Raw genomic sequence first — 72,089 nt, 5'->3', positions numbered from 1 at the left:
AGCACCAATGTAAACTACTTTAAAAAAAATCCTGAAAAAATCTAGAAAATTTAACATTGTATTTTCAAGCAGCAGCTGCACATTTTCATGAACATTTTCAAATTGTATTTTAAAGTAAATATTTACAATATAAAAAAGGATCATAAATTAACACATTGCAAACAGTGCTGACAATCCATGTAAATTCCACAAAGAAGAGAGGCAAAAATATGTAAAAATAGCCCTTACTGTGCGAGTAACAATAAAACTATGGTGAAAAATATGGCTTAATCAGCTTTCAATCGTAATGTGTAAATATTAAAACTATTCTGAAAATCTAAGTACATGATAAATCGGTGCTAGAGTACAGTTGCTGATAAATCAGTGCAAGAGGACAGTGGCTGAAAAATTGTTGCTCGAGGACAGTTAATAATACATCGATGCTAGAGGACAGTTGCTGATAAATCGGTGCTTGATGACAGTTGCAGTTAAATCAGTGCTTGAGGACAGTTGCTGATACATCGGTGCTCGAGGACAGTTGATGATACATTCTTGCTAGAGGACAGTTTCTGATAAATTGGTGCTCGAGGACAGTTGATGATACATCAGTGCTAGAGGACTGTTGACGATAAATCGGTGTTCAAGGACAGTTGATGATACATCGGTGCTAGAAGACTGTTGACGATAAATTGGTGCTCGAGGACAGTTGATGATACATCGGTGCTAGAGGACAGTTGCTGATACATCGGTGCTCGAGGACAGTTGATGATACATTATTGCTGATAAATTCGTGCTCGAGGACAGTTGATGATAAATCGGTACTCGAGGACAGTTGCAGTTAAATCAGTGCTTGAGGACAGTTGCTGATGCATCGGTGCTCGAGAACAGTTGATGATACATCTTTGCTAGAGAAACTTCGTGATAAATCAGTGCTTGAGGACAGTTATTTGTAGTTGTGGTCATGAAACTTCAAAAGAATACACCCATTCTTAAGTTGAAAATGGACAAATCTGATGAAAGTGAAAGCAGGAAAAGTCCATTTAAGAAATACAACACATCATAGGGTTAATAAGATATAAGTTGTAAGCAAAACCTCTATCAAGTTGCACCAAGGCAACCTTTCTTAAATGGTCCAACTAAAGCAAAAAATATCACAAAACAGACACAATAACTTCAACTACTCTTAACATCTTTTATTAGTAGTATATCTGTAAAAATATATAACTCTATCAAATAACTTGTATATATCTAACAGCACTCGTAATATGTACCATATTGGTATGTAGCATTTATGTCATATAAATGGGAAATAACATAATTATATAAACATACAAAACTTTGGCAATCAGCTATCACAGTAAATATTTCTAAGAAGTTTAAGGTAAAAGTTTAAGCACAACTTTGATAAATTAAAATTTGCATAAAATTACAGACAATTATACTTGAATGATACTATTCATCAGTGAAGATGAAATAAAATAACTTCATGTACAATGATACCGTGAAATTTCCAACAAAATATAAATACTATTTATCACATATCTGTTCCGATTTTGTGACTCCGTAAAAATGGTATTGGCACGACTGTGCATATATTTTGACAATACTTCATTTGCGTTTATACAAACATAGGTGTTTGTCAATGATTCATAGCTCTTCTTACAGTCCTTATTTTGGGTATGTGATAAAGAGAATATTACATTTGTGTAGGTTCATTTCTGAATTTATTGAACAGTTCAAGTATTAATGTAAGCAGAGGAAGTTTTATTAAACTACTACATATAAATTCAGTATTAGACCGACACTCAAGTATCCTCTTTATATTGAGTGGACGGAAACAGATAAACTGAGATCAATATTATTATGGTTTTCTTTATGTCAAAACATTCGAAACATAAAGACTTAATAATAACTGGAAGCTCGTTAATTCATGAAAGATCAATTAAATCACGTTATAATTGAACAAGAAATGTGTGTATAGGGTGTTAATACCCCGACATTACACTGTTTTGTCAGTCTACAGACGGTATTGTGACGGCAACATTATATTCACTACCCTTTTAGGGCATAAAACACCATGTGATTGATAAAACCACTCTGCTATGAAATTAATCACCTTGTCAGGGCATAAAATATATATAATTATGGCGTCCTTTTACATGAACTTGTGTTCAATTCACATGCTTGATAACTAACATGGTTTCACGTGAAAATTTAAGTTGTGAAAGTTTCAGTTGCCGTGACTATAAAATCACCATCTCTAAGTTATCATGCAGCATAACAATCAAAATTGATGTACAAAAACTTGGAACAATTTACATGTTTTCCCTGATTGTCATCATGTTGGCAGGTTTGATCCTGTAATAGTCTGGGTTGTCAAGGATACTAGAGGTTACACTTGGGGGTGTGGATGTATGATATTGACAAGAAAGTAATTGTTTTCTCTCCAGGTGTTAAAATGTGAATTTTCAATACAGTGCTAGAGTACAGTTTTACACTGTAACTGGAAATTACTTCTTCAAACTGCGGATCAAGGAATGATTTTATAATCATTTTGATCAAGACAAAAAAGCGAATCTCTGCAATATTCAGATTTAACAGTAAAAACATTTCGGCTTAGGGTGTTGATATTGTCTATTCAAATTGTTTATTTTCACTCTCTCTACAACAAAGCATCCATTTCTGCTACAACCATTGTCGAGCTTGTTGTAGCCATGTCACAGTGACCATGTGGCCCTTGTTCTACTCTTTCTGGTCCATGTAATTATAATTTGCCGAGATATCTACCAGATAAAATAAATTGTTTTAGCAATATTTTCCTGTTCTGTCTCTGAAGAAGTATTGATTAGATTCTCCATCAGCAGGGAGAGGAACATTCAATCTAAGCACTTGAAGTAAACAATATCCAGGAGATACAGAATAATCTTGAATCATCAAGTAATTCGGTACACCAGGTATCCATTCACACCAGTCTTGTATTACAGGAAGATCATTTAAACAATAAAGTTCATCTGTATCCCTATGGTAGTTGCACCACCTGATTGACTCTCAAATAGAATAATATAAATTTATTCGTTTTTCTTTATTGGTTATTCACAATTATGATAATCTCGAACTCACCGCAAGTGTAACTCGACAGAGACCTGACCGCTGGGTTTTTGTCAAAATTTCCCGACTAAACGGCAGCTTATTCGAAATGAATGAATATTTTTGTATTGTGCATAAAAATGATAAAATTATATTATTATTTGTAATAACTGTTAATCAAAACATCATATAAAATTATAACGAACTGTTTTTCCGATTTACCAAATTTTCTATCCAAAATGGAAGTACACATGTTTAAACGGATCCATTCGTATGGAGTATTTTATTGGTCGAGTGAAAACCTTAGACAACGACAATAGTCGGTACAAAAAATAAAGAGGAGAGCTGTCTGCAGAACCATTACTTGCATTACGATTGTGAATTTGACAAAATTCAATTATGAAGAAAGGGGATGCAATTTTCTCTTTTTCAGCTTGAGTTAAGCGTTATAATGCTAATAAACCTCGTCAAAATCCAAATAAGGGTAAGAATAAGGACAATATATTACAATCATTTTTTTTTCAGAAGAATCGAATCAGTGGAAAGTAAACATTTATTTCATTTTTTAGAATCTAGATCTAGTATATGAAAAATAAAGTTCTTGTTTGCAATTTGGCGTTTGAAGCACAATGGAAGGGAGTGAGTTAGCAAGTTGTATGGCATGTCTTTTTATATTTTACCTTGTTACTATAAATAAGTATATCATTTTTAAGGTTGTAATATTCATTCAACTTATATTCATTTCAAATTATGTATAATAGTTTTGACACTGTGAATCAGATCTTTGCAGTGAATTATTGTAAACGTCCCTAGTCACAAATCACATTCAACTTTTTCTTATTTGACCGTAAAAAAGAATATCAGTATTTACAAAATATATAACTACAGAAATTTGTTTCTTGTTATATATATTTAGTTGAGTGCAAATATTTATTGTCTACAACATTGACATAATACAGATTAAAATATTTTAAGGAAGCAAATTGATCGTGCGACACTACATTTTAGCTGTGAACACACTCATTACACTAAATATTTAAAGCTATTGTGTTTGTATAAAAGTCATACAGATCATTTTAAAGCATATTTTCCTTGATTGTATCTCACGTTAAGTTATGGTGAAACAAAAGAAAAATAACAAAGATTAAACTAAACTTGTTAAAAACGATTAAAACCTCTTTTTTTTCAAGAGAGATACCTGACATGTTTTTTTTTTATTAAACAAATAAAAATTTTATATATTTTAAAAAAGTGTACACGTTAGACTTCATGCTATTTTTTCTTTCTTTATATATGGGCTTTAAAGTTTTTTATAAATATTTATAAGGACATTTTAAATAAATTTGCTTTAAAAATCCCAAAAAATCCCTTGTAATACACATGCTATATTTGATATTAAGTCTCTGGCGAAAACCTTTCTGGCAAAAAACCCGGCGCTGAAAGTAGAAATAAAATATTACCTTTTGTTTATATGCTGCAAATTATAGAAAATGAGGTCTGTAGATTCCAACACCTTTCAAGGCAACAACATCTTTGATCAATTTCTCAATTGTGAAATGTTTATAAAAATTGTATAAAATTTTACTTCCTCTTCCTTTTTCAATTTAAAGAAGATAACTCTTTTTATGAATTTTATATATCTGACATTTGTTACCTCCCTTTCTTGTAGTTGATGAAGTTCTAAAAACAGAAACACTAAAACCTTGTCCAACTCATTAATATAGAGGACATTGAATCATTATGTCTTAAGATGAACGCTTTGGGAGCAATGGCCCCGTGTTGTTGCTTAATAAAAGTAACAGAAAAACCTTAAAAATATTTTATACTACTAAATTAAATGGTTGATAATCACCAAACTTGGATTGTAGCATTCTTAGTTAGTCTGTCATCAAATTTGTTCAAATTAATTTGATTGTTCCTTTTAAGGGCATATAGAGCAAAAAAATAGATAAAAATATTTTCTAACAGCTTCTGCTAGTTCTTAGATAATCTTTAATCAAATTTTCTCATATCAATTTGATTGGATCCTTTGAGGGGCCGCTAAAGTTAAAAAGAAAAACAACTTTAATTGTCTCCTTCTACTGAACTAATTGATGGATGCTCATGAAACTTTGTCTGTAGCACTTAGAGAGCCTCTGCGGTTCCTAATTTGCTCATTTTAGATTCATTGGTTCCTTTAAAGAGCCGCTATAGCTTAAAATAGAAAAACCTGAAAAACATTGTTTTGCACTGACTTAATTGATGAATTATTACCAAACATTGCCTGTATCATTCTTAGATAGTCTGTTATCAAATTTGTTCAAACTAATTTGATTGGTCCTTTTAAGGGCCTCAAGAGCAAGAAATAGAAAACAACTTTTAAGAGCTTCTGCCACAGAACTAATTGATGGATAATCACCAAACATTGTCTTTAGCATTCTAAGGTAGTCTTTGATCAAATGTGTTCATATGAATTTGATTTTCCCCTTTTAGGGGCCGCTAAAACCAAAACTATAAAAACCTTTTTACGCCTCCTTCTACATGAATAATTGATGGATGGCCACTAAACTTTGTCTGTAGCATTCTGAGGTAGTATTCTTTTCAACTTTGTTCTTATTTGTTTGATTGGCACCTTTGAGAGACCCCTTACGCTGAAATGCTTATGGCCATGACATTTCTTCAAATTAAAGTTTGATGATGAAAGGAAAACAAATCATGATGGGATGTCTTCCATACATGTGTAAAATGTATTTTTTTTAAAAAAAGATTCAATAGCTGGGAGAAAGTCTTAATGTCATTACCTGTTTGCTTTTCAGAGATCTTGAAGAAATGCACAATGGCAAAGCTCAATAGCATAGGATAAAATCTTTTTCTGGAACTATTAAATGTTCTCGAATGCAATGGTAAAAATAAATTCATCTTCTGTTTGTGCTCTAGAATTTTGACAGGCATTGCATCATTCTGTTAATCTTTCTGCAGGGTCATTTGTAGGTAATGTAAACAATTTTGTTTTAAAACTTTTTTTGGGCAGGTGAAATACTGTAATGAAAAATTTTTAAATATGTTTTTTTAGCAAATTTCCCGGGTCTAATTTTTTGTGACAGTATAAGGTGGGCCAACAAGGGGGGGGTAAAGGGACTGTTTTGAGGGAAATCCCCAAAGAAAACCAAAAGTAGATAAAAGGAAAAATGTAATTTCCCCAATTAAAATGGAAAAAAATTTTTAAAAATTTTCTAAAAAAAAATTTTCCTCCCATCGCGTAAAAAAAAATTTTTACTGGGGGGAAAAAGAAAAAGGGAAAGGGTCAAATTTTAAAAACCCAAATTTTAAATTAATATCTAACATTTTTAAATTTTTTTTTAAAGATTTTTATCAACGTAATTGACTAAAGACTTGAATGTATTTTGGGTCAGATTCTCCCAAAATTTAAATTTTAAAACCATTTGGGAAAAATTAATTTATATAAAGGGCTTTCCCTCTTGTTTTGCTTTGAATATTTGGCTGTCCATTGACAAATTTATGAACTTCGAAATGTATCAAATATTAAATTGAGCACTTTCAGGTTAGAGGATGTTGTGGTTCTTCTTTAATGATGAAAGCTGGGAGCCTGTGGTTATGCTTCTGTAAATCAAAGGTGTCAATAATTTATGACACTTACTATGTTAGGAGTACAATGAAACTTTTATGTTTTGATACAGAACAATGTATATGTAAATTTAATTCAGATATTTTGTGTACATGGGGGTATACCATGCCGGAATTAGACGGAGGATTTATAGATGCCATAAACAAAATGCCAAATCCATTGAAGAACCCTGAAGATAAATACTAGTCAGGTAAATATACAATAAATCAAAGCAATTTTAATGGGGACACTTACAATCAAACGATCAGTGTTGCTGACTTAAGAGCATATTAGATAAGATCTTGTCAGTGTGACAGTGACATTAAATTCCATAAAGCCACATCGCTAGCTTGTTCTACTCAAGTGGCCTGCTAACGCCTGATTTGATGCACGAGAAAGAAGGCGAACTTTTGGGTGTTTCTCTACCAGTTAGTTTTTTTAAAAAATTGTCACTTGTACCTTGAAATATTGGTGTGACCTCACACTCAATGAAATAAAGTTAAATGATTGGGAAATATAAAAGTGATTAAATAGTTGATTATTATGCATATATCACCAAAAATAGACTGATTTATGTTCAAAATTCTAAATTGCTGCATTTCATAAATTTTATGGTCTGGATGTATTAACTCCAAGAGGCAATTCAGGAACTAAAAGAAAACAAAGGCTTCATAGCAATTGCTTGACGAGGGACTGCCCATTTCGTCAGCTGTGACGCTTTGTTCGGTTCTAAGATAGAAATGGCCTGACACATGTTATTAGGGCTCATGAGGTGCAGGAAGCTGGCTTCCAGGTAAATCTCATATGTTGATTTTTATGTTTAAGAAATTTGTGAATACTTTAAATTCACTTGCATTTATCAAAACTAATTTTCTTTGTATTTGTTTATAACGCAGACATATTCTGATAAACTAAGCTCATACGAAATTGTGATGGCCTTTTCCATTAATCTAATGTCCTTCCACTTACAAACTGGGTGCTGGGTGTTAATTATTCTGTTTACCTTTCTTGCCTTTAGGACCTTATTAATACTGTGCAGAGCTGCAGAGTTTTTTTCTATAATAAAACAGTTATTTAATGGGTGTTTGTGGAACAGTAAACTGTTGCCCATCTGTATCAGGGACGACATTTGGGAACTGTTTGCCAGATTTGCTTATAACAAACATTATAGATCCCGGCCAATATGCAAACTGCTGAGTTGTCACACCTGGCTTTATCCTGTTGGCTGTTCAATATTTGATGTTTATTTTTGATATGGAATTCTCTCACAAATAAAATTAGACTGTTCCAATTCAAAGCAGGGTATTTCCATGGAGAAAATTTAGCAAAGTAAGGTAATCTTAAGTTTATTTTTCTAGAAGAGTAATGTAATCTTAAGTATATTTTCCTGGAATATTTGTTTTAATACTTTGACCAGGTAAGGTAATCTTAAGTTTATTGAACTAGAATATTAATGTTCTGATTTAATTTTTTGACCAGGTACAACAACAGGGCAAGTTACTGACAGTATTCTCCTCGTCACATTACTGTGGCGGTAGCAACGAGGCAGCATGTGTACTTGCCGATAACTACAAACTACGTATGATCAGAATAGATACGACCTGAACATGCCTCTAGTTTCCATGGTTACCAATATAATTATCATCTGGGAGGAGAAATCATGGCCAGCTGGGAGAAATTAACATTCAGCATCTAGTTTCATGTATTTTTAAACATTTACTTGATAAATGAACATAACATTTTATATTTGAAAAAAAAGTAAAGCGTTGGGTGTATGTTTTCTCAATGACATTTTAAGGATCATCTGTTACTGATTGAGTTTTCTTTTTGTTGTTTTTCTTTGCCAATTCATTTTGCCGTTTTTGTTAGTAAGTAAATTGTAGGTACATACAAGACAATTTATAAAAAAATATCTGAGTTTATAAAATTTGCATAATAACATTTGTTGAAATTAATATCTGATAAATGCGTGAGTACAAGCATTAAGCAGTTAATCTATATAAACATCTGTTAAATAATCTGTTAAAACATATTGTTAGAATTTTAAATTCTTTTCGTTAAGTTCTGAGTTATGTGAAGCATTATTACCCTGATTTAGAGATTTTTAGCACTAAATGTTAAAATATGATGACGCAGAGAGGGAAGAGAGTATTGAAATTCTGTAATATACAAAATAGTTTTGCTTTTCTGCAGGACATCAGCACTATAAAGTCCTGAAAGCTGGCATAACAGTGACTAAAAATTGTTAATAATCATGTTATTTATGTCTTTCAGTCAGTCCAGCTTAATAAATATGGTTTTCGTTATAGATATCTTACAAAAACACGTAACAAATATTTATGACAAAAATTTCAGTTTGATATTTTTGTAAAATGTTAAGAAATTGTGGATTCTGTTTGAAATTATTTTAGATTTTATTTTAGATGAATGCTTTTATGCTGTGACATATCAAGATGAATATTTCTAGCATGTCATTGTCATTAAAATTTGATGTATCAACATAAATTCATTCAGGGGGCTTTTGATAATATTTTGCCATACTTACTAGTTATATAACCACGCAAAATCATACCTTTAAACTGAGCAATTATCAACTAAAATGGTCAAAAATAAAAACTATGCTATCTAAACACATAGGTTTTAGGGCTCTCTTATGTTTTAAGCATTTGTACAATTATAGGACAATGAAGGGCGAAACCTTGTCAATGGTAATTATAATTTCTTATTTATCGGCCAGACATGCAGTAAAACAAGTTATTTTTGTTAAGATTTTTTATACTTGCAAAATCACATGGTACTTTTAGCACATATTTTTGTACTGCAGTTAGGTAAAAAGTAATAATATTCCTTTAATCATTGTTGCACTGTGAACTGCAATATTTCATGTTATTAATCATTGTTTTGTTTCATATTAAATGTTGTTACTTCATAAAAAGTTTATGTTTCATGTATTTCATTTAAAACCGATAGAATTTCTCACCTTAGTGCAGTAACGGGTTAATTCCCATTTAATTTTTCATTTGAGTTAACCTGTTATTGCATTAATGCAACAAGATAATGTGAGTTTTTAACCTTTTTATATGTTCCAATGTTTTGCTTCGAACTTGCAAGTTAAAAGTGATTCAGTATCATATATAGTCAGCATCAATCAGAACAACTTTTGACTTGGTTGTTATATCTACATTTTACAAGCTAAGTCAGTATTAATTTGGACACAATATACTTCTGAATGAAAGCTTCATCTTTTTCTGAAATCAAGTGGTGACCTGAAATATGATGGTGACCTTCAAATCATTATGACATTTAAAGAGTTTAAATATATATTTGCTGTCTGTCTGTGAATTATAACATTATTGTTTATATATTTTTTTCATTATCAGATTTAGAAAAGGGCATATCTGTTTAACAAACTCCTAATTCTTTTTATCATCATTATTATAAATATTTTTAACAGTTTACCGATAAATGTGGCTGCAATGTAAAAGTTTAAAAAGAAAAATGTAGTCGTCCATGTTTCTTTTTGTTGTATATAGCTTTAATGTTTATTAAGAAGAACGCTATCAAAGTTATTTCTACCTTTTGTGAATAAAATCAGTGTGAAAGTGAGAGATTTGTGTTTAAGCGCTTACTGCTGTATTTAGTATATAACAGTAATATTTTGATAAAAATATGACAACATTTGTAAGTTACTTCACTGTCAGTATTATTTTCTTATCTTTAATTAGAATGTTCAAATTTCATGCATGACTGCATGGTCTATATTTCATTCTTCAACGTCGTACATGTACCTCAATTAGCTTAATTAGCTTTCTAGATATAATCAGGTGAATGACATTTTATTTCATCATAGAATTTTTTTTCTGATTGTGTTTTTATTACATTTTAACTTCAGAGATTTGTTTATTTTGTTTTGTATATGAAATATAAATTACTATTTGAAAATACCACAAGTACATTCTCATGTTGGATATATAAACATTAGAAATGCTTGAAACATTTATAATTTTCACACTTTTAAACTTTTAGTATACAGTTATACACAGTGCTATAGGTGAGCTATAGTGATCACCTTGTGCCTTGTATCCAACGTTTTACTTTCAATATTCCCCATTCCTCATGGCTGATAATGATTAAACTATAGAGGGATGATGATCCCTGTAACAGTCAGCTGAACAAGATAGCCGGCAGAGCTAAAAATAAAAATAATAATAAAACATCTAACAAAATTTGGATTTGTAATATTTTCCAGACTGGACTTTAAAGACAGGTTCAGCTGTAGTTAAATAAAGTGTCATTTTTTGTTGCTTGTATTAATGTTAGACACAATTACCAGTTTGATTTTTAATACAGAAACCCATGATTTTCCCAGTCATTGTAGTTCATTGCAATATTTTTATTTGTACATATTTGTCCAACTTTGTTTTTAACACATAATATATTAAAAGATTTGCTGAATGGTAATATCATAGATTTATAGATTCTTATTATCAAAGACTTCATGCTGAAAACATTTACCTTCCATATAGTGTAAATACTTATTTCCCACTCGCTCTATACATATTTGTAAGCTGGAATGTTGTTAAGGGAATGTACATCCTTCATTATTGTTTCTTTTTATTTTTGTATTACGACGCACCCCACAATTTAGGTCATATGGCGCTGAACAAGAAACAGGAAAGATGATTTTCCTACTTTTACAAACTTAAAGCCATACCAGGGGTAAAAAATCATCTCTTCTAAGAAATGCGTAGACTCTAGTTATTCAAACCAATTTAGTGCTATTTTTCGATAAACGATGGCGGAAATTCTGATGCCTTAACTCTTCAAGGCAATCTCCAAGAACAAGGGAGCGTCTACTCATTCAGATTGTAAATCTCGAATTAACTTGATATTTTTAAGGATCTTTAGTAGAAAATAATGTTGAAATGCCCCATCATTAATTAGATATTTAGAACATGCTAATATTTGTCCTTGTCAGCATGTATGGTGTACCGCCTCCGTGGTCGAGGGGTTAGAGTCGATGAGTTCTAATCCAGTTACCTCTCTGGCGTGGGTTCGATCCCCGGGAAATGCTTTCGTAGTAAAGCACGGAGGAAGGTAGTCTAGTACTGGTGTAACTCTACAGGAACAATGGTTAGGAAACTTCCCGCCTATAAGACTGAAATACTGTTGGGAAAAGGCGTAAAATGAAACAAACAAACAAACAAACTGTCTGGTGAAATATTTGACATTTTTGTTCTATATAAGATACAGGATCTACAAATTTCTAGATACGAACTTTATTAAGACGTACTGATATGCATGTATGACATTAACCTTTATGTAAACTTAAAACTGCCGTAACAACAGATATTTCAAAATACATGAAATATAACTTTAAAGGCCCATTAAATATCAGTAATGAAACGCATTATCTTTTTATAATATATTCAAAAGATGCATTTACATTAAGAAAGTAGCATTGTATGTGAAATTATCTGAACTTTTAAGTACTAATAAAAAAGCAAAAATAATAAAAAAAATTCACAGACCTTTTTTTTGGGGGGGGGGGGGGGGGGCTAAATGGGCCTTTAACAATATGTCTTCTATGGATATATTCATTTGTATAAAGTGTGTTTTAAATGATACACTTTTTTTCTGGTTCGTCAAGGCAGCTTTTAAGGATGAACAAGTGAATTTTACAAACTGTTTTAGTTTTTTTATAAACACTTGTATATATAGGAATTGTAAATAATGTAGATAATTTTAGTTATTTTAGTTATTTTTCCCAATTTTTATTTTATTATTTGTATTTGGTGATGAGATGGATTACTATTTTAACCCGCCAAGTTCTAGTAACATGATATAAAATAGTGTGATAAGGAATTCTTGAAATATATAGCGTTCAGGATAGAATATACTGGTATTCAAATTACTAACCAATTCCTTACTCTACCTTATTTCCTTATTTTTATTGTTGGCGATTTTTCTTTGGGGGGGGGTGAAAGAGAGAACGTCCTGAATATTTGAGTCTCAAAATTAGCTAATTTTGGTAAAACATTTACTCATTAAATTAACAAATTTTGAAACCCCTGGTAACAATAATAAAGAATTCCTAATACAATGTACTAGCATGACTAGTATTTCATAAAGTTAACAATGTTATTATGAGTTTTTGTTTGCTTATTAGAGAAAATGAAAAAATATTTATCATAGAAAGCATCAATGTAAATCATAGCAAAATTGTTTCTGAAAACTCTAGAATTTTTTTTATATTATATTTAAAAGCAGCACGCCTCCAGATTCATGCAAATCTTCATGACAATGTTAATAAAGTAACGTAAAGTGAATAAGGATGTTAATTAACAAATAGCAAACGACGCTTTCAAAAAGATGTCAAAATATGCAAAAAAGCCTAAACTACGTTTGTAACACAATAAAAGATATGGTGATAAATACTACAAAAAATACATGTATGTCAGTGTGAATCATTTAAAGTTTACTTTATGAAAATCTAGAAAAATAATGTTTCAATCTAGAAAAATAATGTTTGCTACACAATCAAATTTACACACAATCGTCGTCACAATATGAATATATATTTATTAGAGAACGTGACATGAAAATATTATGATTTTTTTACTCAAAGATGAGCATAGTAAACAATAATGATGTTGCTTCGTGTGTTGAATTATACTTGTGTCATAAAACATGACGTTGTTAAGGTATCTTTGTGATTTGTAATATTTTATCATTTCTCTGTATGTAATTTAATGTTCTGTTTTATACAATGTTTTATGAGAGAAATATATCATGTATAATTTAGTTTTATTGTGATAAATTATTTCATTTATGCCAATTGGAAAATGATGAAGTGGAGGCAAAGAGATATTTTGTGAAAAAAAAGTGGATAGACCTCATTGAGGAGGAGTGCAGTGCACAAGAATGATAACTCTACCCTGCATAATTTTTGAGTTATTGCCCTTTGTTATTTTTCAAAATTGAATTTTGTCCAGAGCATAACTCCAAAAGCCTATGAGATATCAACATGAGACTTCATAGGTGCATATATCTCACTCAGGAGGTGTGCAGTACAAGAATGATAACTCTACCTTTCATAATTTTTTAGTTATTGCCCTTTATTATTTTTCATACTTAATTTTTCACCTGAGTGGAGCAAAACTCAAAAAGTTTGTTGGATAGATCTTATTGAGGAGGAATGTTGTGCGCAAGAATGATAACTCTTCCCTATACAATTTTTGAGTTATTGCCCTTTGTTCTTTTTCATGCTATTTTGTCCAGAGCTTATCTCAAAAAGTATTTGAGGTATCAACTTGAAACTTCATAGGTGGATGAATATCATCGAGGGAGAGTGCAGTGCAGAAGAACGATAACTCTACCCTGCATAACTGTTTAGTTATTGCCCTTTTTTATTTTTCAAAATTAATTTTTGTCCAGAGCATAACTCAAAAGACCTTTGAGATATCATTATGAAACTTCATAGGTGCATAGATCTCACTCAGAAGGTGTGCAGTGCACAAGAATGATAACTTTACCTTTTATATTTTTTGGGTTATTTCCCTTTGTTATTTTTCATACTTAATTTTCAATTCAATTTTTTTCTCAAAGAGTATTTGAGGTATCAACTTGAAACTTCATAGGTGGATAGATTTTACTAAGGAGGGATGCAGCACACAAGAATGATAACCTACCCTGCATTATTTTTCAGTTATTGCCCTTTGTTATTTTCAGCCATCAGTATTCACATAGGTTTCAAATCTGTAATCACTATAGCCATCAGTTTTCATAATTACCAAAAGACCTCTTAAAATGGAATTATTCTGCTCTACTACATAAACATTCTTCCAATGAGCAAACACATTCGGCGGGGATGGCCATGTTGACATGGCTCTTGTTAAATTTTCTAACCGGTCTAAAACCCGACCAACTCAATTTAAACCGATGAACGTGTGTCAATGGATGAACAGACAACAGCAGATAATACGATGAAAACAAAAACAGTAAAAATAAACAAATTTCTATTTACAAAAGAGATGAAAATATCTACAAATGGAAAAATGAAAATAAAGTGAATTAAATAGATTAAAGTAAGTCCTATACTTTAAGGAAAGTCCTACTCTTTAAAGTACGTCCTTATACTTTGCTCTTATAGTATACATGTAGTAACACGTTGAAGTGACACACTTATAAAAAGAAACCTATCTCAAATTCTGTATTAGTCTTGTAACCTCCATGCTGGGTTGGCCATTCTGACATCAGAATGAACCAAAAGTCACAAGAAGAATACGAAAAGAGGATGTTTGCACGGTACAGAATGAGCTATAAATCCTTAACTTTAGTTGCTCTGGGTAACGTCAAGAGCGTAGCTCCTACCTCCTTGGGTATACGAGTCGTTATACCGGGCATTAACTTCAGGTTATCAAATGTCCAATGTCCAAGCTGTCCTTGCCGTATCGTGTCGGGGTCGTACACTAGCATCGCTTGTTATCGTCATGTAGCCGTCCTTGCCTATCGTGTCGGGGTCGTACACTAGCATCGCTTGTTATCGTCATGTAGCTGTCCTTGCCTATCGTGTCGAGGTCGTACACTAGCATCGCTGGTTATCGTCATGTAGCTGTCCTTGCCTATCGTGTCGGGGTCGTACACTAGTATCGCTGGTTATCGTCATGTAGCTGTCCTTGACTATCGTGTCGAGAGGTCGTACACTAGCATCGCTGGTTATCGTCATGTAGCCGTCCTTGCCTATCATGTCGGGGTCGTACACTAGCATCGCTGTTATCGTCATGTAGCCGTCCTTGCCTATCATGTCGGGGTCGTACACTAGCATCGCTGGTTATCGTCATGTAGCTGTCCTTGCCTATCGTGTCGGGGTCGTACACTAGCATTCGCTGGTTATCGTCATGTAGCTGTCCTTGCCTATTGTGTCGAGGTCGTACACTAGCATCGCTGGTTATCGTCATGTAGCTGTCCTTGCCCTATCGTGTCGGGGTCGTACACTAGCATCGCTGGTTATGTCATGTAGCCGTCCTTGCCTATCATGTCGGGGTCGTACACTAGCATCGCTGGTTATTGTCATGTAGCTGTCCTTGCCTATTGTGTCGAGGTCGTACACTAGCATCGCTGGTTATCGTCATGTAGCTGTCCTTGCCTATCGTGTCGGGTCGTACACTAGCATCGCTGGTTATCGTCATGTAGCCGTCCTTGCCTATCATGTCGGGGTCGTACACTAGCATCGCTGGTTATCGTCATGTAGCTGTACTTGACTATCGTGTCGAGGTCGTACACTAGCATCGCTGGTTATCGTCATGTAGCTGTCTTTGCCTATCGTGTCGGGGTCGTACACTAGCATCGCTGGTTATCGTCATGTAGCCGTCCTTGCCTATCATGTCGGGGTCGTACACTAGTATCGCTGGTTATCGTCATGTAGCTGTCCTTGCCTATTGTGTCGAGGTCGTACACTAGTATCGCTGGTTATCGTCATGTAGCTGTCCTTGCCTATCGTATCGGGGTCGTACACTAGCATCGCTGGTAATCGTCATGTAGCCGTCCTTGCCTATCCTGTCGGGGTCGTACGCTAGCATCGCTGGTTATCGTCATGTAGCCGTTCTTGCCTATCGTGTCGGGGTCCTACACAACAGACTTCCAGCTGCCTTTATCATTTTACTTAGCCGTGACATCCATCCCGGGGTTGAGTGCTTCAAAGATTGGGCATCAAAACGCTTGCTCCTATAGGAAACGTTTTAAGTAGTAAAGATTAGGTGTCACGGTAGTCACTGCTTGTCATCGAATTTATCACTGTAATTAATTCTTACTAATACACATGTAATATAACAAGTTCTCAATGATATTGAAATGTATTAATGATATATGAAAGTTGTTTCATGAATGGCTTAATTTGATATAAATAATGACAAAATTAGAATTATAACAAATATTCTGCAGCTAGTACAATTTTACAATAAAATTTATAAATTAACACCGCATACATGAATATCAAGATGTATGACAGACAAAGACAATAACGACGTTTCATATTTTTAATGAGACACCGTATAGAACCATGACAATGTACAACAAGTGTATGCATATACAATTCAAAAGTATTGTCATGTAATAAAGACTTGATTCTTTTCCTTCAATTAATTTTTCAAAAAGCAAAGCAATTTACGGAAATCTGTAATGATGAGGATGGAATAATCTGCACTTCCGTAAATGCAAATACGAAAATTTAAAACCGCTGAAAATAAAATCGTATGGAAATACGGAAGCGAGAATATAAAACTGCAAAAAAATAGCCAAAATCAACTCAAAATTTATAATTAAAAATAACCCAACTGATACCAGTCTAGAAAATTTTTTAATTTATAAATTTTTGAAAAAAAATCTCTTTTTAGGTCTTTTGGGGATGGAATTTTTCCACATTTGTCATTTCCTATTTCATTAAAATAATTTTAAATTCTAAACCAAATTTTTGGATTTGAAAAAATTTTACAGTAATGCACTTAAAGTCCCCTCTAAAAAATAAAAAAATGTTGGGCAGTTGACGCATAAGTCTTTGGCGGATAAAAAATATAAATAAAAATACAATTAATAGAAAAAGAACTAAAATGGGACGTTAAAAAATATGTCCTGACACAGCTTATTATTTTATCACTTAAATAAATTCAGTATACAAAGACACTTATATCTATCTTAGTCTATGTACATGTATATTACAATGATATGTTCAACATCAATAATAAATTGCCATTCTTACATCCAGTTGTGTAATTCTACTATTTTCAGTTGCTTGCAAATATGTACACTTTCCATTTAGGGATGACTGAATTTATTAAATATTGAACTTATGTTTAACAACAAATATTTACACATATATTTTAATGTTTAGCAATACTGTTCCTTTACATTTATATGTCTCTCTTTTATCATAATTTATAATTTTGTTATTTCCATTTACAACTGACTGAATTTCATTAAATTATAAGTTTCTTTTTATCTTTATAATTATAAATGTTTTACATATATAGACGTATACAATGTAATGTTAAGCAGGACTGTTCCTTTACTTTTATATGTCACTCTTCTATCATAATTTATACTTGAGTTATTTCCGCCTTTCTGTTATACATTCTATGCCCTGAAATTTTCCAATACAGATAGAAGTGTGCAGATATGTATCTTTGCAGCATTGTTTCTCCTCCTTAGATTTAGAGACAACAAATAACACTGTAGAGCATCCCTTACTCTGCCTTCTTGTTCCATACACTTTCCGAGAATATTGAAAGCTGTTTCCCGGTGTCCAAGGTTTGGTTCGGTTATTATAGTTCTGAAAAGTTTTGAGAGAGCAGATTGTTTTTCATTATTTTTCCAAAGATGGCTATTAACCTTGTATTGTAGAAAATAGAGGTAAGGAAGAGAATCCACCACAGCGTTATCCATCCATATGTCATTTCCGGTGCGGAATTTCCTATCCTTCGCTGTAGATCTTACCATTTCATATCGGAGTTCAATGGGTACACAATGAATTTCACATGGCAAAAACCTGACACATGATGCTGTTGCATACTGTATGACATCTTCATTATGTTTGTCAGATATTGCAAAAAATCCTGATCTTTCAAAAATTAATTCAAATCTATAGCAACCACAGACTGGTTCAACAACTTGCAGACCATAGCTTCTTTCAATCTCACTGAGAACCAGGTCTGATTTTTGCATTTCTTTTACACAATATAAGATTGAAGCTAATTTCAGTTTACTTGATGCAACATCTGTATTCAGGCCAAGTGACATGAGCTTGAAGACATCAGAAGATATAGTGTTGTGCTGATTGATGTTGATAGAGGCCAGTACAGATCCAAGTGTTGTACAGTACATTGGCAACAGAAGATGACAGGCTGTCTCAGGCAATCCTCCATATTGGATATTGACACTACTTGAAATAGAGTTTGTCAATGTCTGTACAGCTTCATAAGGACTTTTGTTTTTAAGAGTGAAAAAATTCAAAAGAAATAAATTTGAAATGCTTCCAGCTGTAAAATATAGTAGATGTACTGAAATGCGATCACTTGTCTTGAATGGACATAAGTTATAAAACTTGAGATGAAGCCTGGAACCAAGATCATCACATTTAATACCAAGAAGTGCCACTCCTGCACTGTTGATAATGTTGTTGAGTATTTCCAGGATATATGGTTTGACTACAGATGATATCTTACCCCTCATCAAATTGTTCTCAGATATGATAAAATGTGGACAGTTTTCATTAATAATATTGTTATAGAGGAGATTTAAACACAATAATAGACAAGAAAGTAAATTGTTTTCTCTCCAGATGTTAAAATGTGAATTGGCAATACAGTGAAAGAGTATAGTTTTACACATGAAACTGGAAATTACATTTTCAAATTGCGGATCAATTAATGATTGTATAATCATTTTCATCAAGACATAACAGCGAATCTGTGTTATATTAATGTTTAACATTAAACACCTTTCAGCTAAAGATGTTGATATTCTCCATTCAAGTTGCCTATAGTCACTCCATCTACATCCAACAGGAACAACAAAGCATCCAGTTCTATTGCAATATTGTTTCATTTCAGGAGACGGCCATTGACCTTCACCTTGTTGATTCAACCATTGTCTAGCTTTTTGTGGCCATGTTTTACAGTGCAGAGCTGCCACAATGTCTGTATCACAGTAACCATGTGATCCTGGTTGTACTCTTGCTGGGCCATGTAATTCTAATGTGTCCAAATATTCATCACCAGATATAATAGATTGTTTTAGCAGTAATTTTCCTGTTCTGTCTCTGAAGAAGTATTGATTAGATTCATTATCAATAGGAAGAGGAGCATCATGTCTCAGTGCTTGAAGTAAACAATATCCAGGAGATACAAAATTATCTTGAATCATCAATAGATTAGGTACACCATGTATCCATTCACACCAGTCTTGTATTACAGGAAAATCATTTAAACAATAAAGTGCATCTGTGTCTGACTCCATCCCTATGGTAGTTGTACCTTCTGATTGACTCCCAAAATAGTATAACATACTTTTATCCTTTTCCCATAATTGGTTATTCACATGTTTCAATGATTCTGTCAGAAGCCATGTTCTCCTTCTCTTCAACACTATTCTCTCATCAACACCTATATCAGCTAATACTTCAGATAATCTCATTGACACAGTCTCCGTGTAATTTGGTTCTTGATACATCCTGTAAATATTATTTCTAACATATTAATTTATTAAATTTCCTTTTTATTGATTTTATTTGGCCACATGATAATTTTTAATTATAATGTATTCAAAACAATTTTGCTTTTTTTAAACTCACTTTCGAGTGTAGAATGATTTAGAAGTATTTTTCATCAATAGTAAATTCTTGTATTATCTATTAACTTTTTGTTCAAACCGAGTCTGCAATTTCCATGTAATTTTATTGTGATTAATGCTTACATGGGATCACTTTGTTTCCCAATTTTGTTAATGATTCTTTTATCAGTATGTCATCTCTTTATGAAATGAACCTCATCATTGATATATTATATACATGTACTATTTATTTCTTTATACTCTTAACATCACACGTTTATTAGTATTTGAAATTACCTTTTGTTTCTATATGCAGTGAGGTTTAGTAGATTAAGGTGAAACAATTCTTTTATTAATTTTGCATTTGTATATCAGGAATATTGGGTTTTCTTGAGTAAATAAACTTCCTCGTTCTCATTCAGTCTTAATAAGATAACTCTTAAATGAATGCTTATATATCTGACATTTGTTATCTTCTTTCGTTGAAATCGTCTCGGTCTACAGTTAATTGAAAGACAAACATAGGAAACATCATAGAAATGAGTCAATAATGGTAAAATCATTATAAAATAATCTCGGAAGTGGATGCTAGATAGTAATTTAGTTCAAGAGATTGTTTAATGATAATTTTAAAATGTTTGTTGGTAACATGGGTAAAGGGCACAACAGTATTTATTATACTTTATGATACTTTTAAATTTGCTAGACTCTTTATCAATGTAATTCCTGCTATAATAGTTAATGGGTTTGAAACCTGGTTAAAGACATTTCCTGTTAAGCTTTGAGTGTTCAGATGTGCCACGGAATGTTCTTTGGTTTGTTTGTTTTTTGTTTTGTCTTTCACCGTAAATAAACTCATTATCCACGTCTACAACATCCTCTTAAACCACAATCATGGTCTATTTTGATCAAACTTCACTGGAAAGAACTCCACAAAACTAATATTAATAGCTAAAATCTGGTATAAAGTAAAGTCACAGAATCTCAAAAACGACTTTAAAATCTTTGATAAATTCTCCTCAGAAACTGACATGACAAAATTTAGATAATTGCCTTGTGTTCTTTTCCAAACGTTATGTAAATCATGTCCCATAGGACCAAAGTTGAATGCGTCCTGAGGTCATTTAATTCACATAGACTTGTGTAGGAAAGCATGTTACTAACTATGCCCATAGGTGTATGGCGCGTTGATTGGAAACAGTTATAAAAGATAATAATATAATTTGATCATATTTATATGTGCAATACAAAACAAATTCATTCAATTTGAATAAACTGTCGGTTAGTCGGGTATTTTGACAAAAACACACCGTTCAGGTCTCTGTCGAGTTACACTTGTGGAGATAACATATCTTCACATAACATGAACTGACTGAAATGACACCTTAATTTCCTTTAAGAGTAATCAATCTCCTACCATTTGGTACCAAGATAATGAAAATTGATGAAAAATTGTTGGATTTATGGAGTTCATATAAAGATGGGTGCTGAAAAATGAGCGGCGAGTTGCTTACCTTTACTAAAAATATATATAACAATCTTTTATTTTTGTGGGAAATGAAGGTAATTGAACTAAAAGCATATACCAAATATTAAAGCATGTTTCAAATGAAAAATACAGCAGTTTCCATGGTTTTGAGAGGTAGAAGGGTTGAAGAATGGGTGAGGGGGCGGGGGTAGTGACAAATCAACGCGCGGCCGCCGAACACCTATGACTATGCCCAGAGCTTGCATATTGTTCATGCAGTTTGTTTAGTAGTCATAAATAAAATCCTTATATTGATTTCTTTACTCAGTCTGACGGATACATAAAATTTTCAAAACGAAGTATTTTTTAACACATTTACTTTATGATACATCTGTTAAGTATTTATCATCATATTCATCCAACTTTTGAAGAATATTAAAAGCTCAACTATTTTTTTCTTCCTCTTTCATTAATTCAGCTATTTATGAAACTTGTTATTACCTTATAAGTTTCTTTTTGTTTCATTTCTCTGGAAGTAGGAATAAAATATTACCTTTTGTTTATATGTTGTAAATAATAGAAAATGAGGTTTGTAAATTCCAACACCTTTCAAGGAAACAACATCTTTGATCAATTTCTCAATTGTGAAATGTTGGGTTATTTTATAAAACTTTTACTTCCTCTTCCTTTTAACTCTTTTTAATGAATTTTTATATATCTGACATTTGTTACCTCCCTTTCTTGTAGTTGATGAATTTCTAAAAACAGAAACACTAAAATTTTGTCCAACTCATTAATATAGAGGACATTGAATCATTATGTCTTAAGATGAACGCTTTGGGAGCAATGGTCCCGTGTTGTTGCTTAATAATAGAAATAGAAAAACCTTAAAAACATCTTCTACTACTAAATTAAATGGTGGATGATCACCAAACTTGGACTGTAGCATTCTAAGGTAGTCTGTCATCAAATTTGTTCAAATTAATTTGATTGGTCCCTTTAAGGGCCTCTAGAGCAAAAAATTGAAAAAAAATCTTCTAACAGCTTCTGCTAGTTCTTAGGTAATCTTTTATCAAATTATCTCATATCAATTTGATTGGATCCTCTGAAGCTAAAAAAAGAAAAAAATAAACTTTAATCGTCTTCTTCTACTGAACTAATGGGTGGATGCTCATGAAACTTTGTATGTAGCACTTAGATAGCCTTTGCGGTCCCTAATTTGCTCATTTTAGATTCATTGATTCCTTTAAGGTGCCGCTATAGCTTAAAAAAGAAAGACCTGAAAAACATTGTTTTGTACTGAACTAATTGATGAATTATCACCAAACATTGCCTGTAGCATTCTTAGATTGTCTGTTATCAAATTTGTTCAAACTAATTTGATTGGTCCTTTTAAGGGCCTCTAGAGCAAAAAAAAAGAAAAAAAACTTCTAACAGCTTCTGCTACAGAACTAATTGATGGATGATCACCAAACATTGTCTATAGCATTCTAAGGTAGTCTTTGATCAAATTTGCTCATATGAATTTGATTTGCCTCTTTTAGGGGCCGCTAAAGCTAAAACTATAAAAACCTTTTTACGTCTCCTTCTACAGGACTTATTGATGGATGGCGACCAAACATTGTCTGTAGCATTCTGAGGTAGTCTTTATAAAGTTTGCTCTTAATAATTTGATTGGCACCTTTTAGGGACCGCTTACGCTGAAATGCCCATGGCCATGACATTTCTTCAAATTACAGTTTGATAATGAAAAGGAAACAATTCATGTCGGAATGTCTTACATGTGTAAATGTTATTTTCTAAACAAAAAAGATTCAATAGCTGGGAGAAAGTCTTAATGTCATGACCTGTTTGTTTTTCAGAGATCTTGAAGAAATGATTTGTGGTCATATGCTTTGTATCTGAACAGTACACATAGCTGCACATTGTCTTTCATTTGACATGCTAAAATAGGACCTCACTAGACACTACTGCACAATGGCAAAGTTCAATTGTATAGAATAAAATCTTTTTCTGAAACTATTTAATGTTCTCAAATGCAATGGTAAAAATAAATTCATCTTCCGTTCGTGCTCTAGAATTTGGACAGGCATTGCATTATTCTATTAATTTTTCTGCAGGGTCATTTGTAGGTCAGTGTAGAGACAATGTTGTGTCACTTGTTTTGCAAGTGAAATAATGTAATATAAATTATGTAATCTGTTGTTATTCAGCGAGTGCCTGTCTAAGTTTGGTGACAGTATAGGTAGCCAACTATGGGAGGCAATCAATTTGATGTTATGCCAAAAGCAGCAACAGTAGATGATAAGGTAGGTAACTCTCCAATTAAAATGGAAAGATAACCTTTTAAACAATTTTAAGGAACTCCTACAAGCAGCATAAAAAATTATTGGTGAAATAAGAAATAGACTAGTGTCAATATTTGAAATCCAAAATTTCTTGAATATTTTAACCACTTAAATTTTGTTTTTTTTAAAATCAACAAAACGGTTAATTTTTCAGATTTCCTTATTACGTAATTGACAAAGGACAAGAACAATTATAGTCAGACTCTACATAATAATTTACTACTGTTGGATGAATTTATATTCAGGGCTTGCCCTCTTCTTCTGCTTTGAAATTTGGGCTGCCCATTGACAAATTTAGGAACTTCGAAATGTATCAAATATTAAATTGAGTACTTTCAGCTTAGAGGAGGTCGTGGTTCCACAAGATGTTCTTGTTTCATGATGAAAGCTGGGAGCCTGTGGTTATTCTCCTTCTGTAAATCTGAAAGGTGTCATTAGTTTATGACACTTACCTTGAAAGGAGTATAATGAAACTTTTAAGTTTTGATACAGAACAATTTATATGTAAATTTTATTCAGATATTGTGTGTGTATATGGGGGTATACCAATGCCTGAATTAGACGGGAATTTATTGATGCCTTCAACAAATTGCCAAATCCATTGACGAACCCTGACGATGAGAGTACTTTGGCATGGGATATAATGTGGAGTGACCCAGCCAGGTATATATATACACAATAAATCAAAGCAATTTTCATGGGGACACTTACAATCAAATGATTAGTGTTGCTGACTTAGGAGCATGTTGCATATAAAATAAGATCTTGTCAGTGTGACAGTGACATTAAATTCCATTAGACACATAGCTAGCTTGTTCTACTCAGTGGCCTGCTCACGCCTGATTTGATGCATGAGAAGAAGGCGAACTTTGGGTGTTTCTCTACCAGTTAGTTTCAGAATTGTCACTTGTACCTTGAAATATTGCTGTGACCTCACATTAAACTCAATGAAATAAAATTAAATGATTTGGGCAAAATAAGATTAAAGAATAGTTAATTATTATGCATATTCAACAAGAATAGACTAATTTATGTTTAAAATTCTTAAATGCTGCATTTCAAAAATATTGTTCTATTCATTTTTATAGTCTGGATGTATTAACTCCAGAGACAATTCAGGAACTTAAAGAAAACAAAGGCTTCATAGCAAACACTAGACGAGGGACTGCCCATTTCTTCAGCTGTGATGCTTTGTTTGGCATTTAGATAGAAATGGCCTGACACATGTTATTAGGGCTCATGAGGTGCAGGAAGCTGGCTTCCAGGTAAATCTCATATGTTGATGTTTATGTTTAAGAAATTTGTGAATACTTTAAATTCACTAGCATTTAACAAAACTAATTTTCTTTGTATTTGTTTATAAAGCAGACGTATTCTGATTAACTAAGCTCATACGATTGTGATGGCCTTCTACCTTTAATCTAATGTCCCTCACTTACAAACTGGTTGCCGGGTGTTAGTTATTCTGTTTACCTGTCTTGCCTTTAGGAGCTTATTAAATATTGTGAAGAGTTGCAGAGTTTTTTTTTATAATAAAACAGTTATTTAATGGGTGTTTGTGGAACAGTTAACTCTTGTCCATCGGTATCAGGGATGACATTTGGAACTGTTGCCAGATTTGCTTATACAAACATTATAGAACCCAGCCAATATGCAGACTGCTGCGTTGTCACACCTGGCTATATCCTGTTGACTGTTTATTTTTGTTATGGAATTCCCTCACAAATAAAATTAGACTGTTCCAAATTCAATGCAGGTTATTTCCATAGAGAAAATTTAGCATAGTAAGGTAATCTTAAGTTAATTTTTACTAGAAGAGTAATGTAATCTTAAGTATATTTTACTGGAATATTTGATTTAATAATCTGACCAGGTAAGGTAATCTTAAGTTTATTGTACTAGAATATTAATGTTCTGATTTAATTTTTTGACCAGGTACAACAACAGGGCAAGTTATTGACTGTATTCTCCTCGTCACATTACTGTGGCGGTAGCAACGAAGCCGCATGTGTACTTGCCGATAACTACAAACTACGTATGATCAGAATAGATACGACCTGAACATGCCTCTAGTTTCCATGGTTACCAATATAATTATCATCTGGGAGGAGAAATCATGGCCAGCTGGGAGAAATTAACATTCAGCATCTGGTTTCGTGTATTTTTAAACATTTACTTGATAAATGTACATGATATTTTATATTTGAACAAAGCGTTGGATGTGTGTTTTCTCAATGACATTTCAAGGATCATCTGTTACTGATTGAGTTGGTTTTTGGTTGTTGTGTTTTTTTTCGCCAATAAATTTTTCTCCAATTTAGTTAGTAAATTGTAGGTACAGACAAGGCAATTTAAAAATACCTGAGTTTATAAAATTTGCATAATAACATGTGTTGAAATTAAGATCTGATAAATGAGTTAGTGCAAGGATTAATCAGTTAATCTATATAAACAATTTAATCTGTTAAAGCATATTGTTAGTATTTTTTATATTCTTTTTGTTAAGTTCTGAGTTCTAAGAAGTATTATTGCCTTTGATTTTGAGATTTTTAGCACTCAATGTTAAAACAAGATGACAAATAGAGGGAAGAGAATATTGAAATTCTGTAATATACAAAATAGTTTTGGCCTAATATATCATTTTAGGTTAATGATTAATTTAAGCGGTCTTCATAGTGACAAAATTATGTTATGAAACAATGTCTTTCATTTTGTCCAGCTTTAATAAATGTGGTTTTTGTTAGGGGTATCCAGCAAGACAAGTAGCAAAAATTTATGACAAAATTTCAGTTCGACATTTTTGTAAGATGTTAAGAAATTGCTGTCCTGTTGAAATTATTTTAGATTTTATTTTAGATGGATGCTTAATTGCTGTGACATATCAAGATGAAATATTCTAGGATGCCATTGTCATTATATTTGATGCATCAACATAACTTCATTCAGGGGCCTTTTGATAATATTTTGCCATGCTTACTATACTGAACCAGAAAAGAAACTTTCGCAAAGTATGTGCCAGTTGTTCAAGGGTACCACTTAGATGTACACATTTATATACATGTAGTAGCTTGTAAAACTCGTTTTGTTTGCAAAATAGGTCAGCTAATCCCCGTATAAAAGCCCGATATTTTTATTCAACGTAAACATCGAGTTTCAAAAGGATTGAAAAACCGTACTAACATATCTACATTCAAACTTGGAGAAAGTTTCTTTTTTGTTTCAGTATAGTTTTTTAACCAGGCAAAATCATACCTTTAAACTAGCTTTTAACGACTAAAATAGATCAAAAATAAAAACTACGCTATCTAAACTGATAGGTTGTAGGACTTTCAATGTTTTAATCATTTGTAAAATTATAGGACAATGACGATACCTTTTCAATGATAGTTTATAATGTCTCATTTATTGGCCAGACATGCCGCAAAAAAGTTATTTTTGTTCAGATTTTTATACTTACAAAATCACATTGTATTTTTAAGCATAAATTAGGTAAAAGTAATTTTATTCCTGTAATCTGTGTTGCACTGTCATTGAAAATTGCAATATTTCATGTAATTAATTATTGTTTTGTTTCATATAAACTGATGTTACTTCATAAAAAGTTTATGATTTGTGTATTTCATTTTAAAACCAATAGAATTTGTCACCTTAGTGCAGTAACGGGTTAATTCCCACTGGAGTTTATTAGGAGTTAAGAAAACAAGATAAAGTGTGTTTCTTTTAACCTTTTCATATGTTCTGATGTTTTAATTTCGAACTTGCAAGTTAATTGTGATTCAGTATCATATTAGCCAGCGTCAATCAGAACAACTTTTGACTTGGTTGTTACATCTACATTTTACAAGCTAAGTCAGTATTAATTTGGACATAATATGAGTCAGAATAAAATCTTCACTTGTTTACTGAAATATAGTGGTGACCAGAAATATGATGGTGAACTTCAAGTCATTATGACCTTAAAGTGTTTAAAGCTATATATTTGCTGTCTTTGGATTATAACATTATTAGTTATATATTTTCTTTATTTTCAGATTTAGAACAGGGGCATATGTGTATAAGAAACTAGTAATTTTATTTATCATAATTTTTAAGAATAGTTTTAACAATTTCACAATATATGTGGCTGCAATGTATAAGTATAAAAAGGTACATGTATTTCCATGCCTCTGTTTGTTGCCTATAGGTTTAACGTTTATTAAGAATAACGCTATCAAAGTAATTTTTTACATTTTGTGAATAAAGTCATTGTAAATGTAGAGATTTGTGTTTAACCGCTTTCTGCTGTGTTTGGTATATAACTGTAATATCATGATTAAAAATATGACGAAATTTGTATGTTACTTCACTGTCAGTATTATTTTCATATCTTTAATTACAATGTTCAGATTTCATGCATGTCTATATTTTATTGTTCAATGTCGTACATGTACCTCAATTAGCTCAATTAGCTTTCTAGATATAATCAGGTGAATGACATTTTATTTCATTGTAGATTTTTTTTTCTGACGGTGTTTTTATTACATTTTAACTTCAGAGATTTTGTTTATTTGGTTTTGTATATGAAATATAAATTACTATTTGAAAATACCACAAGAACATTCTCATGTTTGATATATAAACATTAAAAATGCTTGAAACATTTATAATTTTCACAATTTTTAACTTTTAGTATACGGTTATACACAGTGCTATAGGTGAGCTATAGTGATCACCTTGTCTCTGGTATTCAGCGTTCTACTTTTAACATCTCCCAATAATGACGAACAGCATGGATCCTGATCAGACTGCGCGGATGCCCACTGGTCTAGATCCATGCTGGTCGCAAATGCACTATGTTGGTTTTGTCTTGACCAACTACAATAATTTTATTGAATCATTTACTATGTTCTATTTATTTTGATGCATTGTTTTTTTTACAATATTAGATAGGAATCATTGGGCAGGTGCAAGTTTTTCAACAAACATAAAGGAAAAGGTGGAAAAGTCCCTGTTTAAGACTGTTTATCCAGTACTGGTCACAAGGTTTGAACAAGAACTGACAGAGAAGAAGACTGGAAGTGGTTAGTAAATGTTTAAGACTGTAGTTAAATAGTAACAGTTTTCCTTCATTCATATTTAAAGAGATATAGTGTTTAAGCTGTTAATGTGGTATTGAAATGATTTATGCTGTTTGTTTAGGCACTGTATGTTTTATTCATTTAGTTACCCATTATATAAAATACCATGTTCTGTCATTTGCATATGATTACCTGTTATGTAAAACTTAGAGTGATGTTATGCCCATCCAAGGGTATATAGTGAGTGAAGAGGTGAAAGTAAAGATAAGTTTACATTTTGCCATGATTCCTTTCAATTTTATAATTTTCTTCACATGGACGATAAGTAACTTAGGTGGCTCAATGAAATGTCTGTAAATATCCTTCAGGTTTTACTTGATATTCAATTTATAAAAAGAGTGTAACAGTCTTTTGATATTTTAAGCAGATTTATTTTTTTTCCTAATCATTTTCCAGTCAGTCACCATATTAATAGGTAATCTCTTGGAATGATATAGTCAATTTGGCACAAATTGACAATGAAAAAATGAGCATAATGTCACTAAATACACATAGACATGTATAACTAAAAGAAGGTTTGAATTTCACAAAATGATAAAATTTCAAAATCCCTGATACCAACAATAATGAACGATAAAGTTGAAATTTCTTTAATTGTGAAAATTTGACCTTAAAGGTTATAGTCATTAAAGGTTCAAGGTCATATTTAAGCATGTCAGAATGAAACTTATCTCCAGATGTATGTTATGTTCAAGTATGAAGGCTGTGGCTTAGGAAATGAAGATCTAAAGATTTGCTATTTATATCTTAACATATGAGCCACACCATGACAAAACCAACATCGTGCATTTGCTACCAGCATGGATCCAGACCAGCCCGAACATCCGCACGATGTTGGTTTTGTAATGACGTGGCTCATAATTATTTTCCTTAAAATATTTTTAATGAAAACTTAATTGTCAAGTTATTATCTGTAGCTACACCTCCCAAAAAAAAAATCAATAGAGCAGCCGTAAATATTTATGTGGTCTATGTGACCTTTGACAGGTGTTAATGAGGTTTATTTTCTGATAATCTATAAATAGTAACAAACTTATTTAAAACTTTTAATGAGCTAACAGATGGACTATTGTTTAAGATATTTGTCTTTTTGAATCATTTTATCCAAAAGAAATGTGATGTTCATGGATTCTAAATCGGACCACATCAATTTCTCGGTTACTGGTTTCCTAGCAGTTTCCGTCCCCTAGCAGTTTTCCGGCCGTTTATCATTTTCGTTCAGTACAGTCTATTTTTACCAGTAAGGCATCCACATTACTTCATCAATCAGAGAAACATTTGTTTTCTATGCTAAACAGCATTTAAAATAGTACAACGATTTATATGTTTTGAAGTTTTGCCTGTTATTACAAGTTACATAAGAGAACTTGCGACATCCACCTGGGAAATTCTAGTTTGAATATCCATGCGCAATAACTAAGACCCCATTTTAGGTAAATCAATACCTTGGAAAATATTTTTGCAGACAACACGGAAAAGGTTGGGAAGTTCTGTTTATCTGATAAGATCATCTTAATATTGCTTTATGGTACTGAATTATATTCAAAATAAAAAAAGGTCCGGCAAACTGCTATGAATTTTTTAATAAAGGTCAAAAAAGGCATTACATTTCAGGCCTATATTCAAATTAAAAAGTAAAATGAAAGTGCAACATTAAACACATGTCAAAGTTTTGTACCCCTCCTTAGACTGATTTTTATTTTATTTGTTAAAATTTTAGTGTGATTTGTGGCCGGAAACTGCTAGGAAACCAGTACAGGGTAATGACCGATCTCGCTAAATGCCGGTATTATGAAGTAAGGGTCTAACACGTCATATCACCGTATTGAGAAGGAATAGATAAACATGGCATATCATGGTTCTATGAAGTAAAGGGTTAAATTTGTCCCCAGACAGACAGAATGAAAAACATGCTTTGCAATGATGATTGCCATTAAGGCTTACATTTTTGTGTAACAACCTTTTGGTGTAAATAGGCATGATAAAGTTATGATATTGTATTAAATGTCCTAGTAACGCGAGAAAGGAAGGCCAATATTGATCTGAATTTATTGCTCAAGATTTAAACTCCTATAGAATGATACAATATACATTTACAATATCTATCATTCCATTTGCACAGTAATAATGCAAACTATTCGTCATAAACTAATGAGCAATAAATTCAGATCAATATTGGTCTTCCTTTCTCGCGTTACTAGGCAATTTGATTAGTATAAAATTGGTATTAAATTGGCATTATAATGCGTTTTAATTTGCGTTATTACGTCTTTTGGTTCGCGTTACTACGCCTTTATTCGCGTTACTACGCCTTTTGATTTGCGTTATTACGCCTTTATTCGCGTTATTACGCCTTTTGATTCGCGTTATTACGCCTATATTCGCGTTATTACGCCTTTTGATTCGCGTTATAACGCCTTTATTCGCGTTATTACGCCTTTTGATTCGCGTAATAATGCCTTTATTCGCGTTATAACGCCTTTGCATTTTTATTTTATTATTTTATTTGACACTATTAGGCTTTCGTACTTTACCGTACAAGTTGGCTATTGACTTTGTTATCAGAACACGGCGTTAGTTCCAAAATCAGAAAATATCGGCAATTTCCGTCAAACTTCGGATAAGGCTTATGAGTAATGGTCGACCAACCAATTTACGTTCCTTTAAAGAACGTATTTATAATTTCAAAATGTATGTCATTGACGATAATCCGTGCCGATGGTTAGTAATAAAGTGACAAATAATGTATTCTTGCTCACTATAATCACGTGTACTAGTATAATAAACAAAATAGTAAATAACCGATCATAATAATGCGCTTCGTGGCTATGCAGACTCATGAGAAAAAGCCGTTTCCTCGAGCATTAAAGCATGTGCAACTTTGCATAGGTCAAAAAGACTATAGACCCCTATATTGGCTATAGCCCTACATGTAGACGTTCATAGACATAAACTGAAGAGCATTCAATTTTGTTATATAGCATTATTGTTAAACAAAACAAAAGAATAAGGTGTTATATAGTGTTGTCACAAAGGCTGACTTAAAATATGAGAAATAAGTTTCCTGTAAAATATAACTAGAATTCCGCGAGTCGGATGTATCGCCTTGTGAACAATATAGTTTAGGAGAAATGGCCATGACAAAAATGAAATATGAAAATTAACAAAGGGCAATAACAAAAAAAGTGCAGAGCAGCAGTTCTTGTGCACTGCACTTCTTATCAATAAGATCTATCATCCTATGAAGTTTCAAGTCCATTACTTTTATAATTTATGAGAAATGGCCTGGACAAAAATAAAGTATGGAACTTAATAAAGGGTAATAACTCAAAAATAAGAAGTGCAGAGTACCAGTTCTTGTGCACTGCACTTCTTCTTAATGAGATATATCATCCAATGAAGTTTCAAGTCCATAGCTTTTATACTTTAGGAGAAATGGCCTGGACAAAAATAAAGTATGAACATTAACAAAGGGCAAAAACTCAAAAATTAAGAAAACTACCGGTTCTTGTGCACTGCATTTCGAGTCATTACAAGAAGCATGCATACCAAGTTTGAAGTCAATCCGACTTATAATGACTGACATTTGCTCCGGACAAGCTTAATGGGACGCGGACGACGCCGACGCCGATAACGACGCCGCCCACAAAAGTAACCCGTATATGTCGCCTTTTTCAAGGCGACACAAAAAGGAAGAACTTGACAAAAGGTTTATAAAGATCAAAATATTGATAATGCATGTTCATGAACATATATTTAAATGGGGCTTCGACCCTTACTGCATCCAGGGGCGTAACTGAGCTATTTTGATATGTACTCGGAGTGACAGGGTTCTCAATAAGAGCCGGCCGCCGGCCGAAATGACCGTTTAAAACACTTTTTGGCCGGCTGAAATTTGTAAAATTTTCAATTAATACCATAAACTGAGAACATAATTTGACTGCCAAATACTGATGCTCCGTGATAATTATTAATTTTTCAGTAAAAACACAATAAATGATTGGAATAAATCTGAAAACAGACTTTTATTAGCAAATAAATCTTAATTAAACTTGCATAAAGTGAAACCGGAAGTCCAACTCCATTGCCGATTTTTCCAGCCTATTGCAATATTTGCAATGGAAAATACTTGCTAAAACTGGACCACTTCAAGGGCGTTTAACTTTAAAACACATTATTTGTTTGCTATAAATCGTAAAATCAATTGTTGATAGTTGTCATTTACACTGATAATGTGTACTAAAATACATTCATGTGTTGTCGAAAATAGATCTGATTTCGGATGTAACTTATTCGGACATGCAATTACGGATTGGGAAATTTTCAAAAAAGAAAAAAAGAAATGTTTTAAATAAAATACCTTTCTTTGACTGAATTCATACACTGATATATGCAATGCTTATTTGAATAAGCAATTTTAATGCAAGTAATGATTAATATGAATATTAACAAGCTTGTTATATCAAAGTTTGATTTACCCTAGGTGTAAAAATTAAGGGCAATATACTTTTGATCAAAATGACTTAAAATCTAATAATTTGTTGTTCAAAAATCAGGGACAAAAGATGTAAATCCAATGTTCCTACTCAAAATCTTACACCAAATAACTGATACCATTTTTTAGTGAATTACATGTACTGAGATTTGTTGGCATAAATAGTAAAAGTTTTTGTGACATTTTGCTCTGTTCCATGTTTCTGGACAAATAAGTTTATAGAATTTATGACTAACACATTTAGGTTCCTGTTCAAGCTTTTAACTTCAAAATAAGAATCAATATAAGGATCAGGATCAATTTTTGGATCAACTGTAAAATTTCCCTTATCTTACAAAAATAACAAAAAAATTTATCTAAAATTTCATAAACTTGCCATCGGCAAACCCAACTTCATTCAAATTAATATAAGATATATAATCTATGAGGATAAACAATGAAGAATATTAGTTTTTAATTGGATCCTGATCCTTAAATTTTTTGAACACTCTCTTTTTTTTTTAAGCCTGTTTTTTGATTTTGTAAACATAAACTATAAATTGATGTATTATGTACATGTGAAACTGTAAGCTCTATTGAAATCTTGTTAGTGCCATGTCTGCAGCTTGACAGGCAACACACACAATTTGCTTATTATTATTTAATCATTTAATGCCAGGTGAGTATTCACATAATTGGCAAGTCATTTTTAAAATGCCCTTCTGTTCAATGAAAGTGTTAATCCCTAAAAAATGAAACACAATGATTGGCATCTGACACATGATATTTTTATTATTGAATAAGAGTGATTTTTATGCAGTAATTTTCTAATATTTTTCTCCTGTCTGCAATTAATGCCCGACATAACTGTATTGAAACAGTATTTTAAAATGAATTGCAGGATATGGTGTTTCATTAAGTTTAAAATGAATTAAAAAACAGTATTTAAGGCAAAACTGCACTTTTTTCCAATTAATCACACAAATATATTTGACAACACACTTAATACTGGATTAATACTCATAATGTAACACATTTTTTTATAGAATTTAATAGTGTGAGAAATTTTATATAGTTTTTTTTTTCAAATTATGCCTTTACATTTGGTCTTCTGTAATAGTTTTAAACTGCCAAAATATGGCCTAGAATGCAGGAAATCAAGTGCTAAATTTCAAAATTTTCTGGGGGAGCATGCCCCCGTACCCCCCTAGGAGGCCTGCTAGAATTCAAATTTGGCCTGCTGAGCTGATCGTTATTGAGAACCCTAACTCCTTAACTAGGGTAGTTCGGGGGTATGCTCCTCCGAGAAAATTTTTGAAAGATGAAGCGATATCCTGGCATTTCGTGACTATCTAGATTACTAATTACTTTGTTAATCATATTAACAACTTTTTGTCAATTTCATAAATTTTTAGAACTTTTAGCGCATGTGATTTTTCGGAATACAGGATTGATCTGTACGCAATGGCGTACAGGAGTACGCCTAGTTACGCCCCTGGCATCGTATATGTTATTTGCTTTCGGATCCTATTACTTAATTAGTATGCATAGATTTAAGTAATTTGTTTAGCCTAGAGCTATTTTAAGTTTAAACTATTTATCTGCACGTAACCATGGGTTTTGGGTTGATCAAAACAAAACCGAAAGTTGGAGTAGAAAAAAATAAACACGATGTAACGATAATACTAAACAATTTAATAAAAACATGAAAAGATTTGTAGGTTAAAAGTACGCATTTCCTCACCAAATTATACTTTAACTTTAAGTTAATGATTTTTTGAAGCAAATGATCTTACCTTACAGTTAGTAAGATAGCCCAGTTTGTTGCATTCTTAAATATTCTAGGTCGAATATACAATACGGGTGCATACAAGTAAAAATTATCATTTCACTACCTTGAAAGCAGAACACGTTAATTCCGAAACGACCGCCGTAAACGTCGTTATCACATATTTCTACAACTGTCGTATAGCCATAACACTCCTTATTTTTGAAAACATATTTTTACGTATGGAAATACAGTATTTTCCAACTAAACAAATATCCGGACTGATTTTCAAGTCGTGACGTTACGAAATACGATTAATATTATATTGACGTCATAATTAAATACATTCGTATTGCACGTGCGTGCTATGCTGGTGGGTCGTCAAGTTGATTGCATAAAGGTTTACCACGAGCCCACAGGACGAGTGTAAATATAACTTTGTTACAAAACGTAACAACGCCGTTAAAGCAACATGCCTCCAGATTTATGCTAATGTTCACGAAAAATCTAAAATGTATTTGAAAGTTAAATACTGTGAAAAAAACCCAAAGAAAATAATTCACACATTGCAAACGGCACTTACAATCCACGCAAATTATCAAAAAGAGGTCAAAATATACATAAATACCTCTTACTGCGTTAGTAACGCAGTAGATTTATAGTGAGTGATACTGCAAAATCAGTCATAAATCGCAAATAATATGTGAATAATTAATTAAAAATCGAATCCTTTTACTTTTTTAAGATTTTAATACATTTTTCTAAAGATTGAATTTCTTGAAATATTTTGGCTCATCTGGAGGCGTGTAGCTTTAGTCTTGGTTAATATAGACCTTTTTACAATACGTTTTTTCCATAGCAACGAAAGTTGCATTTAGCGCATGCGCATTCTACGTAGGGCAAAAACGCAATAACGATGACTATAGTTTATGATACTTTAAGGCTTTAATAGACGCGATTTCATGTTATGTCACCCGCCCGAAAACATTAACTTTGGGATGACTTAACCCATTACTTCACGAGCATTTTGTGAAAAATGGCTGTTTTCATTGTTTCATTGAAAAGTCTCCCGTTACAAGTTCAAATTGCTAAAATACTATAAAAACTGCTTCAACACTAATCAAACTTGGAACAAATGTTGACTTGACCATTGCCCTTGCAACAACATGCTCAGGCTTAAATTTTCTGTTACCAGGGCAACGAGGGGACATCTCAAAATTGCCAAAAATCACTATTTTGCGTTGATATTTTCCATCAAAATTGATTTCAAAGTGCTGCAACTTCTCAATGGATTGAGATAGAGTCAAATGCTTTTCAGCGTTGGTTACACGTTACCTTATGATCAATCTGGGGTCATTTAAAGCCTCTCACAAGTCCAAAATTTTCTTGGCGATGAGGGGGACTCAGCCCCCTTCAAACCCCCCAAACAGAAGGGGGCACATCAAGTGTTGGGGCCTGAATAAGGCATTTTTTCACCATTTGAGACAACAAAAGGGGGGTGGGGGTGAAAAAGGCGTTAAAAGGCGTGTATATTGCGTAATGGGTTAAAGCGGTAAGTACTGTAAACGTGAATGAATATATATAACAAATTTACGAAAATATGCGGGACTAATAATTCAATGGGAAAAAAAATACACATGTCGTCTATTTTACGGATCATTAGACGACTTTTTCATCAGTAATTTGAATAAAATGAAACAACAGGGTGTTAAGATAAAATTTTATTACCCCTGTGTTACATACTATTACACAATTGGGTATTTCCTTTAAATAATTGGATAGGGCAGGCGATAAGTGAGATTGGCACGCGATCAGTTGTTTAATCAACTGGGACGTTTAATTAAGTACCATGACATAGTTAATCACGTACAATTATTAAAATCGTCATTTAAGTAACTTTTACATATACCGATCAATGTTTATTGATTTTGTGAAGTGACAAAAGGCATGACGTGCATTATAAAAATTAACATGTGTTACGAGGATCTGGATAAAATGTGTGTTACGTCACTTCCCAACAACCCATCTTAACTTCTCAAGATTTTGAAAATATATCTAATTATTTAAAATATATTTATGTGACTTAAAATATTTCTGTTTGCATCACAATCAAATCGGATACGGGATAGAATCAGGTAAACTAAACACTAAAAATGCACTATCACCTGTTTTGACTTTTTTCAGAATGATAATCTCGATTTCATGTTATACAATTTCTCAAGTTTTTATATAAACTATTTCAGTACAGAACAGAAAAGAACATATCTTTTATTTACACAGGTACAAGAAGATATCATATGGACCAACATGAGGTTATTACGAAATTTACATTAACACAAAATAATACAGTATCCGGTAAATGAGTATTACAATGCTACAAAATCATAAGAAAAAGAGAAAGAGAAAACAATGAAATATAAGTTTTGAAAAATTGATTGCTACCTAGGAACACGTGGGTGGCTGGAGACGGGGGAATGCTCACTTTAAATTAACATTAAATAAATGCTGATGTATCTCGGTTAATTTTTTTTTACTTAATTTTTAAATATTTATTATCATGAATCGAGTGCGACTTTCAAGAGAAAACACGGGAAAAGTAGCGCTATTTAAGAATGAAATTCCACATAACTGTCAATTGTACTACTAATATACGATTGGCTGTTAGTAAAGATTTCAGAGTTTGTCATTGGATAACTTACTGGACCAAAACTAAAAATAAAAATAATTGTTCCGTACAGAATAGGGGCATGTTTACGTACAAAAGTGTTATTACAGGTTAATTTATCGTATGATAAAAGTGAATTGTACTTATAATAATTGACATTGTCTGGTAAGTGCATACGTTCATTTATAGTTACAAGAGTATCAATTGGCTGTAAGTTTTGTAATTCACAAAATGATACATATAAAATGACATTACTTTTCATAATTAATATTATGTGCAAAGATAGCAAAAATAAATATAAAGTAAAGATATATAAAAAAGAGGTAAATAGAGAGGCATTGGTATCTTATCACTTGTAGGGGTCTATCAGAAATTTTTCAAAAATAAGAAGTGCAGAGTACCAGTTATTGTGCACTGCACTTCTTCCTAATGAGATCTATCATCCTATGAAGTTTCATGTCCATAGCTTTTATACTTTAGGAGAAATGGCCCGGACAAAACAAAGTATGCAATTAACAAAGGGCAATAACTCAAAATAAGAAATGCACAGTACCAGTTCTTGTGCACTGCATTTCTTCTTACTGAGATCTCTCATCCTATGAAGTTTCATGTCCATAGCTTTTTTTCATTAGGAGAAATGGCAAAAATGAAGCATGAAAATTAACAAAGGGCAATAACTCAAAAATTTTGAAGTGCAGAGTACTGGTTCTTGTGCACTGCACTTCGGGTCATTATAAGAAGCATGCATACCAAGTTTGAAGTCAATCCGACTTATAATGACTGACTTATGCTCCGGACAAGCTTAAGGGGACGCCGACAAAAGTAAACCTCTAAAGGCTAGAGGTTAGATATTTTGCATGAAACATTGTGTAGTGAACCTCTACCAAAATAGTTTAAATTATAGCCCTTGGGTCAAAAGTGGCTCCGCCCTGGGGGTCATTGATTTCACTATATGTACATATAGTAAAAAGTTTAAATATCTTCTTGTCTGAAGGTACAAGGCTTTGAGCTTTGATATTTGTTATATGTTATCATCTGTAGGTTCTCTACCAAAGTTGTTCAAATTTTGCCTCTAGCGTCAGAATTCGCCCCATCCCCCGGGGGTCGAAGGTTTTATGTATATAGTAAAACTTTAAAAAATCATCTTCTAGAAATTGACAAAGGCTAGAGGTTAGATATTTTGCATGAAACATTGTGTAGTGAACCTCTACCAAGATTGTTCAAATTATAGCCCTGGGGTCAAAATTGGCCCTGCTCCGGGGGTCATTGATTTTCACTATGTACATAATTTTATAGTAAAAAATTTAAAAATCTTATTGTTTGAAGGTACAAGGCTTAGAGCTTTGATATTTGGTAAATGATATTATCTAGAGGTACACTACCAAAGTTGTTCAAATTGTGCCTCCAGTGTCAAAATTAGCCCCGCCCCGAGGGTCATAGGTTTTCCTTATATGTATATAGTAAAAACTTTAAAAAACCATCTTCTCTGAATTGTCAAAGGCTAGAGGGTTAGATATTTTGCATAAGACTTTTGTAGTGAACCTTTTCCAAGATCAAATTATAGCCCTGGTGTCAAAATTCAATATAGGTCCACTACCAAAGTTGTTTAAATTTTACCCCTGGTGTCAAGATTGGCCCTGCCCGGGGGCATTGATTTTCATTATGTACACATAGTAAAAACAGAAACTAAAACAAATGTTTTCTGAATTTGACAAAGCTACATGTACAGCTTAGATATTTGACATGAAACCGTTGTTTGGTTGACCTGTATCAAGATTGTTTGAATTAAACACTTGGTCAAAATTTTGCCTTACCTAAGGGGACAGTGACCTACCTGCTTGTCCTTGGATGTACAGCCTTGAAATTTGGACTATGTGCACAGTTTTAGTTGCAAAACTGAACTTTGATATCAGGTGGCCTATATTTTGATGATGGGACCTACTTTCATGTCCTTTGATGTGCAGCTATGAAGTTTGAACCATGTGCACAGGTTAAGATGTAAAGAACTTTGATGTCAGCTGGCCTAGATTTTGACAAAGTGTCTTACTGTGTTGTCCTTTGATGTACAGTCATTGAATTTTGGCCATGTGAAATATGACCTTCACCACCAAATTCACTAGACTCGATTGCATTGATTGATTCCTACTCTGATCTTTTATTTGAATACCACTTATCTGATAATAAGAATTAGATAGGTCAATGATCTATGCATTATGGCAATCTTCAATTGTATAGAAACAAAAAAAATCTGTTCCTACATAATTATTTAGTGTGGTATTAATGCGATTTTTCACAAATGCAATATTGTTTCTTTCAGTTGCCATGGCAACCAGAGTTCTGTATGGAATTAAATTCTTTGAACAATTTTTAAAGTTGACTACCAAAGGAACATTCCTGTGAAGTTTGGATGAAACTGGGTTAATTGTTTATGAGGAGATGTCGTTTAAAGTAAAAGTTTACGGACGGATGGACAATGCCGGACAAAAAGCGATCACAAAAGCTCACCATGTCACTTAATGACAGGTGAGCTAAAAATTATACCTGGTAATCCATTTTAATTTGCTAAAAATATTCAGTTGAACATGCTTTAAATGTTTTAACCTAAATAAGTAAAAGTGAACAATAATTTAAATTGATAAACTGAATAATGTGTGTACTCAGTTTTCAAAAATATTTTAATACACAGATTTATAAGTTTAAACAATGAAAATGATACACTGTGACATAAGAGGTAAGACATATTTTGAAATAATTCACAGTGAACACTAGATGTCAAACATAATTGAATCTTACTTGCAAAAACAAAAAAAAACAATATTTTTTTTGATTATTTCATGCTTTGTAAAGTGATTAGAAATCATCTTTACTCATCCATTTTAAGTGTTATGTATTTTCCAAAATGTCATCAAATAAACAAAAATATTTTATGACATTTTCCGCACAGAAACAAGGCAGAATTCAATGTGCAAATTCCACTTAAAATTTCTATCACATTTTTCTGGATTGTTGCTATGATAAAAATATGAATGAATCGCATTTTATTTTCTTTTGCAAAATTTTATACACATGGTAACCTAAATTTAAGTCCACATACAGGATACAACACCCTACATTCATTTTTACACAAAAAGTTTAATTCCTAAAATCCTAAGAGTTTTTGTAGGTACTGCTTTTTCTGGAATTGTTCACTTCATTTTTCACTATTGTATTGTTGATGACTCTGTCACAGAGAAACTGTTCAGCTCATAAATTTGTTTCAAATGTTTCTGATTATTTAAACAACTTCTTTACGAAATCTGCTTCAACTCCATTTGTTTGTCCTTCCTAGAAGAATGGGTTGAGGTTGTATTCACCTTTAAAGAATTTTTGATAAAATTCATAATTAATTTATAAAGATGTGGAAATAATGTTTTAATGTAAAACAATTGTATTTCCTATTATCTCACAAAGTGTTTCAATAGTATTAACTATTTACACTGAATTTGCAAAAATATAAAAAAAACAAGTGTCTCATTCCACTGTACATTTAAGAATTGCCTTGTATAGAAATTAAATTAATCACGCTATTTGTGACAATATTTAAATGTTCAATGCATTTTTTTCTATGACAGATGTAGAAAAGTTAAGTTTAGAGATTTAAAAATATACCTTTTCTTGAGACTCTATCATGTAGTACCATATACTGATTATTATCAAACACCCATGACTGCACTGTTCCCAGCCTGCAATGTATTTTTTATGATCCCACGACAGTGGCCTTTTTTTATTAATTAATCATGGACAGACTGTGTTTAAGTCCTTTATGACGAAACCCTGGAATAACAGAGTTAACACATTATATATTAAAAATCCAGTTTATTACTTCAACGTCCAATTTTCGAATGATTACATAAATAACATTTTACAACATTATTAAATAAATCATTATAAGAATACAATTTTTGAATTAACAATAGTTTGATCTTTTAATTAACAAATATGGGGAAATTAGCTTTATAGATTACTCACTTTGCATAGGAGGTACCATTTTAACAATTCAAATAATTATAATATTACTATTACATAGTACCAAACAAATCATATCAATTAATATATTAAGAATAGATTTTATAAACTTTAATGACTTATGAAATATAGTAAAAGTACATATATACCTGGAATAACAGAGTTAACACTTTATAAATTAAAAATCCAGTTTTAATTCTTCAATGTCCAATTTTCGAATGATACCAGGGACAGTTGAAGCTGGAAGTTTTGTTCAACTCTGTTAAACCATATGCAAATAAACATTAATGTATAAAATGTCCTAAGAAGGAAACATTAGGATGATTTCCTGCAAAAGTTACTATTTTTGTTTAACCATATATTTAGGCATTTAGATAAGAATGGAAAAAGAAAGGAGTAATCTGACTGCTTATCAAGACTTGTTTGTTTAAGTGCTAATTGTCACTTATTGTAGCTTGGCTGTAAAGCTTGATATAAAGTTACTTTAACAAGTCTTTGTTAAAGACAGCTTACATAAGATAAAACTAAAGTGAAAAACACTATTTTTAAGTAAAATTGTAACTATTTTAAAGTTACCAAAATAAAACTATTATATTTGAAATCTACATTTAAAAACAAAGATTTTGATATAAAATATGACATATCTATTTTAAAAATAATGATTGTGATGTAAACTATCACAATCATTCATAATGTAAAAATATGGATCATAATATATTCATTGTATGTTAAATGTAACTTCTGATTTTTACCATTGAAAACAACACATTAATGATTACCAAGTTTGTTTCACATTTTATAATTTGTAAGAAATGAAAAACATCCCCTGACATGCTTATATTATTATTCATTATATTTAAAATTAGCAAGAATCAAAATCCGCATCATTCTGTCTCAGACCTGATGATAATCAGTATTGATAAACTAACAAACAATTAAATTTGACTTTTAAATCTAGATCAGTATATCAATAAAGTAAATCTGTAATTAATCACATACATGTATAAAGTCAAAATAATAAAAACAAAAATGATCTCTAGTTATAATTTTAAGTTTGCTTACCAACTGAAATATATTTTGATTGTTTCATATAACCTGTTTCTGCATAAAATTATGTTACTAAAAGTTATTTACCTGAAACTTTATGGTTCTGTTGTGTACATGTATCCTCTTGTCCCAGGTGGTTCTGATTTTATCTTTTTTTTTACTACTGATATACTGACATATGACAGTCAAACACCACTGACATAAGACAGTTGTACACCACTGACATATGACAGCTGTACACCACTGAAATATTACAGTTGTACATCTCTGATAAATGAGTCATACACCACTGATTTATGACTGTCATACACCACTGACAAATGACAGCTGTCCAACACTGATATTTAACAGTTGTGCACCACTGATATATAACAGTTGTATACCACTGATATAATATTATGACAGTCAAATACCACGGATATATGACAGTCAGACACCACAGATATATGACTCTTGTACACCCCTGACATATGACTGCTGTACACCACTGACATAAGACAGTTGTACACCACTAACATATGACAGTCATACACCCACTGACATATAACAGTCATACACCACTGAAATATTACAGTTGTACATCTCTGATAAATGAGTCATACACCACTGATATATGACTGTCATACACCACTGACAAATGACAGCTGTCCAACACTGATATTTGACAGTCAGACACCACAGATATATGACACTTGTACACCCCTGGCATATGACAGCTGTACACCACTGACATAAGACAGTTGTACACCACTAACATATGACAGTCATACACCACTGACATATAACAGTCATACACCACTGAAATATTACAGTTGTACACCTCTGATAAATGAGTCATACACCACTGACATATAACAGTCATACACCACTGAAATATTACAGTTGTACATCTCTGATAAATGAGTCATACACCACTGATATATGACTGTCATACACCACTGACAAATGACAGCTGTCCAACACTGATATTTGACAGTCAGACACCACAGATATATGACACTTGTACACCCCTGGCATATGACAGCTGTACACCACTGACATAAGACAGTTGTACACCACTGACATATGACAGTCATACACCACTAACATATAACAGTCATACACCACTGAAAGATTACAGTTGTACATCTCTGATAAATGAGTCATACACCACTGATATATGACTGTCATACACCACTGACAAATGACAGCTGTCCAACACTGACATTTGACAGTTGTGCACCACTGATATATAACAGTTGTGCACCACTGATATATGACAGGCAGACACAACTGATATATGACTCTTGTACCCCACTGACATGTGACAGTTGTACACCAAAGATAAATGACAGTCATATCACTGATATATGACAGTCATACCACTGATATATGACAGTCATACACCACTGACATATGACAGTTTTACACCACTGATATATGACAGTTGTGCGCCACTGACATGTGACAGTTGTACGCCACCTATATATATATATATCAGTTGTACACCACTGATATATGACTCTTGTACACCACTGACAAATGTACACCACTGATATAAAACAGTTGTACACCACTGACAAATGACAGTTGTACACCACTGACATATGACAATTGTACACCACTGACATAAGACAGTTGTACACCACTGATATATGACAGTCATACACCACTGATATATGAAAGTTGTACACCACTGACATATGACAGCTGTACACCACTGATATATGACAACTGTACACCACTGATTTATGACAGCTGTACACCACTGATATATGACAGAATGGAAGTCTTACATTTTTTATTGAGGTTATAATAAAGAGATTAAAATAAAATTTGTTAAAGTTATTCCAGAAACAAATTTATTTGACTGACCACATGTATAAACAACAAAATTCTGCCTTGCAAAAAAATATATGTTAACTTTAATTTCCGTTTAACATTTAGAAGTCTAACTTACAATTTCCACTTAAAAAAATCAACAAAGTCAAAAAAAAACCCTTAAGCATTTAGCAGTAAAATAATGCAAGTTCTATTTTCTGTCTAGTGAACGCATTATTCCACCTAAGGAATAAACAGCAAATATTTTTTCAGGTTAACAGAATTTTTTTCCTGTTCAGATTTAAGGAGAATACGCCTTATGTTGGATCTTTTTGTAGAATTCCATGTCTGCCTATTGCTAGCAGGAACAATAGAAAAATTTGTGTTTTCTGGGCGGATTCCGTGTACATTTCTTGTTGAATTTGGCTAACCTTTTCTTACAGGTTGTCTTAAATGAACATTTCATTAAGTGACCATTTTTGGAGTTTCCCTTGCGTGGTCACTTATTACACATTTGACTGCATGTATTTTATTGGATATGCCATTATAATAACACCGTTTTGGTCCAGCACTACATGGCAGTAATATAAAGAGTTGTCTTAAATGACCATTTCATTAAGTGACCATGTTTGGTGTTTCCCTTGCGTGGTCACTTATTACACATTTGACTGTATTTTATTGGATATGCCGTTATAATTACACCATTTTGGTCCAGCACTACACGACAGTAATATAAAGTGTCGTCTTAACATTAAGTGACCATTTTTGATGTTTCCCTTGCGTGGTCACATATTACACATTTGACTGTATTTTATAGGATATGCCGTTTTAATTACACCGTTTTGGTCCAGCACTACACGGCAGTAATATAAAGTGTCTTCACAATCGAATCCAACTGGCCAATTAAAGTCCCATTCTATTCTGAAACAATCACCACTTGATGTTATTGGCCCAAAGAAAAGGGTAGTTTTTATAGCCAAATACGCAGATAGAATATCGTAAAATGTTGACTTATTTTCTTTTCTGACAACATGATTTTCTTTAATATGTATATTAATTATTAATTTAATGTCTGCCTCCAACTCATCCAAAAAACGTCTACAGCGATTTTCCTGTCCGACTACCTCCTTAATATCTGAAATAAATAAATAAGAAAAACATAAAACAAGATTGCATTTGTGAAAATGCCACCGCATTAATACAACAGTAAATAGTAGTGTAAGAACAATTTTTTTTTGTTTTGATACTATTGAAGATTGCCATAATGCATAGATCCCTGACCTATCTAATTCTTATCATCAGATTAGTGGTTAAATCTGTTGTTATATAAATAAAATGTCAGAGTAGGAGTATATCCATGCAGTTGAGTCTAGTGAATTTGGTGGTGAAGGTCATATTTCACAAAATAGATAAATACAGAATCCCTAAAGAAAGGGAAAGCCTAAATTTCATGACTGTACATCAAAAAATGACACAGTAAGACACTTTGTCAAAATTTAGGTCAGCTGATATCAAAGTTCACTTTTACATCTTAATCTGTGCACATGGTTCAAATTTCATAGCTGTATATCAAAGGATAAGACAGTAGGTCACATCATCAAAATATATGTCACCTGATATCAAAATTCAATTTTACAACTAAAACTGTGCACATGGTCAAAATTTCATTGCTGTACATCAAAGGACAAGAAAGTAGGTCACTGTCCTCTTAAGCAAAGCAAAATTTTGACCAAAGGGTTTAATTCAAAACAATCTTGATAAAGGTCCACCAAACAACATTTCATGTCAAGTATTTAAGCTGTTGCTTTCTCCAATTCAGAAAACATTTGGCGGGGCCAATTTTTACATCAGTGACAACTTTTGTAGAGGACCTATAGATGATATTATATAGCAAACATCAAAACTCTATGCCTTGTACATTCAGACAAGAAGATTTTTTAATTTTTACTGTAAAAGCATAGTGAGAATCAATGACCCCCGGGGTGGGGACAATTTTGACCCCAGGGCTATAATTTGAATAATCTTGGGAGAGGTTCACTACAAAAAGTCTCATGCCAAATATTTAACCTCTAGCCTTTGTCAATTCAGAGAAGAAGATTTTTCAAGTTTATACTTTATATATATAAGGAAAACTATTGCCTCTAGGGCAGGGCAATTTTAACACTAGGGGCATAATTTAAACAACTTTGGTAGAGGACCCATAGATGATATTACTTTTTGTATATACCAAATATTAAAGCTCTAAGCCTTTACCTTCAGACAAGAAGATTTTTAAATTTTTACTATATGTATATAGTGAAAATCAATGACCCCCGTGGTAGGGCCAATTTTGACCACAGGGCTATAATTTGTACAATCTTGCAACAGGTTCATTACACAATGTTTCATGCAAAATATCTATCCTCTAGCCTTTGTCAATTTAGAGAAGACGATTTTTTAAGTTTTTACTATATACATATAAGGAAACCTATGACCCCCGGGGCGGGGCTAATTGGACATATACCATTTTCACTAACAACATCTAAAAAAATCTATTTATTTTTTACTAAAAAATATCATAATTTATTCAACCATTGCTGTTATATAAGCCAATTAGACCTGTTCTATTGTTTTCCTCTTGTGTATGCTTTCTGTCTAAATTCTGCAACCATACCACTAAGATTTGTTCACCACTGTTGGTATCGTTACTGTAAAAATAACAATAGAAATATTCCTACTTTAATATTGAACATCATGTAAGAAATTAAAACACCCAAGCTTTTATCTGGATTAAATCAAATCATGTATGTACATATCTGTCCGGGCACATGGTACTATAATGTGGACAATTTAGGTTATTTTTGATAATCTCCTTGACTGGCCTCAGTTATAAGTGTCAATATAATCAGAAATGAACAAACTAGTTTGTAAGTTAAGAGAAGAACCTAGTTGTACCATAAGAAATTTTCAGATCTCTAGCTTTAAAATTATGAAATCTGTATGGAAAAATGTTCAAAAAGTGTCCTGTTAGTGGTCCTTGACCATTACACGAAAGATAGTAAAATTATTGATTAAATCAAGCTTAAATTTGAATAATATGTACTTACATCTTGATTTCCCCCCTTTGATTAATGTCCACAAATTGATCATCTGAATAAAAGTGGTATGGAGCTGGATCTGCAGCTCCTGCAGGCACTATAAACAAAAGCATTCATAAATGCCATTGTGGATTGCATGAATAAATTTTTGAGTTCTTAGTTTGTCTGTATCATTGTTATGTGTGAAGTTTCCCTACCTAGTAAGGAAATTATCTTTATACAACATATAATCAAAAAAGATCCAATTTTCTCAGGATGAATTTGTGTAACTAATGTTCCAACTCTAATCTCTACTTCCAGTACATTTGTTGGAACAGTTCAAAGTTTGTTCAAAGTTTCTTAAGGGATGGACAGACAGATGGACTGACAGAGGCCAAATCTTTATTTACTAGAATATAACATTTTCTTAAACTAAAGAGAAGATTACTCTTGAAATAAAGATGCTGGATTTATGAACTACATGTATGTCATACATGATGTGAGTGATGACAGAGATTTTCTTAAGTATATTGTTACAAGAGAAGAAAAGTGGGAAAAAAAACAATTTTCAAATATATATATATACTATTTACAGTAACAAAGAAGAAAACTAAAAAAAATTGAAATTTATTCTGGAGTAAAGTTTCACTAGCCCATAAGACTTATTAAGAGATTATTAAGAAAGTTAGAATACTTACCAAAGGTTGCACCTATTCTTGGTGGCACAACCTAAAATGAAAATAGTTTTACACTTGAAAAAAATTGTAAACATGAAAAGGTGTACATAACTCAACAGTCAACATTTAAATATACATAAATAGTTCATGTTCAATGTTCAATTATAATTTTCTTATCATAGCTATTATATATAAGTTATACAAATTTTGTAGCATTGATACCATATGGTCAACATACCAGGGTAGTGACGTAACACATAATAAACTAAACAGACATACGACGGGTCTGATGATATAGATGAATATTTAGCTCAATTTAATATTGTAGCTGAATTGAATAATTGGAGTTATACAACTAAATCCCTTTTTCTTGCTAGTAGTATAGTAGGGGGTGCACATGTGATCGTATGTGAGCTAGATAACAAGAAAAGACGTGATTTTGATTCTATTGTATATGTACTGCATTATGGTTCTGTCCACAAAGCAGAAATATTTCCCTCACATATACAAAGTAGAACACTTGGTAGAAATGAAACAATACCAGAGTTAGCACAGTCTGTTAGGAAGTTAACTAGAAAGGCTTATCCGAGTGCTTCATCTGAAATCGTTGATTTCTAGCATTAGATTATTTTGTCGTTGCTATACCAGATTCTGACATACGATTGAGATTAAGGGAAGTAGGCCCAAAGTCTATAAATGAGGCAGAACGAATTGCAGTAAGGTTAGATGCTCATAAGGAAGCTGATTAAAGCAGGGTGGTAAGGAATCATTTGAGAAATGTTGCACCTGAGGTAAATCAAACAGACAGAAAATTAAATGAGTTGTCTTATCAAATGAAAATGTTAACAGCTCAGGTTCATGACAATAACAACCTAAAGCAATTTCATAGGGGTAATGAAACAAACAAAATTGGGCATAGGTTTGATAACAGGGTTGATAGGACCCATAATTATCAAGGACGAGGAAGATCATTTCATAAAGGCCCAGACAAGGTCCAAGCATTTAAGCAAAATAACTACTCGGGAAACGGGCGCGGCTCGAGTTTAAGGACCGAAATTCGAAACCCGGCCAGAGGTCCAAATCAGACACAATAAATGCTAATCAAAATTTGACGAAAGATGATGGATTTTTCTTGCCTGCTCAGTTATATGATATTAAAGTTTCTATGTTAGTTGATACAGGATCTAATGTTACAATTCTCCGTAAAAGTTTGTATGATAAAATTTCGGAGGACAAGAAGCCGGAAATAATACCAATTAACATGACGCTTACTACTGCCACTGGTGAAACGGCTCCTTTTCATGGTAAAATTAAGTCAATGATTAAAATAGGTTCACAATGTTTCGAACAGAATATTTTCCTGGCAGATATAAAAAGTGATGGTATATTGGGTATGGATTTCTTTAAAGTTCATGTAAGATTGATGATGCAAAAAACAGTATTATACTTAAAGTAGAAGATATTTGTCTCTTGCTTTCATAGAGATGAAAATGTTTCAGCTACAAGTTGTCGTATATTAAATAAAATTAAATACTGGTCGCAAAAGCTCTTGTTTAATTATAAACAATCATACAAATACGAATGGTTAATTTAAATACCGAGCCTTGTACAGTTTATAAAAATACTGTGGCTGCATTTTATGAAGCTGTGATGCAACCAGATATTGTTAACGTTGAAACAGTAGGTGTCTGTGAGAGTAATGATACAAAGATACCAATTCATTTAAAAGATGTCTTAGAGAAGGCCGTTGAAAATTTAACAAATGCCGAGGCAGAAAAGGTTAAGAATCTTTTGATTAAACATCAAAATGTGTTCTCTCGAGATTCTGGTGATATTGGAAGAACACCTATTGTTGAGCACACAATAGAAACAGGAAATGCTAGACCAATAAAACAAGCTCCTTATAGGGTTCCCCTTGCAAAACGTCTAGAGGGGAAAAAAATAAAGAAATGGCTGACATGGGTATTATAGAGCCCTCGCGGCCACAAGTCCCTGGAGTAGTCCTGTTGTCAATGTTACAAAACCAAATGGTGCAATAAGATTTTGTTGCAATTTTCGCGCATTTTTAATCAAATGAATGTACTGTTAAAGATAGTCAACCATTACCAAGAATTAATGATACTTTAGATGCCTTATCTGGGTCTGTCTGGTTTAGTACTCTTGACTACAAATCTGGATTTTGACAGGTCAGAATGTCAAAAGCTGATAAACATAATTCAGCATTCTCAGTACAAGGCTTAGATTAATGGCAATTTACAATAATGCCATTTGGTTTATGTAACTTCCCTGCAACATTTGAGAGACTAATAGAAAGAGTCTTAGCAGGCTTTACTTGGAACCAATGTTTAGTATATCTTGATGATATAATAAGCTATTCTAAAACATTTGAAGATCATCTATCTAATCTTGATGCTATATTCACACGCATGAAAAATGCAAATTTAAAACTTACTCCTGAAAAGTGTATTTTATTTAAAAAACAAATTAGGTTATTGATTACTTAATCTGTTCAAAAAGAATTGCAACTGATCCCCGAAAAATTGCAGATGTACAAAACTGGAAAACACCAAGAAACATACGTAAGGTGCGTAGTTTCTTAGAGCTGTGTTCTTACTATAGAAAATTTGTAAATTTTTTAGATGTTACATGCCAAATATTTAAGCTCTGGGCATCATAGTTTCACACAATAAGTCTCAGATGTGTTTTTCCTATGTAAGAATATATAAATTAATTGTTTTTGGTTGGTATATTTACATCATGCAAATAAAGACATTTTCATTGCTATTAACTAACTGCAGTTATCAGTAAATTTTAAATTTTACAAAGACACTCCTGGTGCAGGGTCAATAATTTATATAACTTATGTAGAGGGTGACAAGGTGATGTAACATGTGAAATATCTCTGGGCATTGCAATTTCAGACAAAATTTTTGAGACATTTTAAATATACATGTCTGTTTAAAATAATTGAAACTCAGGCTCAGGGTGGACAAGTCATGACCCCAGGGACATGACTTACTAGTAGTATATAACTTTTTCTAAATGCCAAAATATCTAACTCTTGGCATTGTAGTTTCACAAAAAAATAAATGTATTTTCCTGTACAAGTCTACATAAACTAAGTGACCCCTAAGGCAGAGCCAATTTTCACCCTAGTGGCATGATTTATATATTTTTTGTAGAAAACAACTAAGCTATGGGCATTGTTATTTCAGTGAGACATTTTTACTAAACAAATCAGTAGTACAGAAAGTGACCCCCCCCCCCAACAGTGCCATTTTTTGACCATAGGAGCATGACATAAATTTTTTTCTAGAGGTCTCCAAAGGAATACTACATGCAAAATATCCAAGGTCTTGGCATTCTAGTTTCACAAATAAAGACTTAAAAGAAGACTTAAATGTATGTTCCTATACAAGTCTATATAAACAAGGTGACCCTCAGGGAAGGCCCAGTTTTAATTCCAGGGTGCAAATTTTATGTAACCTTTGTAGAAGACTACAAGGTGATGCTACATGCCAAATATCTAAGCTTCAGGTATTGTAGTTTCTGAGAAGAAGTCTTTTAAGATATTATTACTATAGAATTAAGTGCTCCCCAGGAACATCCAAACTTAACAGAGCTTTAAATTTGTAGATATTCACTTGAAAATGCTACAAACCAAATATCTAAGCTCTGGGCATTGTAGTTTCTGAGTAGAATTTGTTTTAGCCCCTGTGACCTAGATTATACATCAGACAGGAACAGTTTATATATCATTGTACAGGAACACCTACGTAACATTCCTGTAAAGTTTGGTCGAAATCCATCAAGAGAACTACGAGAATATGTTGTTTAAAGAAATTGTGTATAAAGAAAGAAGACAATGGACACACTTCCATCACAGCTCAACTCTGAACACCTTGTGCTCAGGTGAGCTAAACAAGATATTCTTGTCCTAAATATGACTTCAACTGTTCAAGGGTATATGTCTGTCCACAATTGTAAGTCTTGTTTTAATCTTATTTAATCTGGACATCAAGACACTGGAATTTATCAACTTGATGCCAATGTTCTTTAAGTTGTTATTTTACCATAAATTATTATCTTTGTATGACATACCTTTGGTGCTAAAACATGTTTTACAGGTTCAGTTCTTGCATCCACTGATAAAACTGTTGACGGCTGTCTGTCTACAGGAACTGGTCTGCTCGCAGTCCCCGAGTGTTGCGGTATCTGCCTCAGAGGTTGAGATGACTTATCTTCCATTGGTGAAGTTTGTCTTACATTTTTATCTGAAAGTTGTGATACATCTATGTTGAATGAATTAACAAGAGGGCCATGATGGCCCTGAGGTCGCTCACCTGTATATAGGCCCCCGTAGCGGGGCCAGTTTAAACTCGAGGGCTTTTATTTGAACAAACTTGGTAAATACCCACAAGAGGATGTTTCATGCTACACCTCTAACCTCTAGCTCATTGGGTTTTTAAAAGAAGATTTTTTAAGTTTTTACTATACACATACAGTTAAAAACAATGACACCTCTGAGGCGGGGCCAGTTTTGACCCCAGGGCTTTTATTTGAACAAACTTTGTAGACACTTACTAGAAGATGTTTCTTGCTTAATATCTAAACTCTAGCTATTTGGGTTTTTTTCAAAGAAGATTTTTAAGTTTTTGTCATACACATATTTAGGAAAATCAATGACCACCGGGGCGGGGCCAATTTTGACCCCAGGGCTTTTATTTGAACAAACTTTGTAGACACTCACTAGAAGATGTTTCATGCTTAATATCTAAACTCTAGCTATTTGGGTTTTTTCAAAGAAGATTTTTTTAAGTTTTTGCTATACACACTTAAGGAAAATCAATGACCCCCGGGGCGGGGCCAATTTTGACCCCAGGGCTTTTATTTAAACAAACTTTGTAGACACCCATTAGAACATGTTTCATGCTAAATATCTAAGCTCTAGCTCTTTGGGTTCTTTAAAAGAAGTTTTTTAAGTTTTATCTATATGCATATAGGAAAAATCAATGACCCCCTGGGGTGGGGCCAATTTTCATCCCAGGGCTTTTATTTGAACAAACTTGGTAGACAATCATTAGAAGATGTTTCATGCAAGACTTTTTAAGTTTTTTCTTTCGGTTGCCATGGCAACCAGAGTTCTGGATGGAATCAAATTCTTTGAACAATTTTTAAAGGTGACCACCAAAGGAACATTCCTGTGAAGTTTGGATGAAATTGGCTCAGTGGTTTATGAGGAGATGTCATTTAAAGCAAAAGTTTACGGACGGACGGACGACGGACGGACGCCGGACGAAAAGCGATCACAAAAGCTCACCCTGTCACTTTGTGACAGGTGAGCTAAAACCAAGAAGGTTTCGACCTAGTGTGTTTTCCTTATTTGCTACAGAAGTGGGCCTATTTAATCCAAAATTTGTTAATGGATAACAGAACTGATGACTAGAAATAACCATCCATTTACTTTTATGAAACTATAAATGTAACTAGAAATGTGTCCATAGGACGTGGGTGCCCCCCCCCCCATTCCACTGTTTTGTCAATGTTATGACTCTAGATCAAATTTTTTTGGTTTTGTGTGCCACAAGTTTAAAACTAAAAATATTTTACTAAGTTAAGGGCAAGAACTTTATAAATACTGAATAAATCCATAAGCAAACCCCAAGGTGCAAAAGTTCACATGCTGACCAACATTCTTGTTAACTTTCAGGCCTACAGGTCAAATACTTTTTTGCATGAACAAGTTGAAAATTGCAAATTCATACTAAGTAAAGTGCAATAACTTTAACAAAAATGAAAAAAATATCCACATGCATACCCCAGGTGCATAGCTTCACAGTGATGTTGATCATTATTCCTGTAAAGTTGGTTGATTTTAACTCAAGCACTTGACGAACAAATAACACAACATACTGGAACTGTTTTTAACAATTCAAGGGCAATATCTCTAGAATAGTGTATAAATCCACAAGCGAAATCCAAGGTGCACAACTTCGCATGCAGACCAACATTTTTCTTTAATTTCATGAATCTATGTTAAATTATTTTTGAGCTACACACCGCACAAATTGAAAATTGCAAATTTTTACTAAGTCACTGGCAATAACTCTAACAAAACAAAATAAATTCACAAGTGAAACCCCAGGCCAGGTGCACAAATTCATATGCTAATAAACATTCCTGTGAAGTTTCATGACCAAAGTTAAATACTTTTTTTAGACATGTGTGACACATATTGAAAATTGCAAATATTTAGTGAGTCAAGGGTAATAACTTTAAGGTGACAACAGACACTTTCCGTGGTACTCACATAAATGTCTTTTTAACCAACTTATTTTAATAATAATTGTTATTTATTTAATCTTTGTGCATTAAATGTCGCTGATCATCATAAAAAAATAACATATTTAAAAAAAATGCCTTTTGTAAATGATTGATTTTTAATAAAAATCCTAAAATTTTAAATCGTCATATCAAAGTCATTTTTTATTTTTTTTGTTATCAAACTTTTGGAAAGTAAACATACTTATAATATCTGGGGAACCGTGTCTCAATTTTTTTCTATCTTTTCTCAAAAAAATATTACGTAACGTCAAACAATTTATGCGACTTTTTTCACCATACATATTACGTAATTAAAGCTAATTAAGTCGCTGATTGAGCAAACAAAAATCCCTGACACGGTTCCCTCCGTAAATGAATTCCCTTTCATGTGGTTTAAAATGCATGTTAATTCCTTGATTATTAAAAAAGTTATGCCGATTCAAAGTTAGTCCGACCCGCATCAAACGAAATGTCATAAATCGGCTGTTCTCTCTCGGACCTCTACGTTTCACGCTTAATAATTGCATAATACACAAATATATCGCACCAGAGAGGGTCACAGGTTGCGGTAACATACTCTAACCCAGTGACATCTGACCAATTAAAAAGTGGCTGATTAATATCAGTTTATAACAGAAATTTCTTCAAATCTTAACGTGATTTACTGTCCGTCTGGTATCGGTCGCACATGTCACGTGACTTTCGGTAAAATTTGAGGCACTCGGTGGGGGGAAATGGAACGTATTTGCGCACCGCTAGCGGGGTATTTAATTGTTTCACTTTTGAAGTTTAATTATTATTATTATCATCAGCATTATTATTATATTATACCAGTGTCACTCTGTCTGTGTATTCGCGTATGACATTCCGTTAAAATATAAATTAAAATAACAAAAAAAACTGAGCTTCTGACGGTATTTTAAAGGCCATGGTAGATGTACAAATAAGAACGGGATATATTATATATTTTTTCTCCAAATTGATATAAATGCTTCACATAATTATTTTAATAGAAATAAAAGGTATCACTCGATTATTATGATCTGACCTTCTTGACTTCTATTATCATGAAAATCTTCTATGCACGGCATAGATATCCAGTTTCTACTGGGATATACAATAAATTCCATACTTTGTCCCAGGTTTATTAGAACTGTGTTCGATTTACTGGCGAACAATTTATTCAAAGCATTCACTGATAATAAATATTAATATCTTTTTTATTGATTCATAGAAAAAATAATCACCCTTAAACAATCTAAAATGGTTTAGAAATTTGTCAGGGACACCTTATAGGCGTTCACATAAAAATGTTGTCTGTTTTTGTTGTTGTTCCACTTGACATTGTTAAAAACGAGGTTGAATGTAAAGCAAGCCGTTGAATCCGTACAAAAGTCCATAAACTCAATGTTATATCTATCAGATTAACGGGACAGACAAATTATTTTCACACATGGTTATTTTAGCAACTATATTTTTAATCAACCCCGTGGTCGTGCGATTTGCCGCTATGCTTAATTATTTATGTTTTATACATTATGTAACGTACATTGGTCGACAATTTCTTATTTTATAAAAAATGCCAAATAAAAGGTAGACGATATTCATAAAAGATGTACGGTATTTGTATGATACATGAATTACGAGTAGTATGGACCAGTATGGACCGGTAATTCACGGATATATGAAACTACCGATTTCCCCCATTGATGCCTCAACAGGGGGCGGAGCGTTATCGACAATTGACAGGTTACGCGAATAGCAGATAAAAATGGTACAGGTACAGTTTTAAAACGTTTAAAAACACATTTTTTGGACTAACTGCTTCCAAAATTAAATCACGAATGTGTTCAGAAAAGGTTGATAAATCTACTAAGCAAAAAAATCTCATTTTAGGTATTTTCAGTGATAATTGACTCAGTTGTCACCTTAACAAAACAAATATTTACGAGTTCACAACTTCGTACTTGCAAAATGGTACTTATGTTTTTTTCATTTGATCTTTTTAGCCATGTTTAGTTTCACATTAGGCTTTAAAAAAGACACAAGTTAAAACGGAATGAATAGGATCAAAGAGAATTTACTGTTATCCATTGTTCTCCAAGTCACACAAGTACCTCTGGGTTTGTATGGACAGACTGATGGACAAGGGTAAATCTAAATGCCCTCCCCCAAAAGTGGAAGCACAAAAATTCCTAGTCTGACCTTGATTTCTGAGTTACAGACTAAACACAAGTTGTTTTAAAGAACCATTTTTAAAGCCAAGTTATTACAAAATCTGTCAATGAATGTCAAAATGAAATGAACTGGACATGACTTTAATCATTTGTTATTGCACACTGCACTTCATACCTATAAAGTTTGAAGAAAATCTCTCAAGTACTTTATGAGTTATGCTTCGGACAAAGTATTTCAAGTAAATCCAATAAAAAGGGAAAAACTCTACAAGTAGTCAAAGTAGTTTTATAATTCTTGCACACTGCACTTCCTACCAATGTTCTATGTCAGTGTATAAAGTTTGAAGAAAATCTCTCAAGTACTTTATGAGTTATGCTGCAGACAAAAGTTTTCAAGTAAATCTAATAAAGAGGAATAAACAAAAAATAAAGCAAGGAAGAGTTATTGTTCTTACACAATGCACTTACTCCACATGTGCTTGGTCAGCATATGAGGTTTGAAGAAAATCGCTCAGGTGCTTTGGAGTTTTGCTCTGGGCGAAATTGGGATGGACAGATGCACTGATATCCCTCAATCTTTTAACTTTTCACTTAAAATTTTAAAACTTAATTTAATACTCTAAATATGGAGGAAAAAAACAACACAAATAAACTAAACCAAATCTGACTATACAAATGTACACTACAATACAACGAGATCAGTAAAATTCTTTTTTTTTGCATACGCATATATAAATATATATATATATATATATATATACATATATATATATATATATATATATATATATATATATATATATATATATATATATATATATATATATATATATATATATATATATATATATAAATGTAAAAAGATTTACATTTTACAAAATATGTTTCTTATGTCTCTTATAAGCTGTGTTGGGATTTTAGAATGAGTAAATGAAATATTAAAATCTAATACCTTGAATTCTGAAAATGTTATGGTGGTGGCAAACTTGGAATGATTGGACCACTTGATCTTTGCTGTTCTTGTTGGTAGTTTCCATGCAAAGTGCCAGGCTGACCATACTGACTGGTTTCTTGGTCATATTGCCAAGGCACAGTCTGGCCAAAACCACTTTTCCCAATCCTTCTGGCAGTTAGACCTTCATCTGAAGATAGACCAGGCTGATACAGATCAGGTTGCCTAGGTAAAGTTGTTGATGTTGACTTGTAATTTGGACCAAGCCTTCCATCAAAGTTATGCCTGAAATATATTGAATACATATTCTAAATAACACAAATCTGATAGTATAACAAGAGCACTGCATAAGCGGAGTAATATACACACAATGCAAATAGTTTTAACCAATCAAAATTTCTAAGTACAAAATGTAATCAATAATAATGTTTACATAATAGAGGAGATCTATTTATTTCATTGTCGACAACACTTTTTTTTCTCCAATTATCAATAAGAATTTGTTACAGTTACCAACGTCCCCAGCCTAAGGGAAGTTTTACATGAAGCAGAAAATTGTTCTATTTCGAAAGATACATTTCGGTGCAAATTTTTGTATCACATGCAAGTTACAATAAATTCATTAAAGAAATGTATTAATAATAAATAATAAAAACTGTGACCTAGTTCTTCATCTGAGATGACCCAAGTTCGAACTCATTCAAGCAATTACCTAGATAAGCATCCTGACAAATGTGAACGACAGATGACAGACATACAACGATCCTAAAAGCTCACCCTGAGCAAGCTCAGGTGATCTTAAAAAGTCCATGCTAGAATTATGGATGTTTTACAATACTTTAATATATAATATTTCAAAAGAATTTCTTGGTTTTTTTTAACGAAAAAAAAAACACCTTATTGAGACAAGAAATCATACACAAGCTTATTTAAAATAAATCTGATGGAAGAAGGATAATTAATTTAGTTAAACCTTCCGGCAAAAATAATTCATTCACAACATGTATACATGTAAGTTATAAATTTTTCAAGCAAAACTATTTCTTACCTGTCATCAAAGCCAAAAGTGATTTGGAAATTTTCAGGAATTGGATAAGGAGTTGTGACTTGATATCTGCATGTATTGTTTTCTTCATTCTTTTCCATTTTAACCATTTTAACAGTCTGAAATCTAAAAAAAAAGTCCATGCTAGAATTATGAATGTTTTACAATATTTTAACATATAATATTTCAAAAGAATTTCTTGTGTTTTTTTTTTACGAAATAAACCTTATTATTGAGACAAGAAATCATACTCAAGATTATTTAAAGTAAATCTGATGGAAGAAGGATAATTAATTTAGTTAAACCTTCCAGCAAAAATAATTCATTCACAACATGTATACATGTAAGTTTTAAATTTTTCAAGCAAAACTATTTCTTACCTGTCACCACAGCCAAAAGTTATTTGGAAATTTTTAGGAATTGGATAAGGAGTTGTGACTTGATAACTGCATTTATTTTTTTCTTCATTCTTTTCCATTTTAACAGTCTGAAACAAACAAATAAACATAACAAGAGGGCCATGATGGCCCTAGATTGCTCACCTGACCCATTAATCTCATCCGAACAATTACATAGACAAGCATCCTGACCAAGTTTGATGACAATTGAGTCAACAAGAACCGGTTGAACCGGATGATGCTCCCCGAGAAGGTTCTGGACATAGGAAAGCTTAAAAAATAAACAAAGGGCAAAAACTCCAAAATTAGGCAAGGCGGAGTTATGTTTTTTGCACTGCACTTCTATTCAATGAGATCTATCTATCTATAAAGTTTCCTGATGATATCTCTTATAGTTTCAGAGTTATGTCCCGGGTAAAATTCAAAGTGTAAAAATGAACAAAGGGCAATAACTCCAAAACTAGACCAGGCTTTGTTTAGGTTCTTTAAGCATTGCAGTTCTATCCAATGATATCTAGCTACCTACAAAGTTTCATGTTGATATCTCTAATTGTTTTAAAGTTATGTCCCGGACAAAAGTCAAAAAGTAAAAATAAACAAAGGGCAATAACTTCAAAATAAAGCAAGGCAGAGTAATGATTCTTAAGCACTGTACTTTTACCCAATGAGACCTATCTATCTATAAAGTTTCATGTTGATATCTCTTATAATTTTAGAGTCATGTCCCGGACAATGTTCAAAGTGTCAAAATGAACAAAGGGCAATTACTCCAAAAGTAGGCAAAACATTGTTACAGTTCTTGTGCACTGCAAACCTACTTAATGATATCTATCTACCTACAAAGATTCATGTTGATACCTCTTATAGATTTAGAGTTATGTTCTGGACAAAGTTCAAAGTGTGAAAATAAACAAAGGGGAATAATTAAAAAATTAGGCAAGGCAGAGTTACGGTTCTTGTGCACTGCACACGTACTCAATGAGATCTGTCTACCTACAAAGTTCCATATTGATACCTGTTGTCCGGACGGACGGACGGAAAGACAGACGGACAAGGCGGCGACTGTATGCTCCCCCGAAATTTTTCGGGGAGCATAAAAATGTGACCACTAATGTGTTAACAAGGTTTTTCAATATTTGGAAAGTGAGACCAAGTTTTTAACCCCACATGACCCATATTTGAACATGACCTAGAAATCATCAAAACAAAGTTTCAGACCAATTTCCAGGATATTTGGATCAATTCAGTAGTCAATAGAGTGTTAACAAGATTTTTCTATTTTAAGCTCCTGTGACCTAGTTTTTCATCTGAAATGACCCATGATCAAACTCTTTCGAGCAATTACCTAGACAAGCATCCTGACAAAAGTTCATGACAGTTGAGTCAAAAATGTGATCTCTAAAGTGTTAACAAGGTTTATTTAGGTGGGGTGACCTAGTTTTTGACCCCAGGTTACCCATATTCAAACTTGACCTAGAAATCATCAAAACAAACTTTAAGACCAATTTCTAGGATATTTGGATCAAAACAGTAGCCACTAGAGTATGAACAAGATTTTTAACCAGGTTTCAACAAAACTGGGTTATTGTAATGCCGAAGTCAGCGGGCAGGCAGGCGGGTGGGCGGGCAGGCAGTCAGGCATCAACTTTGGTTTCCGCTCAATTACTTTTGTTTGCTTTGGCCTATTGACAACAAACTTGGTGTGTGGGTAGCTTATATCAAGAGGCAGCTTGGGATTACTACCCAGGTGTCTGTGATCAAGGTCAAGGTCACTTTTACTAAAAATAAAAGAAAAGAAATTCAGTTTCCACTAAATAACTTTCGTTTGCTTAGGCAGCTTGGGATCGCTACCCAGGTGTCTGTGGTCAAGGTCACTGTTACTAAAAATAGAAATTTAGTTTCTGCTCAATACTTTTATTTTGCTAAGGCCTATTGACGCTAAACTTGGTGTATGGGTAGCTTATATCAAGACGCAGCTCGGGATTGTTACCCAGGTGTCTGTGGTCAAGGTCACTGTTACTAAAAATAGAAATTTAGTTTCCACTCAATAACTTTAGCTTGCTTAGGCTTATTGACGCCAAACTTGGTGTATGCTTAGCTTATATCAAGACACAGCTTGGGATTTCTACCCAGGTGTCTGTGGTCAAGGTCAAAGTCACTGTTACTAAAATGGAGATACAGTTTTGCCCTGAATAACTTGAGTTTGCTTTGGCCTATTGACACAAAACTTGGTGTATGGGTAGCTTATATCAAGAGGCAACTTGGGATTGCTACACAGGTGTCTTTGAACAAGGTCATGGTCACTGTTTCTTAAAAAAGAAATTCAGTTTCCACATAATAAATAGTTTGTTGTGACCTATTGACACCACACTTGCTGTGTGGGCAGCTTATATTAAGATGAGGCTTGGGATTGCTACTTAGATATATGGGAGCCAGGTAAAGGTTCAGGACACTTTTTACTTTGACATTTAACTTGGCATGTATGTAGCTTACATGAATGATGTCATCTTGATGTGGTAGATATTTGTGCCAAGTTATTTTAAAATGCATGACAAAGTTATAGCCGGGACATGAATGTTGTCATGAAAAAGACATTTATGCCAAATTGTTAAGTGAGGACCCACAGACGGACACTAACCTTTGCCACAACTCATCGTCTTAATGTGGTAGACATTTCTGCCAAGTTATTTTAAAATCCTTCCATGCATGACAAAGTTACAGTCTGGAATCTTCAAACTGTAAATGTTTATTTACATTTGTACTGTTGATTGTATTCATCCTGTCCGGTGCCCCTCTCGTGATAAACTGTTAGAACAAGAACGTGTTAGTTAAACACAAATGCCCCGGCTCAGATTCTTGTCAGCAACAATATTTAAAATAAAGGCTGTATGAGCAAAAGTGTAAAAATCTATTTTTAGCACTGGTGACCTTGACCCAACTGACCCCTAACTCCATCTAAAGGAAGAATATCATGCAACTTATTTTCCTACCAAATATGAAATAAATCTGTCAACATATTAAGGCTGTATGGGCAAAATCTTGACCCAACTGACCCCTAACTCCATCCAAAGGAAGAATACCATGTAAGTTATCTTCCTACCAATTATAATACAAATTTGTCAATAAATAAAGGCTGTATGAGCAAAAGTGTAAAACTCTATTTTTAGCCCTGGTGACCTTGACCCAACTGACCCCTACCTCCATCCAAATGAGAATACCTCAATTTCATGTTCCTACAAAATATACAAGACATCTGTCGATAGAATAAGGTTAATACACATGTAAAAGTGTAAAAAATCTTTTTTTGACATTGGTGACCTTGACCCAAATGACCCCTTACTAAAGGAAAAGGAAGAGGACCTCCCTTGGTATGACTATTATAAACATGAAAGACATTAACTTAAAAATAAAGGCTGTATGAGCAGAAATGTTTAAATTTATTTTTTTACACAAGTGACCTTGACCTTGACATAGAGACGCCTAATGCCACAAAAAATTAGAGGACCGTTACAGGTATCCACCTACCAAATATGAAAGATATCATTAAATAAATTAAGTAATTAGGTGAATTTTTTTGATAAATCCAACTTGGCGAAAAGGTTAACCATACGAGGCCCTATTTTCAAAGTGATAAAAAGGGAAATTACTGGGAAAATGGATGGCACATTTTTATAACTTGGCAATATCATGTAAATTGTATTGATAAGTAAGTGTGAAAATTATTAAGCCATTAGTTCAGATAGAACATAAGATATTTCCAACTTGCCGGTTTAGGTTAACCATTTTCTAAGTGCTGAAAAGGGCCATAACTTGGTGCAAATGGAAGCCATAGTTATGTAACTTGCCCAGATCATATACTTTGTATGGATTAGTAAGTGTGTAAATTATGAAGCCATTGGTACAGGTAGAACTTAAGAACAAGAGGTCCACGATGGCACTGAAGTCGCTCACCTGTATATAGGCCCCGGAGCGGGGCCAGTTTAAACACAAGGGCTTTTATTTGAACAAACTTGGTTCGTGTAACATCCGTGTTATTTGTGCCGTGTGGCGGCTGTAAAAAGTCTCCCCGTACATTTAATCAATGATGTTATATTTTCGATCCTTGAAGATCGTTCAGCACGACATTATTGTTGTGCTTGTGGTATTTTTAGTTTCAACTTTTCGGCATTTTCTAGTTGGGTGGTTCCAATATTCATACTTGAATAATGTTGAATCACCCTTAGGATATGTTGCCTGCTTTTTAAATTTGTCTTTTGACGTCTTATCTGTGATACGCAGGCTTCATAACCTCTGATCCCCTTTCAAAATTCTATTTTATTTAGTTCCGCCCATTGTTTTCTCGTTTAGGGCACACGCTTTTTATTACTTGGGGACCATACGCCGCTTTTCATGGAATGGCACGGAAGTGTCACATTGAAGGTTCCATGATAACCGCCGTATGAACACATCTGCGGATGTTTCTAAATTCAAAATTTTACTATTTCACGTTTAAATGTTGAATTCTGCTTAAGCCGGTGCTAGGGGGCGTGGACGGTAACTTGCACTTTCCAGTACCGTCCATGAACAGGCTCAATCAAACCGAGCCTGCAACATTTTCAATTTTGCCGTGTTGGGCTTTCTTTAGGGATTCTGTATTTATCTATTTTGGTAGTCACCCATTAGAAGATGTTTCATGCTAAACATCTAAGGTCTAGGTCATTGGGTTTTTTGAAAGAAGATTTTTTTAATTTTTTTCTTTACACATACATTCAAAAACAATCGCATACCTGGGGCAGGGCCAGTTTTGACCCAAGGGCTTTTATTTGAACAATCTTTGTAGACACTTACTAGAAAAAGTTTCATGCTTAATAGCTAAACTCTAGCTTTTTGGGTTTTTTCAAAGAAGATTTTTTAAAATTGTGCTATACACATATAAGGAAAATCAATGTCCCCCAGGACAGGGCCAATTTTGACCCCAGGGCTTTTATTTGAACAAAATTTGAAGACACTCACTAGAAGACACTTTGTGCTTTATATCCAAACTCTAAGTATTTGAGTTTTTTCAAAGAAGATTTTTTAAGTCTTTGCTATACACATATAAGGAAAATCAATGACCACTGGGACGGGACCAATTTTGACCCCAGGGCTTTTATTTGAACATACTTTGAAGACACTAACTAGAAGATATTTTATGCTTAGTATCTAAACTCTAGCTATTTGTTTTTTTTTTTTCAAAGAAGATTTTTTAAGTTTTTGCTCTACACATATAAGGAAAATCAATGACCCCTGGGCGGGGCCAATTTTGACCCAGGGCTCTTATTTGAACAAACTTTGTACACATCCATTTGAACATGTTTCATGATAAATATCTTAGCTGTAGCTCTTTGGGTTCTTTAAAAGAAGATTTTTTAAGTTTTTACTATATGCATATAGGGAAAATCAATGACCCCCCTGGGGCGGAGCAAATTTTGACCCCAGGGGCTTTTATTTGAACAAACTTTGTAGACATCCATTAGAAGATGTTTCATGCTAAATATCTTAGCTCTAGCTCTTTGGGTTCTTTAAAAGAAGATTTTTTAAGTTTTTACTATATGCATATAGGGAAAATCAATGACCCCCTCGGGCGGGGCCAATGTTGGTCCCAGGGCTTTTATTTGAACAAAATTGGTAGACACTCACTACAAGACGTTTCGTGCCAAATATCTAAGCTCTAGCTCTTTGGGGTTTTTAAAAGAAGATATTTAAAGTTTTTTCTTTTGGTTGCCATGGCAACCAGAGTTCTGCATGGAATTAAATTCTTTGAACACTATTTAAAGGTGACCACCAAAGGAACATTCCTGTGAAGTTTGGATGAAATTGGCTTTGTGGTTTATGAGGAGATGTCATTTAAAGTAAAATTTACGGACGACGGACGGACGACGGACGGACGCCGGACGAAAAGCGATCACAAAAGCTCACCCTGTCACTTTGTGAAAGCTAAAAATCCAACTTGCCGTTCTAGGTTAACCTCGTACGGACAGACGGACGCACAGCCGGACGCCGGACAAGCTGATTCCAGTATACCCCCTTACAACTTTGTTGTGCTGGGTATGATTAGTTTACACAGTAATATAGCTTGACAGAGTCATAACGTTTTGTAATTGTGAAAACTATTGAGTTTGCAAGTCATTAAATAAATGAAGTTATTATGAGAAATTTAAGTTAAATCCAACTTGCCAGAATTGGTTAACCATACAATGCTCTATTTTCAAAGAGATGAAAAGGAAAATAACTGGGAACAAGAGGGCCATTGCTCACCTAAATATTAATACTCTTCATGACTAGAAACAAATAATACTGTTAATTATAAAGTAAAACAGATATAAAATCTAAATCATAAACTGATAAAACAAAGCTTATATTTGTATCTGAAATAGTGCATGTGTAAAAACATTTCCGGTTGCTATTCCTAAGGGAAAACAACAGTTCCAAATGATGTGTACGAGGGTTATTCAAAAAGTAATAGGACTGAGAGTCTTGCGCATTCAAATTTCATACAATTTAGAATATTTTCATATTTACAGCGATTGTTAAATGTTTTCTACAATTCAAACATAAGTTTTTTTAATCTATTGTGCTAAACGCGTGTTTCCTGTGCTATTGAATAACCATGGTAACACGCACCTGGCGCAGCACATCAATATAGTTATTGGAGCTAAGTAGTTTTTCCCTGTATTCCATCAATATTTTTTATTATATTAAAGTGACATTATGTCCAATTTGACGTCATTCGGACATGAAATGGTCTAATTATTAAGTTTTGAACAGTTATGGTCATAGCGTTAGATATAGAAATATGACATTCGTTAACAAACTGAAAATATGTGCGATAATTAAATTTTGCCAACAGATTGACTTTCATCATTCAGATACACACAAAATGATTAAATAAACAAAGGAAAATTATCCTGCCATCAGGACACTCGTTTTCAGATGGCACAAGCAATTCAAAAACTGCGGATACAAGATCACTAACGGAAAAGGGCGAGGATAAAGTTGAAAATTGACGAAACTTTAGTGACATCAATTGCAAAAGAACTATAAAAGAATCCATGGTAAACGGTACATGAACTGTTTATCGTTCTTTGTATCTCCTTCGGGTCTACTTATTCAATTTTAACCAAAGGATTGTAAATAAGACATCTGTTTTAAACACTATTTTATTGTATTTTACTAGATATACCTGTAATCAATAAATTAATGTAATAATTAACGGTAATAATTAGAAGTGTTTTCCCAAAACTTTTTTTGTTAAACGATAGACTTTGCTAAGAAGAAAAGGATACTTTTCAATTGTTAAACATTGTTATTATTCTGTATATAATAATACTGTTTTTAAAACATACGATGACATGAGTAAATTAATAACATAAATTGCTTTTGCATTAATATTTAAGTCCTACTGAGTTCCCATGTTACTAAAAAAAAAAAAACAACAGAGAATGGCCGGCTATCGGGCATTTATTTATTTATTTTTGAAACAGTGGAACGAGAATGTGATCGCTTTTTTTCTTGCTTCATCTCATCATATGACGCCTAGTAAAAGTTACATGATTCACACACCTAGAGACTAGGGAGACTACTTTCAGAAAGAATGACGCTTGTTACAATTTCTATTAATTTTATGACGTCATGAAAGTTTTTTACCCCTTGTCATTTGAAAAGTTCACAGAATTGTTTTACATTTTGTATTGATTTTTTCACTGTATATAGAGAACATGTTCCGATATTTGTCTAGTGTAAAATTGTGTACGTAAATTAAACAAGCAATTATCATAGTATTGCAAGCAATCCATAAGTCCCCTACCGGTAAGAACCCCAGCAAAATTCTGATGGGCCATTGGCCATTCAATTTTACCGGTGAATGAATGACATAAATGAACTTAAATCTTTTGAGTTCTAAGTTTGTCTATATCATAGTAATGTGTTAAGTTTCCCTGCCTAGTAAGGAAATTACGTTTATACAACAGATAATCAAAAGGTCAAATTTTCTAGGATGTATAAGTAATGTTTCAACTTTTCTCTATTTTAAGTAATTTTTTCGGAAAAAATCTTTTAAAAAGATCTCAGGAAACAGTTTTTATGAGCAGACAGACAGACAGACTGAAGGAGACTCTTAAGTTATTTTTTTAAACATCCCTGTAACCAAAATATAACATATTTTAATACAAAATTCTTAAAGAGGAGATAACTTTACTTTAAGTTTAAAGATACCATTTATAGTCACAAAGAAGATTAGTAAAAAAATAACAATTTTTCAAATATAGCATAAAAACTATAATGTATAGTAAGTAACAAAGATGAAAATTAAAAACAAAAATAAAATGTAGGTGTTGATAATGAATGTTTATTTTGAATTTGAAGAAAATCCATGAAGAAATAAGAAAGTTAAAGAATAAATAAGAAAAATTCAAAGTTTAAGGAGGAGGTAATTCTGGAAATATGGATCTAGATTTATGAACCTTGTCATATTATTATGATGTGGGATTTTAAAGTAAATCCTATAAGGAATGAAGAAGTTGGAGTAAAAAATACCAATTTCTCGAAAAAACTCTAAGCTCAAGGGGGGCATAATTCTAGAAATAGTCTTGCTAGAGTATTTAACCTTTTCACAAATGTTGAGTGATAATAAGAAACATATATATATGAAGTTTGAAGTAGATACATTAAGAAATAACATTTTTTTCAACAAGTTCAAAGGAGGTAATTCTGATAATTGTGTGCTAGAGTTGTAAACCTTGTCACATATGATGTGGTTGATGACCAGAAACTTATAATTAAAGTTTGAAGTAAACACCTTAAGAAATAAAGAACTTGTAGTGAAAAAGCATAAAAATTCAAATCAGAAATCATGAAATTCAGAATTTTCAACATAGAAAGAAAAGAGAAAGATGTGCATAATTTCCAGACTGTCATCTACTCATATTTCAAGTTTCATAAAAATATTTTCAGTACTTTTTGAGTTATCACTGGATCCAGTTTATGTGTAAAATTTGCCATATTTTAAGTCTATTTGTTGCCATAGCAACCAGTGTCGCAGATATTGCGATATACATATATCTTAATATACTACTATTTTTATCAAGAACCATTTTCTTAGTAAGTTACATCATATATCACCGTGTCTTTAAAGTTTTATTGTTAATTTATCCGACGGTGAAGATATAGTAGCATTTTGCGCGTATTTTATCAGTTACTTCAATGTTTTTCACGTGCATTTAGTAAACCTATTTTTTTAGTTTCCCGACGGTGAATTATTGTGCACGAGATATTTATGTTTTCATGTTTGCACGTGTTTTATCAGCCAGTTCAATGTTTTTCACGTGCATTTAGTAAACGTATTGTTTTAGTTCCCCGACGGTGAATTATTGTGCACGAGATATTTATGTTTTCATGTTTTACATGCTTTTCTTGTCATGCTTAATTATAAAGGCGGGAAAGTTTTGCTATATATATAGGGACATTTTATAAGAGAAGGTGGGTGAAATAAAATTAGTAAGACTGATTTGTTAATAAAGGTTGTTAAATCAAATACTTGGATTATATTTGTGATTATTAAATGAAATTGTTTAAGTCAAATAAGTCAAATAATTGGATTATATTTGTGATGATTAAATAAAATAGTTTAAATGGATTAAAACGTGTTGTGTTATAAAATAAATTAATATTCAAGTAGGAAATGTGTTCTTTCTTCCAATGTCTTGGATTATAAAATAAATTTAAAAGGAAATTCACGACATTGAGTGGCGCCGAAACCCGGGAAACAACCAATAAAATAAAATGTCTTCTGTGCCTTATATCAAAGGTTTGCGAACAAGATTTAGGAATACACTTTTTCTAATTTGATTTCATAAGGTAAACAGTTTATCCATACCGATGCTTATGATATGGAAAGTAGTGATGCTCTCGATTCAATTGAGAGCTTCATTGAAAAAATAGATGTATATGTTTCAAAAATTGAAATGCAATCGGAAAGACTAGTTTCTGTAATATCTGAGTCTGAACCGGAGAAAACAGAGTTTTTACTAACGATTGCAGAAGAGAATGAAACATTATATTCAGAAGAAATTAATTGTCAAATGCATCTGAAAATAATTAAAGAAAGGCTTCGAAAAGAGGAAGAACAAGAACGTGTTTGTTAAACACAAATGCCCCCGGCTCAGATTCTTGTCAGTAGCAATACTTCATAAATGTTTACCCATTCACTCAGTTATGGACAGAAAAATCACCAAAAAATTGTAAACACAAGTTTTATAGCTTGACAAAGTCATGGCATTTTGTAATTGTGAAAAATATAAGTTGCCAAGTCATTGCTCTGACTTATGAAGTTGAAAAATATTCAACTTCCTGCAAGTTATCTTCCTACCAAATACGAAATACGTCTGTCATTTAATAAAGGCTGTATGGGCAAAAGCGTAAAAATCTATTTTGAGCACTAGTGACCTTGACCAAACTGACCCCTAACTCTATCTAAAAGAAGAATACCATGTAAGTTATCTTCCTATCAAATATGAAATACATCGGTCAATAAATAAAGGCTGTATGGGCAAAAGTGTAAAAATCTATTTTTAGCACTTGTGACCTTGATCCAACTGACCCCTTACTCCATCCAAAGGAAGAATATCATGCAAGCTATCTTCCTACCAAATATGAAATACAACTGTCAATAAATAAAAGCTGTATGGGCAAAAGTGTAAAAATCTATTTTTAGCACAAGTGACATTGACCCACTGATCCCTACCCCAATCAAAAGGATGAATACCATGCAAGTTATCTTCTTACCAAATATAAAATATATCTGTCACTTAATAAAGGCTGTATGAGCAAATGTGTAAAAATCTATTTTTAGCACTGGTGACCTTGGCCAAACTGATCACTAACTTCATCAAAGTTTATGTTTCTATCAATTATAAATAACATCTGTCTATAGAATAAGGTCAATACACCTGTAAAAATGTAAAAATCTATTTTTAACATTGGTGACCTTGACATTGGTAACATTGACCTTGACCCAAATGACCCCATATTACACCCAAAGAAGGAGGTGTTTGTATTAAACTAAGACATCAACTAAAAAATAAAGGCTGTATGAGCAAAAAGGTTTATATTTATTTTTTAAACCAGTGACCTTGACCTTGACCCTAGAGACCGCTTACTCTAAAAAAAATTAGAGGACCATCAAAGGTATCCACCTACTAAATATGAAAGATATCAGTAAAGAAATTAAGCAATTAGGAGAAATTTAAGATAAATCCAACTTGCCGAAATAGGTTAACCAGACAAGGCCCTATTTTCAAAGTGAAAAAAGGGAAATAACTGGGAAATATGGATGACACAGTTATATAACTTAACAATATCATGTGCTTTGTATTGATAAGTAAGTGTGGAAAATATAAAGCCATTAGTATAGATAGAACTCAAGATATTTCCAACTTGCCGTTTTAGGTTAACCGTTATTCATTTTTTTCTACGTGCTGAAAAGGGCAATAACTTGGTAAATATGAAAGCCAGAGTTATGAAACTTGCCCAGATCGTGTACTTTGTATTGATTAGTAAGTGTGTAAACTTAGAAGCCATTGGTACAGGTAGAACTTAAGAAAAATCCAACTTGCCGTTCTAGGTTAACCTCGTATGGACAGACGGACGGACGGACAGACGGACGGACGGTTCAATCACTATATGCCCGGGGGCATAAAAACCAAATGTTTCCTCTGAATATAAAGAAATGACTGATTTGCAACAAGAGGTTCGAAATCTTGTTGTGTCACAAATGAAGCAACAAGAGAATCAAATGACGTTGCAACAAGCTTTTTTTTAACGTCAGGAAAAGAAAGATTCTGATAAAACAATGAACTTTAAATTACCAAAGTTAGACATGTGTTCATTCAATGGTGATAAGTTGAAGTGGTGTGAATTTTGGGATACATTTAATACCACAGTTCACGGTAACAAAGATATTTACGATATTCAATTATCTACGAAGCAAACTATATGGAGAAGCTAGAAGTGCAATATCAGGTTTAGAGCTTTCTGGTGACAATTACCATGTTGCTATCAAATTATTACGGGAAAGATATGGAAATGCACAAGAAGTTATAGATTTGCACTATTAATTGATAAATATTCAAAGTGCAACCAATAACGTGCATAGTCTTAGGTGTTTTGTTGATCAAATCGAAGTTTAGAGGCATAAAGACATGATATCAATCAAAATTTGTTTATTGCTACGATAAGAGCAAAACTACCAGAAAATGTGCTGTTACATCTTGCGATGTCTTACGGATCTATGAAAGAATGGTCTTTGGCAACATTAAGTGATAAATTAAGTTAAAACCATACAGTTTACAAAAAAAATGTTCGTGATAACTTTCAGAGATACCCACAGGGGATAATATCAAGCTTTAGCCGTAGAGGACCTTATAATATTTTTGGTTCTAGGGAACATTCTACTAGTTACGGTCCAAAAGGACCAACACCTAGAAGAAAACAATAAAATAACTTCCGGTGAAGCTCTCATGGCTTATAATGAAAATATAAAAGGCTCTGTGAACACTAATACTGTTCGTAAAGATCATTCTACATTATGTAGATATTGCAAAAAGGGGCAATGGAGTGATGAATGCCCTAAGTACTGATCTATAGAAGAAAGAAAAAGAATGCTGAAAAATAGTTGTTTCAATTGCCTCAAATTCGGGCATTAATCAACCGAATGTAAACGAGGAAAAATTTGTGCACATTGTGGTGACAGAAATAGTCA

The 72,089-nt window shown here is 32.8% G+C and overlaps 2 protein-coding genes across 2 annotated transcripts; both read right to left on the bottom strand.

The window, feature by feature from the left end:
- Nucleotides 1-17,240: 17,240 nt before the first annotated feature.
- On the bottom strand, nt 17,241-22,144 carry LOC132745038 (uncharacterized). The gene is made up of 2 exons (XM_060733873.1): nt 22,015-22,144; nt 17,241-19,895 (listed from the first exon to the last, which is right to left on the bottom strand). Exon 2 carries the CDS (start codon nt 19,892-19,894, stop codon nt 17,801-17,803), a length of 2,094 nt encoding a protein of 697 aa, XP_060589856.1. The 5' UTR covers nt 19,895; nt 22,015-22,144; the 3' UTR covers nt 17,241-17,800.
- Nucleotides 22,145-43,936: 21,792 nt separating this feature from the next.
- LOC132745037 (uncharacterized) lies at nt 43,937-61,853 on the bottom strand. Its single transcript, XM_060733872.1, has 8 exons — nt 59,297-61,853; nt 58,920-59,042; nt 57,872-58,156; nt 52,520-52,692; nt 48,440-48,470; nt 47,772-47,859; nt 47,284-47,372; nt 43,937-45,820 (listed from the first exon to the last, which is right to left on the bottom strand). Exons 3-8 carry the CDS (start codon nt 57,996-57,998, stop codon nt 45,471-45,473), a joined length of 858 nt encoding a protein of 285 aa, XP_060589855.1. The 5' UTR covers nt 57,999-58,156; nt 58,920-59,042; nt 59,297-61,853; the 3' UTR covers nt 43,937-45,470.
- Nucleotides 61,854-72,089: the final 10,236 nt, after the last annotated feature.

This window comes from Ruditapes philippinarum, unplaced genomic scaffold (assembly GCF_026571515.1).
Source record: "Ruditapes philippinarum isolate M1 unplaced genomic scaffold, ASM2657151v2 ctg3978_1_1_1_1, whole genome shotgun sequence".
Lineage (NCBI taxonomy): Eukaryota > Metazoa > Mollusca > Bivalvia > Venerida > Veneridae > Ruditapes > Ruditapes philippinarum.
Note: the sequence above shows the minus strand (reverse complement) of the source record. Positions and strands in the feature narration are given on the sequence as shown.

Coding starts and splice junctions, on each gene's coding strand:
- LOC132745038 (XM_060733873.1), bottom strand. CDS start 19,894: ATGTATCAAGAACCAAATTACACGGAGACTGTGTCAATGAGATTATCT.
- LOC132745037 (XM_060733872.1), bottom strand. CDS start 57,998: ATGACCAAGAAACCAGTCAGTATGGTCAGCCTGGCACTTTGCATGGAA. Junction 48,471..52,519: donor AACATGTTTTAGCACCAAAG/GTATGTCATACA, acceptor TTTTCATTTTAG/GTTGTGCCACCAAGAATAGG. Junction 47,860..48,439: donor AAGAATAGGTGCAACCTTTG/GTAAGTATTCTA, acceptor TTTTGTTTATAG/TGCCTGCAGGAGCTGCAGAT.